This window comes from Nicotiana tabacum, chromosome 15 (assembly GCF_000715075.1).
Source record: "Nicotiana tabacum cultivar K326 chromosome 15, ASM71507v2, whole genome shotgun sequence".
Classification (NCBI taxonomy): Eukaryota; Viridiplantae; Streptophyta; class Magnoliopsida; order Solanales; family Solanaceae; genus Nicotiana; species Nicotiana tabacum.
This window is the reverse complement of record NC_134094.1, coordinates 129,797,565-129,869,653: the sequence shown is the minus strand read 5'-3', so window position 1 is coordinate 129,869,653 and position 72,089 is coordinate 129,797,565. Positions and strand designations below refer to the sequence as shown.

General features: G+C 38.5%; 3 protein-coding genes across 3 annotated transcripts; all 3 read left to right on the top strand.

The window, feature by feature from the left end:
* The first annotated feature begins 20,567 nt into the window (after positions 1 to 20,567).
* On the top strand, positions 20,568 to 21,002 carry LOC142169860 (uncharacterized). The gene has a single exon (XM_075231794.1). The coding sequence runs from the start codon at positions 20,568 to 20,570 to the stop codon at positions 21,000 to 21,002; it is 435 nt and encodes a 144-aa protein (XP_075087895.1).
* A 41,466-nt stretch (positions 21,003 to 62,468) lies between these two features.
* Positions 62,469 to 65,738, top strand: LOC107794539 (uncharacterized). Its single transcript, XM_016617038.2, has 5 exons — positions 62,469 to 62,689; positions 62,856 to 62,979; positions 63,773 to 64,013; positions 65,235 to 65,360; positions 65,490 to 65,738. The coding sequence occupies exons 1-5, from the start codon at positions 62,613 to 62,615 to the stop codon at positions 65,609 to 65,611; spliced, it is 690 nt and encodes a 229-aa protein (XP_016472524.1). The 5' UTR covers positions 62,469 to 62,612; the 3' UTR covers positions 65,612 to 65,738.
* A 537-nt stretch (positions 65,739 to 66,275) lies between these two features.
* On the top strand, positions 66,276 to 67,867 carry LOC107794542 (F-box protein CPR1-like). The gene is made up of 2 exons (XM_016617041.1): positions 66,276 to 66,286; positions 67,099 to 67,867. Exons 1-2 carry the CDS (start codon positions 66,276 to 66,278, stop codon positions 67,865 to 67,867), a joined length of 780 nt encoding a protein of 259 aa, XP_016472527.1.
* Positions 67,868 to 72,089: the final 4,222 nt, after the last annotated feature.

Sequence of the window (72,089 nt, the reverse complement as noted above, 5' to 3'; positions counted from 1 at the left end):
CTCAACCCACATCAAACAACGCTAAAATCACAAATCATCCTCCGATTCAAACTTAAAGAACTTGAAACTTCCAAATTCGACAACCGATGCCGAAACCAACCAAACCACGTCCGATTAACATCAAATTTTGCACACAAGTCATATTCAATTTTACGGACCTAATCCAACTTCCAGAATCAGAATCCGACCCGATATAAAAAATTCCACTACCGGTCCAAAACTCCAAAAATTCGATTTTCCCCATTTCAAGCTTAAATGAGCTACAGACCTCCAAAACACAATCCGAGCACGCTCCTGAGACCAAAATCACCCAACGAAGCTAACAAAACCGACGAAACTCCATTCTGGAATCGTCTTCACACAATTCCGACTATGATCAAAGTCCTAAGATTTAAGCTCTCATTTTAGGGACTAAGTGTCCCAAAACACTCTGAAACCAAAAACAAAACCTTCCGACAAGTCACATAAGAAAAAAAATGTACGGGGAAAATAATAAATAGGGGATCGGAGCTATTATTCTCAAAACGACCAGCCGGGTCGTTACATCCTCCCTATCTTAAAATAATCGTTCGTCCTCGAACGAGTATAGAGACACGCCTGAAGTGGTGAAAAGATGAGGATAATGGCTGCGCACATCCTGCTCGGTCTCCCAAGTCGCCTCCTCGACCGGCTGACCTCTCCACTTAACCTTCACGGAAGCAATGTTCTTTGACCTCAGCTTTCTGACCTGCCTATCTAAAATAGCCATTGGCTCCTCAACATAAGATAGATCCTTGTCTAATTGGACTGAGCTGAAATTCAACACATGAGATGAACATGAAACATGAAATAACGGATGAACTCCTGCTAGGTTGGGAGGTAAGGCAATCTCATAAGCAACCTCTCCAGCACGCCGCATCACCTCGAAAGGACCAATGAACCTTGGTGTCACGACCCGAAATTCCCACTTTCGGACTGTGATATTGCCTAACATTTCACTTGCTAGGAAAACGAACGTTAGAATAATATTAACTATTTTAAAACAATTTTTAAATTTATTAAGAACAAAGAAATAAATGCGGAAGTAAGATCTAAAATATAGTGAATAATCAATAAAAATAACGGTGTCTAAATACCATCCCAGAATTGGTGTCACAAGTGCATGAGCTTCTAGAATAATACAGATAAAGGTCTGAATAAAATAAAGCTATCTCGAAACAAACACACAGCTAAAGTAAAGTAGACGGGAACTTCAGAACTGCGGACGCCGTGCAGTTATACCTCAAGTCTCCTCTGGTAGCTGAAATCCGAGCAAGTCTATGGTACGCCGCTGGGACCAACTCCGTAATCTGCACAAGATGTGCAGAGTATAGTATCAGTACAACCGACCCCATGTACTGGTAAGTGCTGAGCCTAACCTCGACGAAGTAGTGACGAGGCTAAGGCGGGTCACTTACATTAACCTGTACGCAATATTAGCAACAACAACAAATAATAAAAATAAATCAGGTAACTCATTTATAAAAGTTGAAGCCAACTCAACAATCATAACCAATTATTAATTCAACCAATTTCCGTTGCAGCGTGCAAATCGCTCCCACAATGTATTCATTTTCAATCCTCCAATATATTTAGTTTAATCAAAAATATATATACATATATAGACTTTTAAATAAGTCTGTTGCGGCGTGCAATCCGATCCTCCAATATAGACTTTTAATAAGTCTGTTGCGGCGTGCAACCCGATTCTCCAATATGGACTTTTAATAAGTCTGTTGCGGTATGCAACCCGATTCTCCAATATGGACTTTTAATAAGTCTGTTGCGGCGTGCAACCTGATCCTCCAATATGTTCATTTACCAATTCTTATAGAAACAATTGCCCCAATAGATGCAACAATTAATATAAAAGTATAAGACAACAAGCATACAATAATTATGATTTAATTATGAAACAAACAATGACAAATAGCAATTTATTATGGAAATCAGGGAGAAAATAGGCAGTTTAATGTTTAATATGCTAAATGTCTAGTAGAAATTAATGCACATAATTCAAATAAGTATATAGCAATTATTACAGGAATTCAAGAATTAATATTTGACGAAGAATATGAGAGAAATAATTATTACAATAATTAATTCGTGTATTAAAATAAATTTAGGATTTTCAAAAACTTATGCAAACAATTAATTTGACGACGTATAGACACTCGTCACCTCGCCTATACGTCGTTCACATACATTTCACATAACAAATAATTTAAGGGTTCTATTCCCTCAAGTCAAGGTTAACCACGACACTTACCTCGCTTTGCAAATTCCAATCAATTACTCGACCACAACTTTTCCTTTTAAATTTATCTCCAAAAGCTTCAAATTTATTCACAAACAATTCGATATACTCAATACGAATCATAGGAATTAATTTCATATGAATTTAATAATTTTCCGGATAAAAATCCGAAATTCATTTAAATATTTGACAGTGGGACCCACGTCTCAAATCTCGGAAAAACTTACAAAATCTGAACACCCATTCCGAGACGAGTCCAACCATATAAAATTTATCAAATTCCGATGACAAACACACTTTCAAATCTTAAAATTTTTGTTTTTGGAAGATTTTATAAAAATCTAATTTTTCTTCCATAATTCACGGATTCATGATATAAATGAATATGGAATCATGGAATATAATCAATATAGGATAAGGAATACTTAACCCAATTTTTTCCCGTAAAAATCGCCCAAAAATGCGCCTTACCGAGCTCAAAATGACCAAAATGAGTAAAAATGACGACTTCCGAATTTCAGGGCTATGCCCAATCTTTTTCGTATCTGCGGACCAAATTTCCGCATCTGCGGACTCGCTTCTGCGAAGATGAGTCCTCTTTTGTGCAAGGCTTCCCCTTTCCCCTTTCCCGTTTCTACGACGCGTGGGCTGCTTTTGCGGTCGCGCTTTTGCGACAGCCCATCCGCTTTTGCGGACTGTCCGCTTCTGCGAGGCATGGCTCGCTTCTACGAGCTCGCATCTGCGGCCAAGACTTTGCAGAAGCGAATGCACCAGAAGCAGCAAACTTTCAGATTTTGTTTAAGTCCAATTCTTGTTCCGATTTCAATTCGAATCATACTCGGGGTACTTGGGACTCCGTCCGAATATACCAACAAGTCTCATAACATAATACGGACTTACTCGGGGTCTCATATCATGTCAAACAACATTGAAATCAAAATTCACACCTCGATTCGAACTTTGAGTTTTAGACTTTTCAATTTGCGAATCTCGTGCCAAAACATATTAAATGAATCCGGAATGACGGACTGTGCACGCAAGTCGAGGAGTGATAAATAGTGCTTTTTGAGGTCTTAGAACACAGAATTATTAATTTTAAAGATGAAATTTTGGGTCATCACATTCTCCACATGTCCGACTCGGACTCCCAGGTAGATGCCTCTACCGGCTGACCTCTCCAGTGCACTCAAACTGAAGGATAACTCTTAGACATCAACTGTCGGACCTGCCGGGCTAGAATAACCACCGGCTCCTCCTCATAAGTCAAATCTTTGTCCAATTGGACTGAGCTGAAATTTTAACACATGGGACAGCTCACCATGATATTTCCGGAGCATAGACACATGGAACACCGGATGAACCGCTGATAAACTAGGTGGTAATGCTAGCATGTAGGCTACTTCACCTACCCTTTCAAGAATTTGAAAGGGTCCAATATACCTAGGGCTCAACTTGCCCTTCTTTTCGAACCTCATTACACCTTTCATAGGTGAAACCCGGAGCAATATTCTTTCTCCAACCATGAATGCAATATCACGAACCTTACGGTCGGTATAACGCTTTTGCCTAGACTGAGTTGTACGAAGTCGATCCTGAATAACTTTGACCTTATCCAAAGCATCTTGTACCAAATCGGTACCCAACAACCGAGCCTCTCCCGCTTCAAACTAACCAACTGGTGATCGGCATCGCCTTCCGTATAATGCCTCATATGGAGCCATCTTAATACTCGACTAGTAACTATTATTATAAGCAAACTCCGCAAGTGGCAAGAACTGATCCCAAGAACCTCCAAAGTCTATAACACAAGCGCGAAACATATCTTCCAATATCTTAATAGTGCGATCTGACTGTCCGTCTGTCTGTGGATGAAATGATGTACTCAACTCAACGCGCGTGCCTAATTCACGTTGTACAGCCCTCCAGAAGTGTGAGGTAAACTGCGTACCTCGATCTGAAATAATAGACACAAGCACACCGTGAAGGCGGATAATCTCACGAATGTAAATTTCAGCTAACCTCTCTGAAGAATACGAAACTGCCACTGGAATAAAATGTGCTGACTTGGTCAACCTATCCACAATGACCCAAACTGCGTCAAATTTTCTCTGAGTCCGTGGGAGCCCAACAACAAAATCCATAGTGATACGCTGCCACTTCCACTAAGGAATTTCTAACTTCTGAAACAAACCACCAGGTCTCTGATGCTCGTACTTAACTTGCTGACAATTCAGACACCGATCTACATATGCAACTATATCCTTTTTCATTCTCCTCAACCAATAATGTTGCCGCAAATCTTGATACATTTTAGCGGTACCTGGATGAATAGAATACCTGGAACTATGTGCCTCTTCAAGAATTAATTCACGAAGCCCGTCAACATTAGGCACACAAATACGACCATAAATTCGAAGAATTCTATCTTCCCCCACAGCAACCTATTTGGCATCACCGTGCTGCACCGTGTCTTTAAGGACAAGTAAATAAGGATCATCATATTGCCTCTCTCTGATGCGCTCATATAAAGACCGAGCGACTGTGCAAGCTAGAACCCGACTGGGTTCTGAAACATCTAACCTCATGAGCTGATTAGCCAAAGTCTGAACATCTGCAGCTAAAGGCCTCTCACCAACCAGAATATACGCAATACTTCCCATACTCACAGCCTTTCTACTCAAAGTATCGGCCACCACATTGGCTTTTCCGGGGTGATACAAAATGGTGATATCATAGTCTTTCAACAACTCCAACCATGTTCTCTGCCTCAAATTAAGATTTTTTTTTATTTTAACAGATACTGAAGGCTACGATGATCAGTAAATACCCCACACGAGACACCGTAGAGGTAATGCCTCCAAATCTTCAGCGCATGAACAATGGCTGCCGGTTCTAAGTCATGAACAGGATAATTCTTCTCGTGAACTTTCAACTGCCGTGACGCATATGCAATCACGCTGCCATCTTGCATTAATACTGCACCAAGCCCAATGTGATATGCGTCACAATATACCATATACGATCCTGAACCTGTGGGTAATACCAACACTGGCGCCATAGTCAAAGCAGTCTTGAGCTTTTGAAAGCTCAACTCACACTCGTCTAACCATCTAAATGGGACACCTTTCTGTGTCGGTCTGGTGAATAGGCTTGCTATAGATGAAAACCATTCCATGAACCGACGATAATAACCTGCTAAACCTAGGAAACTTTGAATCTCTGTAACTGAAGTAGGTCTAGGCCAATTCTGAACAGCCTCAATCTTCTTAGGATCCACCTTTATGCCTTCTGCCAATACAACATGCCCCAAAAAGGCAATTGAGTCTAACTAAAATTAACATTTTGAAAATTTAGCATATAACTGATTATTCTTCAAAGTCTGAAGCACCCTCCGAAGATGCTGCTCATGCTCCTCTCGACTGCTGGAGTAAATCAAGATTATCATCAATGAATACAACCATAAAAAAAATCCAAATAAGGCTTGAACACCCGATTCATCAAATCCATAAATGTTGTTGGGGCATTTGTTAGCCCAAATGACATCACTAAGAATTCGTAATGCCCATACCGAGTCCGAAAAGCCATTTTAGGGACATCAGATGTCCTAATCTTCAACTGATGGTAACCAGACCTCAAATCGATCTTCAAAACTACCTTGGCACCCTGAAGCTAATCAAATAGGTCATCAATTCTTGGCAACGAATATTTGTTTTTGATAGTGGCCTTATTCAATTGTCGATAATCTATACACATCCGCATAGAACCATCTTTCTTCTTTACAAATAATACTGGTGTATCCCAGGGCGAGATACTAGGTCTAATGAATCCTTGATCAAGCAAGTCTTGTAACTGCTCCTTCAATTCTTTCAACTCCGGCGGGGCCATACGGTAGGATGGAATAGAAATGGGCTGAGTGCCCAGAGCCAAATTAATACAGAAGTGAATATCTCTATCGGGTGGCATCCCCGACAGATCTGCAGGAAATACTTCTGGAAATTCACGAACAACTGGTACTGAGTCCATAGAAGGAACATCCGCACTGGGATCGCGAATAAGCCAAATAGGCTAGACACCCTTTCTCTACCATACACCGAGCTTTCATATAAGAAATAACCCTACTGAAAGAATGACTAGGAGTTCCTTTCCACTCTAACCGAGGTAATCCCAGCATGGCTAGGGTCACTATCTTGGCATGATAATCCAATATAGCATGATAAGGGGACAGCCAATCCATACCCAAGATGACATCAAAATCTACCATATCAAGAAGTAGAAGATCTACACTAGTCTCTAGATTACCAATAGTAACCACACACAAATGATAGACATGATCTACTACAACAGAGTCTCCCACCGGTGTAGATACACACACAGAAGCACTCAGAGAATCACAAGGCACAACCAAATATGAAGCAAAATAGGAGGACACGTAGGAATAAGTAGATCCTGGATCAAATAGAACTGAAGCATCTCTATGGCAAACAGGAATAATACCTGTGATCAAAGCATCAGATGACTCGGCCTCAGGCTTAGCTGGAAAAGCATAAAATCAGGGTTGGGCCCCACCACTCTGAACTGCGTCTCTGGGACGGCCTCTAACTGGCTGGCCTCCACCTCTAACGGTCTGACCTCCACCTCTAATGGCCTGACCTCCACCTCTAGCTGCCAGACCCCTACCTCTAACTGGATGAGCAGGCGGTGAAGCAACTGGTACCGGTATGATGGCACGTGAATCCTGCCGAGATCTGTTATTCGCCAATATAGGGCAACACCTCATGATGTGACAAATGTTCCCACACTCATAACACCCATCCTGATGCTATGGCTGCTGAAGCTGAAGCTGACCCAAATGGGTCGGATAACCGTTGTAGTAACTCTAGAGTGGCGGTGCACTGATAGGAGCTGAATGTTCACTAAATGTTGGCTGCCCAGAGTAATGCATAATAGGACTGTGACTCCCTGAAGCACCGGGAGATGCATGAAGTGCTGAATGAAATGGTATGGGAGGATGACCCCTACCAAATTTACCCCTACATCCACACGAGGCACCATCGAAACTAACGAACTGACGAGGCCTCTTATCAGACCTCTGCCCTCTCTCATGTGCAAGAACTATCTCGATCCTCCTCGCAACATTAGCAGCCGCCTGAAAAGAAATCTCACTTCCGGTCTCCTTGGCCATCTGCAGCCTGATAGGGTGAATGAGTCCCTCAATAAATCTCCTCACTCTCTCTCCCTCAGTAGGTAGTAAAAGGAGAGCATGACGGGCCAAATGCACAAAACGGGACTCATATTGAGTAACAGTCATAGTGCCCAGCTGTAGACGCTCAAATTGCTTTCGGTAATCCTCCCTCAGTGTGATAGGAAGGAACTTCTCCAGAAATAACTGAGAGAACTGCTCCCAGGTAAGTGAAGGCGATCCAACTGGTCTAGTCAATGTATAATCCCTCCACCACCTCCTGACGGAACCCGTCATCTAAAATACAACAAAATCAACCCCATTGGTCTCAACTATACCCATATTCCACAGCACCTCAAGGCAGCATTCTAGATACTCATGTGGGTCCTCAGAAGGTGTACCACTAAAGTAAACTGGGAAGCACTTAGTAAACTTATCCAGTCTCAATAAGGCCTCAAAAGACATGGGGGTAGGGCCTATCACCGGTCTGTGCCGCAACAACTGGCTGAACTACCCCAACTGGCAGGGCTACTAGAGCCTAATTCTGAGGATCTATCTACTATGGAGCTGGAGTAGTGGGAGTTTGTGCTTCTCCCCCAGCCTGTGAGACGGTTGGCACCACTGGAAATGCACCATTTTGGGCCACGTCCTACATAAGACTCACCAACCAGACTAGAGCGTCCTGAAGCACTGGAGTGGCTATGAATCATTCCGGGACCTGAACTGGTCCAACTGGTACATTCTGAACTGGAAATTCCTCCTGAAGGTCCACCTGAGGTCCTACAACAGCTGCAGCTGCTCGAGCTCTGGACTGAGCTCTACTTCGGCCTCTGCCTCAGCCTCTAGCACGACCTTAGCCTCAACCTCTACCCCTGGCCATAGTTGCCACCGGGGGCTCTGGTCCCTGTCCATCAGTAGATGTATTATGTGTTCTCACCATATGTGAGAGGATAAAAGTAGAATGGTTCAATCACCGATGATAGAATAAATTCGCACGACAGAATAAGAAAGAAGTGATATTGTTCCTAAACTTCATTGCCTCTGAGAGATAAGTACAGACATCTCCGTACCGATTCTTCACTCTACTAAGCTTGCTCATGACTCGTGAGACCTATGTAAACTAGTGCTCTGATACCAACTGTCATGACCTAAAATTCCCACCTTCGGACCGTGATGGCTCCTAAAAGCTGTCTGGAAACAAACACACAGCTAAAGTAAAGTAGACGGGAACTTCAGAACTGCGGATGCCATGCAGCTATACCTCAAGTCTCCTCTGGTAGCTGAAATTCGAGTAAGTCTATGGAACACCGCTGGGACCAACTCCGTAATCTGCACAAGACGTGCAGAGTGTAGTATCAGTAAAACCGACCCCATGTACTGGTAAGTGCTGAGCCTAACCTCGACGAAGTAGTGACGAGGCTAAGGTGGGTCAATTTTATTAACCTTTACGCAATATTAGTAACAACAACAAATAATAAAAATAAATCAGGTAACTCTTTTATAATAGTTGAAGCTAACTCAGCAGTCATAACCAATTATTAATTCAACCAATTTCCGTTGCAGCGTGCAAACCGCTCCTACAATATATTCATTTTCAATCCTCCAATATATTTATTTTAATCAAATATATATATATAGACTTTTAAATAAGTCTGTTGCGGCGTGCAATCCGATCCCCCAATATAGACTTTTTGTTAAGTCCGTTACGGCGTGCGACCCGATCCTCCAATATGGACTTTTAATAAGTCTGTTGCGACGTGCAACCCGATCCTCCAATATGGACTTTTAATAAGTCTATTACGGCGTGCAACCCGATCCTCCAATATATTCATTTTACCAATTCTTATAGAAGAAATTGCCCCAATAGATGCAACAATTAATATAAAATTATAAGACAATAAACTTACAATAATTATGATTTAATTATGAAACAAACAATGAGAAATAGCAATTTATTATGGAAATCAGGGAGAAAATAGGTAGTTTAATATTTAATATGCTAAATGTCAAGTAGCAATTAATACACATAATTCAAATAAGCATGTAGCAATTATTACAGGAATTCATGAATTAATATTTGACGAAGAATTGGAGAGAAATAATTATTACAATAATTAATTCGTGTATTAAAATAAATTTAGGATTTCCAAAAAATTATGCAAACAATTAATTTGATGACGTATAGACACTCGTCACCTCGCCTATACGTCGTTCACATACATTTCACATAATAAATAATTTAAGGGTTCCATTCCCTCAAGTCAAGGTTAACCACAACATTTACCTCGCTTTGCAAATTCCAATCAATTACTCGACCACAGCTTTTCCTTTTAAATTTGTCTCCAAAAGCTTCAAATCTATTCACAAACAATTTGATATACTCAATAAGAATCATAGAAATTAATTCTATATGAATTTAATAATTTTTCGGATAAAAATCCAAAATTCATTTAAATATTCGACAGTGGGACCCATATCTCAAATCTCAGAAAAACTTACGAAATCCAAATAACCATTCCGAGACGAGTCCAACCATAAAAAATTTATCAAATTCCGATGTCAAACAAACCTTCAAATCTTAAATTTTTTCGTTTTTGGAAGATTTTATAAAAATCTGATTTTTCTTCCATAAATTCACGGATTCATGATATAAATGAGTATGGAATCATGAAATATAATCAATATAGGATAAGGAACACTTACCCCAATTTTTTCTCGTGAAAATCGCCCAAATATTCGTCTTAGCGAGCTCAAAATGACCAAAATGAGTAAACCTGGCGACTTCCGAATTTAAGGGCTCTGCCTAGTCTTTTTCGGATCTGCGGACCAAATTTCCGCATCTGCGGACTCGCTTCTGCGAAGAGGAGTCCGCTTCTGCGCAAGGCTGCCCCTTCCCCCTTTCCCGCTTCTGCGACGCGTGGACCGCTTCTGCGGTCGCTCTTCTGCGACAGCCCATCCGCTTTTGCGGACTGTCCGCTTCTGCAGCCAAGACTTCGCAGAAGCGAAGGCACCAGAAGGAGCAAACTTTCAAATTTTTCTTAAGTCCAATTCTTGTTCCGATTTCGATTCGAATCACACCCGGGGTACTTAGGACCCCGTCCGAATATACCAACAAGTCCCATAACATAATACGGACTTACTCGGGGTCTCATATCACGTCAAACAATGTTGAAATTATAATTCACACCTCGATTCGAACTTTGAGTTTTAGATTTTTCAATTTGCGAATCTCATGCCAAAATATATTAAATGAATCCGGAATGATTTCAAATTTGGCATCAAGTCCTAAATGACATAATAGAGATATTCAAATCTCCATAATCGGGTTCCGGCTCCGATTCAAAAAGTCAACCTCGTGGTCAAACTTGGAAATTTTTAGCCTTTAAATTACTAGTTTCCTTTAAATGGTCATAACTTGAGCTAGGGACCTCCAAATTAAATTTCGGGCATACGCCCAAGTCCCAAATCACAATACGGACCTACCGGAACTGTCAAAACACTAATCCGGGCCTGTTTTCTCAAAATGTTGACCAAAGTCAACTCAATTAAGTTTTAAGGCTCTACTTCATATTTTAATCCATTTTTCACATAAAAACTTTTCGAAAAATTATACGGATTGTGCACGTAAGTCGAGGAATTGTAAATAGTGCTTCTCTAGGTCTTAGAACACAAAATTAATTATTAAATTTAAAGATGATATTTTGGGTCATCACACTTGGGCTCAACTTGCCCTTCTTTTCGAACCTCATAACGCCCTTCATAGGCGAAACCCAAAGCAAGAACCGCTCTCTAACCATGAATGCAACATCACGAACCTTCCGGTCCGCATAACTCTTCTGTCTGTACTGGGTTGTATGAAGTCTATCTTGAATTACCTTAACCTTTTCCAAGGCATCCTGAACCAAGTCCGTACCCAATAACCTGGCCTCGCCCGACTCGAACCAACCCATTGGGGACCGACACCGCCTACCATACAGAGCCTCATACGGTGCCATCTGAATGTTGGACTGATAATTGTTGTTGTAAGCAAACTCCGCAAGTGGCAAGAACTGATCCCAAACACCCCCAAAATCTATCACACAAGCGCGGAGCATTTCCTCTAATATCTGGATTGTGCGCTCGGAATGTCCGTCCGTCTACGGGTGAAATGTTGTGCTCAACCCAACCCGAGTACCCATCTCTTGCTGTACAGCCCTCCAGAACCGTGGTGTAAACTACGTACCCCGGTCAGAGATGATAGATATCGGTACGCCATGAAGCCTGATAATCTCGCGGATATAAATTCGAGTCAACTGCTCGGAAGAATAGGTAGTCATCACATGAATGAAATGAGCTCACTTTGTCAGTCTATCCACAATCACCCAAATTGCATCAAACCTTCGCTGAGTCCGTGGGAGTCAAAAAACGAAATCTATAGTGATCCACTCCTAACTCCACCCCGGAATCTCTAACTTTTGAAGCAACCACCTGGCCGCTGATGCTCATACTTTACCTGCTGGCAATTCAGAAATCGTGCCACATACTCTACTATGTCCTTCTTCATCCTCTTCCACCATTAATGTTGTCTCAAGTCTTGATACATCTTTGCGGCACCCGTATGAATAGAGTACCGCGAGCTATGAGATTCCTGAAGAATCAACTCACGCAAACCATCTACATTAGGCACACATAGCATGCCCTGCATCCTCAATGCACCATTATCTCCAATAGTGACCTCCTTAGTATCACTGTGCTGGACCGTGTCCTTAAGGACAAGCAGATGGGGGTCATCATACTGGCGCTCCCTGATACGATCATAAAGAGAAGACCAAGAGACCACACAAGCCAATACTCATCTCGGCTAAAAAATATCCAATCTCATAAACTGGCTGGCTAAGGCCTGAACATCCAACGCCAGTGGCCTCTCTATTGCTGGTAGATATGATAAACTCCCCAAACTCTCTGCCCGGCGACTCAAAGAATTGGCCACCATATTGACCTTCCCAAGGTGGTACAAAATGGTGATATCATAAAACATAAGCAGCTCCAACCACCTCTTCTGACGCAAATTAAGATCCTTCTGCTTGAATAGATGCTGCAAACTCCGGTGATCGGTGTAAATCTCATAAGGAACGCCGTACAAATAATGCCGCCAAATCTTCAAGGCATGAACAATAGCTGCTAACTCAAGGTCATGGACAAGATAATTCTTTTCATGCACCTTCAGCTATCTGGACGCGTAGGCAATCACCCAACCATCCTGCATCAAAACCGCGCAAAGACCAGTCCGCGATGCATCACAATATACCGTATAAGACCCCGAACCTATAGGCAGTACCAATACTAGGGATGTAGTCAAAGCTTTCTTGAGCTTCTGAAAGCTCTCCTCACATTCCTCTGTCCACCTGAACAGAGCACCCTTCTGGGTCAGCCTGGTCATGGGAGTTGCAATAAATGAGAAACTCTCTACAAATCGACGGTAATACCCCGCCAAACCAAGAAAACTCCGGATCTCTGTAGCTGAGGACGGTTTGGTCCAACTCTGCATTGCTTCAATCTTCTTCGGATCCACCTGGATTCCCTCACTCGATACTATATGACCTAAGAATGCCACTGAGTCTAGCCAAAACTCACACTTTGTAAATTTTGCATATAACTTCTTTTCTCTCAAGGTCTGAAGCGCAGTCCTCAGGTGCTGCTCATGATCCTCTCGAGTACACCAGAATGTCGTCAAAACACACAATGACGAATGAGTCAAGATAAGACCGAAACACACTGTGCATTAAGTGCATAAACGTTGCTGGGGCATTGGTCAGCCCAAAAGACATAACAAGAAACACATAGTGACCATATCTGGTCCTAAAAGCAGTCTTCAGGATATCTGGCTCCCGAATCTTCAACTGATGATAACCTGAACACAAGTCAATCTTGGAAAACACTCTGGCACCCTGTAACTGATCAAATAAGTCATCAGTACGAGGCAATGGATACTTGTTCTTCACTGTGACTTTGTTCAACTGGCGGTAATCAATACACATCCGCATAGAACCATCCTTCTTCTTCACAAATAAGACAGGAGCACCCCAAGGTGACACACTAGGCCGAATGAAGCCCTTATCAAGTAATTCTTGTAACTGCTCCTTCAATTCAGGAGGAGCCATACGATATGGAGGAATAGAGATGAGATTAGTGCCTGGCAACAAATCAACGCCAAAATCAATATCTCTATCGGGTGGCATGCCCGAAAGATCAGCTGGAAACACATCTGGAAAATCCCTCACTACTGGAACTGACTCAACTGCAGAGGTATCAATACTGACACCTCTCACATAAGCTAGATATGCATCATACCCCTTCTCAACCATTCGTTGAGCTTTAAGAAATGAAATAACTCTGCTGGGAGTATACTCTAAGGTACCTCTCCACTCTAATCACAGAAATCCTAGCATAGCCAGCATAATGGTCTTAGCGTGACAATCAAGAATAACATAATGGGGTGACAACCAGTCTATGCCAAAAATAATATCAAAGTCCACCATGCTGAGCAATAATAAATCGGCTCTGGTCTCAAAACCACTAAGAACAATCAAACACGACCGATACACGCGGTCCACAATAAGAGAATCTCCCACATGAGTAGACACATAAATAGGGGAACTTAAATAATCTCGAGATATGCCCAAATACGGGGAAAAATAAGTGGACACGTAAGAGTATGTAGAGACTGGGTCAAATAATATTGACGCATCACTATGATAGAACGGAACAATACCTGTAACGACAAAATCAAAAGCAATTGCCTCTGTATAAGCAAGAAGGGCATAATATTTGGCATGGCCTCCCCTTCTAAGGCGACCTCTACCTCCCCGGCCTCCATCTCGAGCTGGATGAGCAGGTGGGGCGGTAGCTGGTGCTGGAATCATAGCCTGAGGACCCGGTAGAGCACGTTGTGGATGAGAAGTCTGTAGAGGTGCACCCCTCCTAAGTCTAGGGCAAATCCTCACCACATGGCGAGTGCCACCACACTTAAAACAACCTCCCTACTGACGTAGTTGTGGGAATTGTGCAGTACGGGCACCTTGAGACCCATGAATACCTGAAACATCGTGTGAAGCCTAAAATGCAAACTAAATTGGCTGACCCACAAAACCTCTACCATGTCGTACCCTGCCTCCAAAATAAGGACCAGTGGATCTTTCCAGTCCTGCTGAAATGCGACCACAGGTTGTGTCGCCATGACATCTGGAACCTGACTAACGTGAACTCACTGCTCTAGAGTGTGGGCGGTGGGAGTCTAGGTCCCTCCCCCTATCTGTGAAGTAGCTGGTACAACCTGAATCAACCCCGCCATAACCAATGCACCAAACATGCTCAGGAACTGTGCTAAGGTCTCCTGAAGTCCGGAGGTAACAGCAGGCGCCTCTGGTACCTGTCCCCAACTAGAGCTACTGGCGGCCCCTCTACTGCTGCTCTGGTAGGTGCTCTAGCTGTGGTGCGCACTACTCGTTGGCCTCTGTCTCAGCCTCTAGTGACACCTGCTCCGGGAGTAACGTCATCGATAACTACAGTTTGTTTCCTCACCATCTGTGAGAGAATAGAATACAGAAGTTTAGAATTTTTTAAGTCAACAATTTTTGCACGACAAGAAATCAAAGTAGTGAAATTTTCTTATCAGTTCCATAGCCTCTCGAAGATAAGTACAGATGTCTCCGTACCGATCCGTGAGACTCTACTGAACCGGTTTGTGACTCACGACACCTATGAACCTAGAGCTCTATTACCAACTTGTCACGACCCAATTTCCCCTCCGTGTGACGTCGTCACAGCACCTAGTCTTTACAACTACGTAAGCCTAATATTTTGCGGAATAATAAAATGAAAATATAAATTTAACCAACTATTAAAAAATACACAATAATCCCAAAACCCGGAACATCGTGAATCACAAACTACAGAAAGAAAATTTAGTGTCTCTATACATTCGAGTCTATCAAAAGAAAATACAGAAGATAATGGACATGGGGAAGAGTAGAAGGGTACTTCGAGGTCTGCGGACGCGGCAGATATACCTTGAAGTCTCCAAAGTTATCCCGGCTCACTGATAGTGCGACTGATAAGGAGTACCTGAATCTGCACACGAAAAACATGGGCAAAAGTAGCATGAGTACACCACAATCGGTACCCAGTAAGTGCCAAGCCCAACCTCGGTCGAGTAGTGACGAGATCAGGCCAGGGCCCTACTGGTATATATATATATATATATATATATATATATATATATAAACTAAGACAAAATGAAATATTGCAGTAAAAATAAGTACTAAAAAAACAATGTAACAAGAATGAAATCATAGCAAGTCAACAGCTCAGTACACAAAAATAACAATAGGGGATCTACCGGAATACTGTTTCGTAGTACAAAAGTAAATATGCAGAGCAGGGGGATCTACCGAAATACCGTTCTGTAGTCCCAAAGTAAATATGCAGAGTAGGGGGATCTACCGGAATACCGTTCCGTAGTCCCAAAGTAAATATGCACAGCAGAGGAAACTACCGAAATACCGTTCCGTAGTCCCAAAGTAAATATGCAGAGCAGGGGGATCTACCGGAATACCGTTTCGTAGTTCCAAAGTAAATATGCAGAGCAAGGGGATTTACCAGAATACTATTTCGTAGACCCTAAGTAAATATACAGTGCAAATAATAGAAAAATAACTATATCACAAAATCTTACGAATTAGACTAAGTCCTAGTCAAGGAAGAAGCAGGAAATTCACTAAGCATGTTGCACAGAGTTCACATAAGCAATTAAGACACGTAGACATGTTGTTTAGACTAAACAAGATAAATTCATATGCTAGTGTAGTTCAGTTAAAGGAAGACAGGTATTTTACTTAATGAAAACGGAGTTTTGCAACAATAGCTCGTGTACGCACTCGTCACCTCACGTACACGGCGCTCATATATCAAAAACAGTACCAAATCCTAAGGGGGAGTTCCCACATGCAAGGTTAGGTAAGCCACTTACCTCAAACCAAGCTCAATCAATCGGTAACATTGCCTTTTCCACGAATATCCGACTTCGAATGGCCCAAATCTAGCCAAAAATAATTGCATATCATAAATACAACTATAATAGGCTCATCTAATTAATGAAATCAATACTTTAACAAAAATTCCGAAATTCGCCCTAAAAGGTCGACCCGAGCCCACGTCTCGGAATCGGACAAATATCACAAAAATACGAAAGCCCATTCACTCACGAGTCCAACCATGCCAAATATATCAAAATCCGACCTCAAATGACTACTCAAAACCCCAAATCAAACTCTTCAAATCCCTAGCCTCCAACTCCCAATTTTCACCTTAAATACACACTAACTAGGTGGGAAAATAAATAGGGAAGCAAGATTATTGATCAAAAATAAGCACAAGGGACTTACCTCAAGAAACCCCTCAAAAATTATCTCAAGAAATCGCCAAACCCGAGCTCAAAATGTTCAAAATGAGCAAAAATCGTGAACCTTTGCATTTAAGTGTTCTGTCTAGAAGTCTCGCACCTGCGGACTCTCTCTCGCATCTGCAATGCCGCACCTGCAGAAATTCCATCGCAGGTGCGAATTCCACTTAGAATCTCAGGTTTCGCTCATGCGGCTATGCGACCACATCTGCGACTATCGCAGGTGCGGAAATGCATCGCACCTGCGGCTTCCCCTCGCACTTGCGCCCAATTGCCCGCATCTGCGACTCTCGCAGGTGCGGGAAAATCTTCGCACCTGCGGTTTCTGCCAAGCTCCTTCTTGGCCGCATCTGCGGCTCCTCCTTCGCACATGCAATCCCGCACCCGCAAGTGCGAAAACACCAGAAACCAAAAAATCTTCAGCAACTAGCCTAAGTCCAAATTCAATCCGTTAAGCATGCGAAACACACCCGGGACCTCAACCAAACATACCAACAAGTCCTAACACACCATACAAATTTAGTCTAGCCCTTAAATCACATCGAACAACGCTAAAATCACAAATCATCCTCCGATTCAAACTTAAAGAACTTGAAACTTCCAAATTCGACAACCGATGCCGAAACCAACCAAACCACGTCAGGTTGACACCAAATTTTGCACACAAGTCATATTCAACATTATGGACCTACTCTAACTTCCAGAATCGGAATCTGACCCCGATATCAAAAATTCCACTACCGGCCCAAAACTCCAAAAATTTGACTATTGCCATTTCAAGCCTAAATGAGCTACAGACCTCCAAAACATAATCTGGGCACGCCTATAAGCCCAAAATCACCCAACGGAGCTAACAAAACCGACGAAAATCCATTCTGTAGTCGTCTTCATATAGTTCTGACTACGGTCAAAGTCCTAAGACTTAAGCTCTCGTTTTAGGGACTAAGTGTCCCAAAACACTTTGAAACCAAAAACAAAACCTTCCGACAAGTCACATAAGCAGAAAAGGGTACGGGGGAAACAGTAAATAGGGGATTGGGAAAATTATTATCAAAACAACCGGCCGGGTCGTTATAAAATGATACGACACGTCTAAAACTGAAGCAAATCAAGAAGTTCTTTTTTAATTAATTTGATAAATCAGAATCCAACGACCTAAGCCAAAAGAAAAACGCCAACACAATCCACATTTCACACCGTGTCCAAATACAAACTTCACTTAATTCATATAAATTTCGAGGTTCGAACAAAAGTCCACTAACCGAGCTGAACTGGTTAGCGGTGAAAGTAATCGAGAACTTTACATAATTGTAATAATTTAAAAGAAATATAACAACTTCGTAGCATGAAATCCAATATTACAGTTGTGGCAGAAAAATATTTATAAATGTAGCACACAATTCTATTAAAATATAAATATTAATTATTAATCTCTAAACATAAGCAATTTGAATGAAAAGTTAATAATTCTTTGTACAAAAATTATGCTTCTTGTTTCTCTTTATCTATTAGCTTTCCTTCTTTTTCTTCATCTTCTTAATTTTTTTTCTGCCAAAGCCACTATATTTTCTAAATTTGTTCCATTCATTTTCTTTTTAATTATCTTTCTTAAGTTTTTCTCTTCCTTCTTTCTTCCTTTCTTAACATAAAGATCTTACTTTGATAATAATATACGTTAATATATATAAAACGTATATAAAAAATATATATATTAAATTAACACATATAAAATATACAAATATACATCTTCAATTAAGATGACACTTCGACATGTGAAATATACATAAAAAATATATCTTAAAATAAGATGGCACTTCATAAATAAATATACAACATTTATATACATAAAAATATATTTTAAATTAAAGTGATACTTGATATACAAAGTATAAAAGACGTATAAATCAATACATCTTGAATTTAGGTGGCATTCACATATGCATCAGATTTTAAAAAAATGGAGTGAAAAAGATGAATATTGGGCTTAATTTTTGTAATATACTAATAATAAAAAAAGAAAGTGCTCTTTATGGAATAAACAATAAATGATGCTATTTTTTTAAAAATAATAGTTAAAAAGGGATAAGTGTGTAAAAAACTCAAAGTAATTCCCACGAACTGAGAACAGTTAACCATAAGGTAAATTAGTATCTGCCACCTGAGCCACTATCACCACCTTCGACCAATCTTCCACCAAATCCACTACCACCACTTCCTATATGGTCATTACTTCCACCAATACCAGTTCCCAACCCCCCTCACCCCCCAAACCTCCACTGCCACTGCCACCTCCACCGCCTGCACCGCCGAGCAACCGCCTTCCTAAATGGTCATTGTATGGGGGTAAAATATGACATATTAAATGATTGCATGAGAAAGTGACACGTGGAGTCAAACATAGAGGATCGCTGAAACCGAAGGCAATAATTTCATCTGTTACCTGAGAGAATGATACTCATAAAGATAAAATAAATGTCTGCCACTCAGTTCATCTAATGAAGAATATTCAATAGCATTTATTACACTGCCCGTTATAAAAGAATATAGCATTCATGCCCGCCGTTACATACTCTTCAATGGCGACATTAAAGAGGGACTTGATCCTAGGTCCTTGTTCCCTAGGTACAACTATAAATAGTGAGCCCTACTATCATTGTAAGGGACACGAATTTTCTGGCAAACTTACGGTACACTCTATTCAAAGTTTAATATAATCTTATCTTCTTGCTTTTTGATTTTATTGTTCTTGTACCCGTAAGCCCTGCTCCCGGAACTATTATTTTTGCTATTTTGTCTCCATCTCAAGGCTAAGTATTTCATATTTATATAATTCATCTTTTATTCCAGGATCAAATTAATTCACTTATCTAAAAACTATGTATAAATTCAACTGTACCGTTTTACAGGTAAACACTTTGGTGCCCACCGTGGGGCCTAGACAGTCGTGTAATTAACTTGGTCCTTACCTCTTTTACTAACGTGTTTCGATTATTTGTTCTTAGCAAAAAATCATAGAAAATGGCAGATAATGTTGTTAACAATACACACAATCTTGAGGCCTAGGAAAACCAGCGTCATCACGAGAATTCAATCAGCGATACCCGCAGCGAGGGGAACGAGGCCACACCGGTCCATGGTAGGCGGTACCCACGACATGTTCGGGAGACGACTCCTGATGATGCTGAAGAGAAGCATGTCGTTGAAGCGGTAAGGGTCCTGCAGGAGAAATAAGAGGCCATTTTCGGCCATCTCACACGGCAGGATAAGGTTATGACAGAACTAAAGCAGGCGTCATCAGGTGCTTCCAATAACGCAAATGGACGAGGTCCAGTTCCTCCCGGTACTCCCACAAATCAAATAACACAGAGGGTCGACAACAACACCTCGAGGGGCAATGTCGGCTTCGATGGGGCAGGAGGAGCGGATTCGGTCACAACAACGAGAGTGATCCTTTCAAAAGCGAACTCATACGGTTTAAGAAGGAAGTGAACTCCCGCATGGACCAAATCCCGGGTGCACCACCGGTGTTGAAGAGACCGAACTCAAAGAAGCACACTCAATTGTCGTACAAACCGAGCGCGACACCAGAATTGATCCCGAAACGATTTAAAATGCCCGATGTGACGAAGTATGATGGGACTTCAAACCCTCAGTAGCATATTACCACCTATACGATGACGGTGAAGGGGAACGATTTAGCTCCCCATGAGATCGAATCAGTTTTACTAAAGAAATTCGGAGACACTCTCATGAGGGGAACCTTGACGTGGTATTTGCTGTTGCCTGAGCATTCCATAGATTCTTTTGAGATGCTCGTAGATTCTTTCATTAAGGCTCATGCCGGGGTCAGAAAAGTGCAGGCCCGAAAGGCCGATATTTTCATAATTGCACAAGGAGAGTCCGAGTTACTGCGGGAATTCGTGACCCGGTTCCAGAAGGAAAGGATGTTGCTCCCGGCTTTTCCAAATGAATGTGCGGTTGAAGTATTCACCAAGGGTTTGAATCCGAGAAGTTCTAATACTTCCCAGAAGTTGAAGGAAAGCTTGCTCGATCTAAGCAACAACTTGGGCAGATGCTCACAGTCGGTACGAGTCAAAGATAAGAATTGAGGATGATCAGATCGGCGTTCCGGCGTCGGCTAAAGGTCGGGAGAAGACTAAAGAGAAATCAAAAGACTATTTCGACACAAATAGACGGTCTTCGAGGAGACGGTTTTTGCCTTATGTACGGTCCGATGGACGCGGTAGAGGTTTTCGGTGCAGACAGGTTCATTATCGATAGAAGAACTTATCGCGGCCGGAATAATAGATCATTACAGGACAAGGAAATATCAGGTTCTTGAGACTATCAGAATACAACTTCAACGTCAGTGTAGTATAGTTGGTATCGACTATGAGGAACATTAAAGAAGCACGGTTCCCGGCATCTGCGTGAAGATGTGGCGAAACTACTAAAAATAGCCATTTCATGGAATTCTTAAGCGACATGGCCAAAAACAATTACGGTCGCAACCGTGATAACACGGAGCCCACAAAAGTAGGAGAAGATCTCTCGCGCTAGACGATCAACATACTCTGTTCCAAATTTCTTCTGGCGATAATACTAATAATGGCTCCTCATAATCAGTTTGGTTCTTCATAAATGCACTAGTATTTCTCCTAAACTCGTGATCCCTAGGCAAGAATCGATAGTGGCAGTCAAACCATGTGTTCTTTCCTCCATGTTTTAACGTGAATGCTTTTGTGTCTTTCATACAAGTTGGGCAAGCTAACTTGCCCGCAGTCTACCACCCGGATAACATTCCGTAAGCAGAAAAATTATTTATAGTCCACATCAAAGCAACACGCAATTTGAAGTTTTGTTTAGTTGATATATCATATGTTTCTACACCTTCATGCCACAATAACTTTAACTCATCAATTAAAGATTGCATGTATATATCAATCAAACTTTTCGGATTGTGTGGACCTCGAACAATGCAAGTTAGGAATAAATATGGACTTGTCATATACAACTCAGGAGGAAGATTATACGGTGTAACAAACACTAGCCAGCATGAATATGGTACAATAGAGACAGAAAATGGAGTGAATCTATCTGCACATAAACTCAACATAATATTTTTTGGTTCATTAGCAAAATCCGAAAACACCCTATTAAAATGCTTTCATGCTTATCCATCTGACGGATGACATAGAATACCAGGTGGCCTTCTATTTTTATAGTGTCATCTCATATGAGGATCAGAGCTCATTGATGCATACAACCTCTTTAACCTAGGTATGAGGGGTAAGTAATGCATCGCCTTAACTGGAACCTTCTTCTTTTTTGAATTTATGACTTCCTTGTAACGATGTTGGTTATAAAATTTTACAATTTTCTAAAGCTGCATCATCCTTATAGCATAACATGCAACCTTTCTCACAACAGTCAATCCTCTATGATGAAAGTCCTAACTTAGAAACCAATTTCTTTGTTGTATAGAAATCATTGGGTAGGTCAATTTTATTCGGATTAAATTCATTCATAAGGCCAATTATAGAGTCCATGCCCGCTTGAGAAATACTCGAATACAATTTAATACTTAATAATCTAACCACAGCAGACGACTTAAAATGCATTGAGCCTTCATATAATGGTTGACTTGCTTCTTGTAAATATTCATAGAAGCGCTTAGCATCATTATTTGGTTCAGACTGAGCCCCGGGGTGCATTACAAAAGCATCCCTAACTATTTTATTGAATCGAGAATTTTCAGCATTATTCTGTACTAATGGACTACCCTCACGACCAAAGAAATTTTGAAAATCGACATCACCAACACTAGCAACATCTTCTATATGAAAAGTCCACACGTAATAATTTTCCATAAACTCTTTTTTATAAAGATGAATTTTAACAACATCTGGTTGCAATAACTTTCCGCATTTGCATTTCACACAAGGGCACCTAATCACCCCTTCACTGAGAAATTCATGAAGTGTTTTCGCTTTAGCCATAAATTCAGCAATCCCTTTTATAAATTCCTCCCTCAACCCACTACGATTAGGATACATTCGATTATACATCCATCTACGATGTGCAAGCTCCATCTACACAAAATAAATCCAAGATATTTAAAACAATATTACTTAGTATTATGCCAAAAAATATTTACTATAATAAACCTATAAAGTAAAACCTTTATATGAGTTCAACTCCAAGAATATCACTTCTTGAAAGACGGAAAGCTTTTCATTACTACACTGGAATACTTCTTTTAGAATAACTTGACACCTTTTTGTAAGTAACTATATTTTTCATTCCAACTTTATTAAATATATTTAAAGTAATTTGGACAAAAATATTTAAACTATATCCATGAATACTATAACCAAAATAATTATCTGATAAAGTTTCTCAAAGATATTTTCCTAAATATGTGGATAGTGCATGTAGATACAACTAGCTTCTCCTCCAAAAAGTTTTAACTTAAAAAAGAAAATTATTATGGCTTTTTGTATACTAACGACTCATGAACAATGTATGGGTATCAATGCTAAGGCTGTTCTTCTTGATTGTTTGAAACAGATTTCAAGACTATGTCCAAAGGTGGGTTGGGTTGAATGGAAATTAGAATCCTTTAGTTAGTCCAATATAATCAAAAATATCCTAATAAATGAGCCCTAGCTCCTAAAAAACTATTAACAACAACAATGACAATAACAACAACAACAATTATGATTATAATATAGCGTTATGGAAGACAGTCCAATGCAGCTTCAGACAATTTTCGTTTAACTGTAACGCCCCAATAGTGGTAACACAACCTTTTCGAAAAAGCACGAGTTCATTTTTACTTAGACAAAGAGCCTAGTAAAACTTTAGTTAGCTAGCTTAAATAGTGAATTAAGATGCGCTCCAGGAAACTTCAATGAACATAACTCATGCCAAAAGAGTGGAAATCAAATTTTCAGCAGTAAAACAATTAAGTTCTAACACTATTGCTCAACCTTATTACACTAGTTGGCTATAACATGATTAAGTTTAGGGATTAGTTATGAGTATAGATAGATAAGTAAAAATATATGATTGATCTTCAACACGAACTCCTTTAAATTAGTCATGATGTTGGACTACATATTTCTTTGAGGAACAATATGCAATAATCTCTTTAATGAATATGTAAGATAGTAGTTGAAAAGTTCAAGTTGTTTTTAATGTCTCATCTTGACTATGTGAGAGCTTTAGTTAGATATTACACTTATGGGGGTTAGTTGCATTCTCTGTTAAGATGAACCTGACTTAATAGCAGTTAAATATGTTAGAATTGAATTGCTAAACTTCTGTCAAATATGTTAGGATTTATGGGGATATATTTTTTTTCAACGTTATCTGTCAACTATGAATGTGTATGCGTGCATATATAATCGAAGAGTTATTTTTTCATCTAATTAAGAGTTACACGCCCAACTGTTAAACGAAAAAAACTTATTAATTATAAGTGTGTCAATATTAGTTGTATGTGGCTAAGCATGTTACTATTCGAATTTTATTCATTTCTTATCATTGATAACTGTTTACCTTTACAAGAAAGTTAACTTAAGATATCATAAAAGTCTTGAATGGCTAAAGCTACTCATGCAAGATTCTATGTAGATGCAAAAGGGAGTGAAAATATCCCAGAAACCAGAAAATTAAACCTGAAAATTCTGCGACTTTCAAAGAAGAAAGAAACCAATAATTGACTTCAAAACTTTTTGTTATTTAGTTTAATTTCGAATAATGCAGCTTCAGTTGAATTTCCAATCCATCATAAATTATCTAAAATTTACAACAATAAAAGAGATGGTCATTTGATCTATCCAATTCTTCAAACCCAAGCAAATATTTCTCACCTTTCCCAATTCCAAAATCTTCTTTTTCACTTCCCCCACCAAAATCCCAATAAAATACTTCTAAATCTGTAAATCCTCTAAAGAAATTTGAAACATTACCGATGACTAAACCCACAAAGTTTCTAGGTAATAAGAATGAGAGAAACTAACAGAGAAGAGGAAATTTCACAAATTTGCGCATTGATACCTAGCGACGTCGACCACTCTTTGCCACCGTCAATCGATAGGTGGAGTGGAAGAAACATTGGAGACGAAAAATCTAGAGACAGAGAGAGAGAGAGAAAAAGAGAGAATCGATAGAATGAGTCTTTTTCTTGTTTTAAATTTGGGGAAATAAGTCTGTTTTCTTAATTTTAATTTGGGTTCCGACTAACACGATCGTAATCTACTTAAATATATATATTTTTGTTTAAATTTTATATTTTCGACTGACGCAGTCAGTGATTTGGTCAACATATATTTTTGACTTTTCACTTTCCGACTGAATCGGTCACAAATGTGAAGACGAAAAATTCCCGCATTATTTTTTCACTGCTTTAGTCGGAATAACAGTTGATATTATATTAGAAAAATAAGAAATAAAATTACAATCATTTTCTGACTACTTCAGTCGCAAATTTTGTCGCATTAGCGACTGCATAATATTCAGTCGCAAATTTCGGTCAGAAAATAGCCATTTTCCAGTAGTGGAAAAAGGCTCCGGGAAGTTGCTGAAGATGACATCACTGTCACGGAGGAAGATGCAGACGGATTATTGCTACCGCAAAACGACGCATGAGTAATTTCGTTAAATGTATTAGATTTTAAAATCAGATGTGTTCTAGAGTTCGGCCAATATTATACAATCGAAGGTATTGGAACAAGCCAAACTTACCGGAAGCATCATTCCAGCCACGAAACTCCTCGCCAGGTTCAACCTCGCAAGCGTGACAATCCAAGGAGAGATTTTGCTGCCCATAAATACCGAGGGGGTGATGAAGAAGACCCTTTTTGAGGTTGTGTATGGTGATATGGTCTACAACATTATCATGGGAAGGCCGTGGTTGCACGAGATGAAGGTTTTACCATCGACGTATCATCAGTTCGTGAAGTTCCCAACTCCCAAGGGGATTAAATAGATAAAAGGCAATCAGCCGACGGCAAAGGAAATAAATGCGATTTCGGTCTCCAGTAGCAAAGGGAAGGACCATGCGGCATAGTAATTACAAGACTCGGCGCCTGCTCCAGAATAAAGTGAAGACAACCAGGGGGAAAAGGCATAGGAATCTTATCAGGTGCCAAGATATTTCAAGGTACCAGAAGAAACGGACGAAACGAAGTTCACAGCGGAAGAGCTTGAGCAAGTCGCATTGTTCGAAAAGTTCTTGGAGAGGAAATTCCACTTGGGGACAGGACTGCACCCTGAGATCAGGTCTGGGTTTATTGAATTTCTTAAATTTAATGCCGATTGTTTTGTGTGGTCGCATGCGGATATGATAGGTATCCCGATGGAAGTGGTCGTACACATGCTAAGCTTGGATCCCAGCATCCCTCCGGTAAGACAAAAGAAAGGTCCTATTTCCAAGGCCAGAAATAAATTCGTCAAAGAAGAGGTAACTCGCCTACTCGACATCGGTTTGATCCGAGAGGTAAAATATTCGGACTGGCAAGCTAACATAGTAGTAGTTCCTAAGAAGAACAATAAACTTCGCATGTGCATAAATTATAAAGACTTGAATAAGGCGTGCTCAGAGGACTCGTTCCCACTTCCAAACATCGATAAAATGATTGATGCAACGGCCGGGCACAAGTTAATGAGTTTCCTCTATGCTTACTCTGGGTACAACCAAATTAAGATGAACCAAGAGGATCATAAAAAACTTCGTTCATAACGAATTTCGGCACATATTGCTATAATGGGATGGCATTCGGACTAAAGAACGCTGGAGCCACTTATCAGTGGCTCGTAAACAAGATGTTTGAAAAATAGATAGGAAAAACCATGGAAGTTTATATAGATGATATGCTTGTTAAGTCTTTGAATGCAGGTGATCATCTTAAATACTTGCAAGAAATTTTTGACATCCTGAGGATGCATAACATGAAGCTTAACCCCGAGAAGTGCGCGTTCGGGGTCTGCTCTGGAAAGTACCTAGGATTTATGGTGTCTCAAAGGGGGATTGAGATTAACCCCGATAAAATCAAAGCCATCGAAGATATCCCAAACCAGATATTAAGTGTAAAAGAGGTTCAAAGGCTTACAGTGAGATTGGCCGCTTTGAGCAGGTTCATTCCCCGGTCATCAGAGAAATTCCACCATTTCTTTGCGCTACTCAAAAAGAAGAACGACTTCGAATGGACCCCGGAATGCCAGCAGGCATTGAGGGATTTGAAAAGGTACTTATCAAGCCCTCCGTTACTAACAAAGCCGGAGGAAGGTAAAAAATTATTAATATACTATCAGTCTCGAAGGTAGCGGTAAGCACAGTTTTAGTCTGTGAGGACGAAGGTACGCAATCTCTCATTTATTACATTAGTAGAATTTTAACCGGAGCAGAAACTCGCTATCCACATTTGGAGAAGTTGGCCTTCGCCCTCGTAGTCGTCGCTTAAAAGGTAAGGCCTTATTTCCAATGTCACCCGATAACGGTAGTGACTACCTTTCCCCTGTGGAATATCCTTCATAAACCCGAACTTTCGGGTAGGCTGGTCAAGTGGGCCGTCAAAATGAGTGAATTTGACATATAACATAAACCTAGGACTGGGATGAAGTCATAAGTTTTAGCCGAATTTGTTGACGATTTTAGTCTAGGATTATTACCTCTGGCTACCAAAGAAGCAGTGATGGTGTCAGAATCGACATCAGGAGTTTGGACCCCTGTATACGGACTGAGCTTCGAACGTAAAAGGGTCCGGGCTTGGCATAGTACTGACCATTCTTTTGGGAGAAACCCTAAGGCAGGCCATAAGAACGGATACTCTGACTAACAATGAAGCGGAGTATGAAGCTTTGATTGCAGGACTCGAATTGGACCGGGGACTAGATTCCGAGGTCATAAAAATCAAATGCAATTCCCAGCTGGTGGTGAATCAGGTCTATGAGAACTTCGAAGCCAAAGAGAAACGCATGCAACAATACATAGCGAAGGTTCAGGAATTGCTTGCTCGGTTCCAGGAGTGGTCGATTACACATATTCCAAGGGAGGAAAATACGAAAGGGGGCGCATTAGATAACCTTGGCTCATCAACGAAAATGAAGGGATCGAACTCCAGTACGATCGTAAAGCTTATGCACTCGGTTCTGGACACAGATAACTATTACGAGGTAAATATGACTAATTTGGTCTGGGACTGGAGGAATGGGATCATTGATTACATCGAGCACGGAAAGTTGCCTGAAGATCCTAAGGCATCCCGGGCGTTGCGTGCCAAAGCAGCATGGTATAGCTTCAAAGAAGGTCAATTGTACAGGAAATCTTTCCAAGGCCCGATGGCTCGATACTTGAGAGCCTCCGAAGCGAACTATGTTATGCGAGAAGTCCACGAAGGAATCTTTGGAAATCATTCAGGCACAGATTCCTTGGTACTAAAGTTGGTAAGGGTGGTATATTTCTTGCCCCGAATGGAGCAATACGCCAAAGCTTTTAGTCCAAAATGCAACAAGTGCCAATGCTACGCACCATTGGTACATCAACCAGCAGAACTATTACACTCGGTTTTGTTACCATGTTCGTTCATGAAGTAGGGAATGGATATCGTCGGACCACTGCCATTGGCTCCTAGAAAGGTAAGGTTTCTTTTGATTTAAACTGACTATTTTTCTAAGTGGGTTGAAGTAGGTCTTTATCAGAAGATCGGTGAATGTGAAGTGGTAGATTTCTTGTGGGAGAACATAATTTGCAAATTTGGAATACCAAAAAAGATAGCTTGCGACAACAGGCCATAATTTATAGGCGCAAAAGTCACGAAGTTCCTTGAAGACTTGAAAATCAGAAGGATCACATCTTTGCCCTATCATCCAAGCGGAAATGGCCAAGCGGAGTCAACAAACAAAGTTATTATACAAAATATCAAAAAGAGATTGGAAGCAGCTAAAGGCAGATGGCCCGAAGAACTTCCTGGAGTACTATGGGAGTACCGAACAATGGCCAAATCGATCACAAGAGAGACTCCTTTTTCCTTTGTGTACGGAGCAGAAGCCCTGATCCCGGTGGAGGTAGGGGAACCTACCCTGAGATACTTTCAGGCAAATAAAGAAGCAAACAACGAAACAATGTTGATCAATTTGGAACTGCTCGATGAATGCAGGGACTTGGCACATATAAGGATGGCAGCTCAAAAGCAAAGAATAGAAAGATATTACAATGGAAGAGCCAACCTCCGTTATTTCAAAGTAGGAGACTTGGTTTTAAGGAAAGTAACTCAAAGCACCCGGGAACTCAAAGCAGGGAAGTTAGGTCCAACTTGGGAAGGCCCCTACCAGGTTTCAGCTATCACCGGAAAAGGATCGTACGAGTTGGAAAATCAAGATGGAGAAAAGATACCAAGCAACTAGAATGTGGCACACCTCAAGAGATATTATTGCTGATGAACATCACCTGTACAGAAAGTATGTGCTGCACTCTTTATCCACTCGCCCAGTTTTTGTGCCAATTGCATTTTTTTGGCAAGGTTTGTAACGAGGCAGCAACGGAAAGCATACTACGAAGAAAAGTTTCAACAGTAACAATAAGACCTAATAACAAGGCACACAAGCAAAGAACCACTCCGGAGCGGTAAGATAATCTTTTGCTCGGTAGCAAGGTTTCCACCGTGAAGTTAAGTTTGCTATCGGGCAAAGGTTACCCGACCGTTTACAAGTGCAAGCCACTAGGGGATTGTTAGATAGCCTTTGGATTGAAAGCTTAAATTCCTATGGGGAAGTGAAGTTTGTTACCAGACTAAAGATTATCTAGCAATTCATTAGTGGAATCCTCGAAGGTGCAGAACTTTCAGTGTTCAAATTCGCATTTTTCGCATTCGAACACTCGGGGGGGATAATATGAGAATACGACAACAGTGACTGCTACGTCGATAGGAATACAAAAATCGGAAACATAGTTGTATCATCAGGACCAGGGACTGCGCGGCCATCCCCGTAGAAACAAGTTGTACAAGTAGCCACAAGAAATGGCAATTTCTTTATTAACATAACGAATGCTTATGTACTTTTTGAAAATGGAATGAATAAAGTAAAGTCCTTTTATTACTATCTTGTTTCCTGTCTGAACGATGAATTGATTTTTTCATTTGAAAGTTAAACAAGTACTTCAAATGATAGTGTCGTAATGAACAAACGATGTCCTCTTCAAGAGCACTGTAAACATAAGATAGCCCTCTCTTATGAAAATTCTCACGATAAAGGGTTGATTTCGGAAGAACTGGTACCCGAAATCCAAATGCTTTCAGGGGAAAATACACCCAAAGCCTTGCATAATCAGATGCAAATAGTAAACTTGCGCAAAACACTTAAGCAAGAAAGAACGCAAAGATTAAAACTTGCATAAATGTTCAAACAATAGAAACGCAGAAAGACTCATGCAATACTTGAGCAAAAGATATTTTTATTTACAATAAATGTGCCAAAACGGGACAAGTACAAAATTTGGGAAAAGAAATGAAAAGTTAAGATGCTGCATCTCTGGATCCCAGAGTAAGAGAAGTATCTGTGCTCCTAGGGGAAATGGGTAGATCCGCCGCTGGCTCGATATCTTGACCTTCATCATTTTGGCCTTTAACATCTTCGCCTTCCGACTCCTCTTCAGTTCCCGGGGACTCAAAACAGGAACTAGAAGAATTGGGGGCATCAGGCATGACCGGAAGACTCCTTTTAGCAGCTAACTCCAGCTCACGGGCTTTAGCGATTTTGGCATCAAGTCGATGACACTTTCTTTAGACTCTTCCAAGGTTTTTCTCCTTATGATGTACATAACATATGTTGTTTCAACAACGAGGGAAGTCGCTCGATGCTTGAGTTCTTCTTTAAGTTGGTCAACCTTGGCAGAAAGATTTTCCCGTGCGAATCTAACAAACTAGAGGCTAACATCGAGATCACAGACAGTAGAGCTGAAAATTTTGTTATGCTCAATGGTCCTCTTATGTTTCTCATCCAATTGGGCATATTTCACCCCGACAGCAGCAAGCTCTTAAGTTTTGGAGTTCAAGGCTGCCTCCAAATTATTTAATCTTTTAGTGGAGGCAGCCTCGCAATCGGATGCAGTAGACAGGGCATTATGGACTTCAGCCCATTTAGCCCAAGCCTCTTCAAATTGAACCCCATTGGGGCGATATCCTAGCTAATGAACTCTTCTTCATTCTAGCGTTACTGCAAACGAACCTCCAATATAATGGCCTCAGAAGTTTTGGCTTCCAGTTCTGATAGGCGAGCAGAAGTTTGGTCCCGCTCGGCCAAAAGTTGATCCCACTCGGAGGTAAGTTCCTGCTTTTCTCGAATCAACCTTTGGAGGCCCTCGGAAGCAAGGAAATTGGCATGCGAAACAAGAAAGGCAAACTCAAATACTACTAAATCAAAGATAGAAGAAATGACAAAGGAAATAAAGAGTATAGCGTTGTGGCGTTGTGCATAGAATTGTTCAACAAGCACTCTCCTAAGAGAGCCTGTATCTTTTCCCAATCATTTTCTGAAGCCAAAGGCTTCAAATAGTTAGCAAGTTCCACTGGTCGGGACATCATATTGCACCCGGTAGAGACCGAGAGAGTAACTCTCCTCCTCCTTTGCGGATTTTCTGAGGGGGCAGCATAATATTTCCCCAAATTCCCATGAACCGGGGACTGGGGGAGAAGAACATCCTCTTCTCGGATGGATGCAGCCGGTGGAGATGATGTAGTAGTTGCTGGTGGGAGAGTAGGTGAAGAAGGAGATGAAGCTGATGGCGTTGAAGGATTAGAAGTGGTTGCGGCAAGTGTTGTGCTAGGTGTTGGTTACTCGTCAACCAAAAACGGCAGGGACCCGGGGGCAGCCCCACAATACCGGGTGCAGCGAGTGGGATCTGGAAACGGGAGTTGGCATTTTCCACCATCTCAAATTCTCCCTAGAACGTTGAGGCATCGTCCTCAGTTGGTGAAACTAACTCAAAAGATTGAGCAGTCTGTTGAGCTGAGGAAGGTCGTCGTCTTTTGTGTAGAGAAGCCCTCTCCTCGCTGGATTCTCCATCATCGTCAATCATCACGGTATCTATGGTCGGTCCCGGCGGAGGGCTTGTCACCACGACTTCCGGAGATGACTCGGGGGAGGCATTCTTCGCCCTCTTATTCGTTCCCCTAGCCACGGAGGAACGCCATCTTTTTGGTTGCTTGTTCTCCGGCTGGGGACTCTGAGAAGAAGCACTCGCACCAGAATCAGGCCTGGAGATGCCTGTTCGAGTAAACGCCTCCTGAAGCAGTCTCGCCGCATCAACATGATCAGCCAAAACGTCCTCCTCGGGGACGACAACTGAGCCCTAGGGTAGACCTGAATTCAGCAAAGAGAGAAAGGATTAAATAATTTCCTCACACAAAAAGCAAAGACGAGACGAGTCTAAGTTATCATGATTTTTGGCCTGCCACCCGTATTTAAGGGCCAGTTCTTTCCACGTGTGGGTTTCGAGCGTAGTGACGTCCAAGATTTTCTGGACCCACTGGTCCAAGCCTTCAACCCTAGGTGGTACCCATTGAGTTGCTGAAATAGGCGAAAGAAGGAGGATCAATAATGACATGAGATGATCTCTAATGAAAGAAAGATTAAACAAGGAACTTACGAGTGCGGTTCCATGATTCCGGAAAGGATGAAGTCATTGCCGGAATGATATAATTTTTGGCAATTGCAACGAACCATTACATCTACCCACAGTCGTTATCATCATTCGTGGTAGATAGTAGAGCATGGTGAACACGTTTGCTGAGATTCACCATTCCCCCGCGGAAGATCTTGGGGGGAATAGAGGTTCATCATATGAGCTAGGGATAACTCCTCTCCCATTTCTTGGCACAAGCGCCGAAGACAAGCAATCGTCTTCCATACGGAAGGACTTGTGCCAAACACACCTAGTAGCGGAGGCAGGACTCCATGATGACGGAGTCAAGCTCTCCACTTAGAGAAAGTGCCCCTAAAGTGAAGAGATAAGTATAGAAATACATAAAACGCTTCTTGGGTAAGGTTACCCACTCCGCCAGATCAAGAGCGATAATGTCTAAATCTTGGCAAAGAAAATCTTTCTTCACATCAGGAATACTGGAAGAACGGATGGAAGAAGGGTATCTGCCAACGGCCCATGTACGTGGGTTAGCGGAAGGAAACTTTTCTTCGCAGTCATTAATTGTGACGAGACTTCTGGGAATGCTGGTACTTACTGTAGGAGGAGTAGCCTCATCGGCTTTGCCTTTGTTCTCTGAGGAACTAAGGTTTTTAGAAAAAGAAATCATTCTATGTTAGAGAAGAAGGAAAATATTTTCTCTTATGAAGAAATGAAGAACATAGTACGAGTTGAATGAAGAGAGTTTGAAGAATTATGAGGTGTGATTGTGAATGAAGGAGTTTGATGCATATAAGTGAAGAAATATGCGACAAAAATTATGGCCATAATTACCTCGATAACAGGCAAAACTAATGCTAAATCATGGGATGACGCGTGTTCGGAGAATTAAATATAGAGAGACGTGCGTCTAATCAACCGTCAGAAACTTTTTAGAGGGGGTCAGTAAATTTTCCACCAAAAAAAATGTCTCTACCAACTTGTCGATGACACAAAGTTATACCATCAGAAAGCAGGGGGACTATCTGTATGGGGTAAAACATGTTATATTAAATGATCGCATGAGAAAGTGACACGTGGAGTCGAAGATAGAGGATAGCAGAAACCGAAGGCAACGATCTCGTCTGTTACCGGAAAGAATAATACTCACAAAGATGAAAAAAATATTTGTCACCCGGTAGCATTTAATTAATGAAGAATACTCTACAACATTTAGTCTACTGCCCGTTACAAAAGAATATGGCATTCATGCCTGCCGTTACACACTCTTCAATGACACTCATAATTGGTATTAAAAAGGGGCTTGATCCTAGGACCATGTTCCCTAGGTACAACTATAAATAGTGAGCTCTACTATCATTGTAAGGGATACGAATTTTCTGGCAAACTTACGCTACAGTACTCTATTCAAAGCTTAATATAATCTTATCTTCTTGCTTTTTTATTTTATTGTTGTTGTGCCCGGAAGCCCTGTTCCCGGAACTATTATTTCTGCTATTTCGTCTCCATCTCAAGGCTTTTCATGATTAAATTAATTCACTTGTCTAGAAACTACTTATAAATTTAACTGTACCGTTTTACGGATAAACAGTTATTGCTTCCACCACCAGAGCCACCACCACTACCACTACCACCATGCAATCCTCCACCAGTTCCAGTACCAGCACTTCCTAAATACCAATTCCCCGCCAAATAAACCACAGCCACCGTCGCCTGAGCCACCTACACTGAGCAACCGCCTACGCATAAACCATGCTGAGATACCCATTATAATACTTTAATGTGCACCAGAAATATTTAAGAAAAAAAGAGTACTGAAAATTAAAGAATAAAGAACATTGACCAAATAAGCAAAATGTAGGGGTTAGCGTCGGTCGGTTCGGTCGGTTATTATGAAAGTACGGTTCGGTTTATCGATTTTCGATTTTGTAATCTTAATAACCAAATCAAACCAAAGTATTTACAGTTCGGTGTAGTTTTTTCAAGGTTCGGTTCAGTTATTTCCGGTTTATCTGTTATTAACAGTTCAAGATTTTTATATCTTAGATTTACTTTCAGCGGTCATAAACTTCCAGTCCAGTAGTTATTCTTTCACTGTTTTGGTCATAAACTTTCGGTTCTTTCACTGTTGTTCCGTGTAAACTTTCAGTTCTGGTGCCAGAACAACTACAAGTTCTCTTTTCAATTACAAGTGATAATAACTAGATAAGTACAAAAAGGGTCCGACTCATAAGATTGAGTTTTGCTATATATACAGTGGAAAAGGCTCCAACACAAAAACTGAGCATTATTGTGACTCATGAACTTTACCATCAAAGCAAATCTAAGATGTATACATAGTTCAAATGAGAAGTCTGCAGAGACTGTTAACAAACAATGTCCACCCTGGCCTTAGCAATCTCCAATTGTCCATGTCAAAAAGCAGCTAGACCATCTACTGATCTAAAATGATAAAAATGAAGCAATCAAGTAATCTCCAGAAAATAAAAATAAAAATTGATACCTTTATTTTCAATTATGGAATTCATGGATGCCTAAAAAGTGAACATTGGATATGGAAATATGGAACTCAAAAGAAGGAGGTAACCAATAACCTGAGGAAGAAAAATGAGCGACGAGCTGAGGAAGAAGGCGTCACAGCAGTCAGCAGTCGGGCGTCGGCAACAGCAGTCGCACAGAGGTGAGAAGACTAGAGGAGGAACTCTAATTTTTGATTTCTAAGGAAGGGAATAACTTAAGTCACTAAGTGAGTAAGTCTTAGGTTAGGCTTCAGATGGGTTTTGGTAAATTGGGTGGGTTTCAGATGGGTATTGGACTATTGTGCTTCAGATGGTTAATAAGTTTTGGACTCTCAAAAGAAACCATATGTTCAAACCTATTTTTCTCAACTAATACCCAAAATTTCGATTTTTCGGTTTAACCGAAAACCGAAACACCAAAATCGTAAACCGTACCGAAAAACCAAAATTTAATAATTTAAAAACCGTGCACCGACCGAATAACCGATTAAACCGAAACCGAAAAACCGAAATTCACTGTTCGGCCAGTTTTTTCGATTCCGCCGGTATTATGCCCACCCTAGCAAAATGCCCTTGAGGTGTGAGAATTAATGCACTTCTCCGGGCAAATATATATAGTGTTAAGTAGGCCATTTCATTTTCAGTAGTCGACTAACATGAACATTTTAATATTGACCATGTGTTAGTAGGTGTCAAATAATTATACAATTATGTGTCTATTATTTTAATATAGATTTCTTCAACACTAATATATGAATCCGTGTGCAGTTAGTTTATGATTTATAAATAGCAATCAAGAATCATCCAGATTCCAGGTATCATAATAAGAAATATACATAAAAATATATGCTTGCATAGACATAGTGGCTTCCCACGAACTATGCAACTAACTATTTATATATTTGCCAGCAATTTGCATTTGTAAATAAGATGGTTTCGTGAAGATTATGATTAAATTCAACGATTCATCATTCTTAAGAGTTCAAAAAAAACAAATCGTAGTTAAGGGATAATTACACCTTGAATGTCCTTAAGGATGTAAATTTCTGGGGGAGGGGTACCTGAAAAATATCGAGTTAGTATAAAACTCAATAAGTTTCATAGCCACGCAAATATAATGATACATTTAAGACCATAAATTTCAAAAGTCTTCTTATCTTTCTTAAATTTTGTGTCAAGTCAAATTATGTCACCTTAATTAAAACGGAGAAAGTATTATGATGATGTGGTCCATCAATGTGTACACCAAGTTAAAACTAATCGTCTCACCCTTAATTATTCTTCAATAATAATGTATTTGGATACTTACGAAGATAACTATGATCAACATATGCCTTTTAACACACAACATGGAAGATAAAGAAGTCATCTAAAATACCATTTCAGCAGTATTTTGTACTCTAATTGCTGTACTTTATTCGTGTTTGAGCTTAAATAATAATGATTTGCACTTATTACATGTTTTATGCCTTGCAAGATATGATTCCAAGTTAAGAAGATAATCTGAAGCTAAATCGAATAATTTATAGCTTTAAAGTCTATGTAAAAGCTCTAGGAATTTAACCGAGATCGCGTTCGGGGGTCGAATGAAGTAATGAACAAGTCTGGATAACTTATATAGCATACAAGTTTGAGTTTATGCCCTCTTCTCTCAAATTATGTTTCTTGTAGAGGTCTTTAGTTTAGTCATCTTCGGCACTTTATTTGTTCTTTTTTCTCTGCTTTACCAATAAAATATTTTATTTCTATTCATGCATGCTTAATTCCATAAGATCTTTTGTAATGATCCCCTTAATTTCTTAATGATTCCTAAGCAATATAAAATTATCTGCCAACTATTAGGGAAGAAATCTCATATTGTTTTATCAGTTTATAAAACTCACAATGGTGCGAATATTTCAAACTTCCTAAAACATTCTTAATTAAAATGTCACTGTGAGTTGAAAGTGAATAAAAAAGAGGCCATTTTAACACTATATATACTTGATTAGAGAGATGCATTTCTCATTCCATTTCTTCTTATTCTTCTTAAATATTCTTGGTGCAAATTAAAGTTACAATATAATGAGGTTCTCAGCTCGTTTTCTTGGAGTTGTTCTCTTAATTGTTCTTGTCAGTGGCATTATGGTTTCTGCTGACATGTTTACTAGCAGGCGCATGCTTGGTGCTGGTGGCTCAGGTGGCGGCGGCGGCGGTTTATTTGGCGGAGGAATGGGTGCTGGTGCAAGTAATGAACATTTAGGAAGTGGTGGTACTGGAATTGGTGGAGGATTGCTTGGTGGTGGTGGTCATGGCTCTGGTGGTGGAGACTAATTAATTAATTTACCTTAATTATCTTAATTAATTGCAAAAGAAGTTATGTGGATTATTGTTTTTGCTGTTATAAGTGAAGTTTGTATTTGGACATGGTGTGCGGAACATTATTTGCCGTGTCTCTATACTCGGCTACTTGTTTGGATTTATGGTGTAATTATTTTTATGGTTTCTCGCAAAAGAACTTCATGTTATATTCGTTCCTTTACATACTGTATCATTTTTATGTATACGATTTTTAAACAAGATTGTTGCTTTTGCAGTTTCTAACTCTTTTGTTTTTTTGGGGTAAGTTTGTGTTTGGGGTGTTTTTTTGGATTGACTCTTTGTTTCTTGGATTTTGATTCATTAAATTAAAGAACAACTTCTTGATTTATTAAATCTTTCACATATTGTATCATTTATATGTATTTTTGTGATTCTTTCTTTTCAACCAGCTTTCAGTATCAGTTGTATTTACCTATTTTAAATGTTACTCAATTGATGATGTGCAAATCTGGAGAGGTTCAATGTCAAACAACTTAGATAACAGCCTTATCCAACTTTATAATTATGAAAGTGAAATAACAGGATAAAAACAACAGAAAGAGTAGAAAAGCAAAAGAAGAGAGAATCTAACACACTTGAAAAGCTACATTTTTATTATTATGGTTGGATAATACAATAGCCCACAAGCTTTACATGCAAGATGTAAAGAAACTTTAAGGAACAAAACCACTTTAATGTATCGGATACAAATACAAACTCTTGTTTAAGTAGTACTCCCATTTTTAACAAGTTTCACAAAAGAATAACTACAGAAGTACATAATATCTTGATCACTTTCTTAGCTTATATATGCAAGAAGATGGTACTGATCGATGATCAATGCTTACCACCACCAATGCCTCCTCCACCACCAAAGCCACCACCACCTCCACCTCCTAAACCGCCACCTCCGCCAACGCCTCCACCAGCTCCAAACCCTCCTCCAGCACCACCACCACCACCAATGCCACCACCTCCACCACCACCAAAGCCTCCGCCTCCACCTCCACCTAAACCACCTCCAGCACCTCCACCTGCGCCAAAACCACCACCTGCACCTCCACCTATGCCTCCTCCTCCACCAGCTCCACCACCACCACCAAATCCACCACCTCCACCAAGTCCTCCTCCAGCTCCACCGCCAACACCACCACCAGCTCCGCCACCTACTCCACCACCCCCACCAAGTCCGCCTCCTCCACCTAGTCCACCACCACCTCCAAGACCACCTCCTCCACCTAAACCCCCACCTGCACCGCCACCAAGACCTCCACCTGCACCACCACCTAGACCTCCACCATGTCCTAGCCCACCACCACCTCCTAATCCACCTCCACCTCCGAGACCACCACCAGCACCTCCACCTAAACCTCCCCCATGTCCAAAACCTTTACGTCCAAAACGTTTCCCATACTTTGGACGTTTATGCCCAAAGAGGAACTTCTCATCTTCAACTCCATTAACATCAGCAAACACCACACAATCAACAAACAGAACAACTAAAAGAAAACACCCAAGAAAACGAGCTGATAATCCCATTTTTATCTCAACTCTAAAACCCTAGATATGCAAGAAGGAAAGCTATTTGAGCCAATTATATAGCAAAAGTTACATACCTTACGCACAATATCAGTATATCACATGGTAGGTCCAGTTAAAACTCAACCCTCATCTTCTAATACGTAAATGCATGTTGCTTTCCGATTAGGCAAAAGTTTTAATTCTTCCAACTGCCACCCTCTAATACACGGACTCAGACTATAAAGTCACAAAGACAGCTCCATTGTCATTACTGCTTTGGTTCTGGGAGATTTGACTTTTAACGGATAATTTTGGTTTTTCTTTTTCCCACGACTTTTAAGGGATAACTTATTTTCTGAAAGTTATTTTTCTCAAATGCTTCTGTTTGATTGAAAACTGAAAATGTTTTGCGAACAGAATATTTGCTACATATTGATAATAAAATTAGCAGATCTAAGGTGTGTTTGGTACGATAGAAAATGGTTTTCGTGACTTGGAAAACAAGTAGTAATCTTATTTATTTTTCGGTGTTTGGTACGCGTAAATTCCAAACACATAAACCTTCGAACTCATAACTTTGGAACTTGTAAAATTTTGAACGTGTAAACCAAAAGATTAAAAAACTAAAACTGAAAATATATAAAAAAATATTATTTTTTTCGGGGGAGAGAGGGAGGGGCGGAGTGCAGAAAAACGAAAAAATAGAAATTTAAAATTACAAAAAAAAAGTAAAAAAAAAAACTTTTTTTTTGCGGGGAGGGGTTTTTGGGGTGGGTGGTGGGAGTGCAGAAAAACGAAAAAACAGAAATTTAAAATTAAAAAATAAAAAGTAAAAAAAAATACGGGGGAGTTAGTAGGGTGGGTGGTGACGAAAAAAAAAGCTGAAATTTGAAAAAACAAAAACCTTTTCTTTTCTGAGAGAGGGTGTGGGATGGGTAGGCATGGGTGGGGTTAGGTGGGTGGGTGTGGGGGTGTGGGGTGGGTTGGTGAGGGTGGAAAGGAGTTTTGGAAAATATTTTTCCTTTCTCTTGATAAGGAAAATGAGTTTATAAGGAAAATATTTTTTAAAATATTTAACACAACCGAACGTGTAAAAATTGGAAAATATTTGGGAGAGTACACCCCAGAATTGTGGACCAAATCCCTGTGACATACTGTCTAACCATGAAAATTACCTATGCATTAATGGTGATTTGATGCAATTTTTTAGTATCAAAGATTGACAATAATGTATGTGTTCGTGTGATAATACTATAAAGTTAAGAGTTCGAGGGAATTTGAAGAAAAATTGCTTCCGCGCAAAGGTGAGGAAATTCATTTTTCCCCTCTTGAAGAAAATGTTTCAACTAAAAATATTTGTTTGACAGCCAAATATATAAAAATGATTTATTCTCGATATTTCGAAAGATATTTGAGATCATATATCAAGCACACTAAGGTGTCCCATTTATCTCAATTTTATCCACAATGGGGTTTAGTTGATTCCCCGCCAGTTCGAAAGAGCAGTTTGATTAGCTATCCTTTAACAGTTAATACATGAGGCGGAGCTAGAGTCTAGTTACTAATTTGGTAGAATTCAATAGCTTCGATTAAAATATTATATTTATATTAAAAATATTATTAAATACGTATAAATAATTTATGATTAGAATTCACCAAACACTTTTTTAGAATTTAGAATCCATAAACCTAAAATTCCGAATATGTATGTGCTTCATACTCGAGGGATTATAACTTCCTTGTCCTATGGTCCATGAACTTGATTCCTTTTTTCCGTGTAGGTCATTCATTATTAATGGTGTGCCTTTGTATTCAAAGGGCTCTATTTATTGGGTCTTCTGAATGTAATTAATAGAACAACCAAACATTTCTGCCAACAGTTTATACTCTCTCTTTCTCTATCAGAATATAGAAAGCTACTGGTTACAAAAAAATTCCTTGGTGCAAAATAAGTATAGCCATTAATGTAATTATTGTTCTTTCTTTTTCTCAGTTTGTTTTTCAATTTTTGCTTCTTTTCTTACTTCTCTCCTACTGTATACTCCATCTGATTCAATTTAGATGACACACTTTCCTTATTAGTCTGTTCCAAAAGAATAACATATTTTTATAATTGAAAATAATTCAACTTTAAACTCTTTATTTTACTCATTCTATCTTTAATGAAAAACTTTTATAATCATACAAATATCATGACCCCACAAAGTTTTTACCCTTTAAACTTTTAAGACCACAAGCTTCAAAAAAAAAAAATTCTTAAACTCCGTACCGAGTCAAACTGTCTCAAATAAATTGAAACGGATGGAGTAGTACTTTTTAGAAGGAATTCAATGTAACTTAAATACTTATGATTTAAAGAATTTTTACATTATTATATACTTTAACTAGCTATAATAGCAAGTTATAATCTAAATTGGATTGACTACGTCAGTTATCTATAATTGCATGTCATCATAATACGATGATGGTATAAAAAAGTACGCTATCAGTAAATAAAAGTTGTATTATTTAAATTTTCTTATTATTACATAGATGAACAATAAAAGTTGAGGCGACATAAATTATGTGTTAGAATCTCTTAGTGTCTCTAGTCTATGCTATAAGTCATGGTTCTCTCCTGCTACTTTGTATGCTTTTTCTTTCTTTTCCTTTTTCTGTTTTTCTTGTGGAAGGTGGAGGACTAGCTACTAGGTTAGTTAGTTTAGTAGTACAGATTAAAATATGGAAAATAGAAGAATGGGTTTTGATGTGAGAGAATATTTATTTGTTACTTATCTTGCGAAGCCTGAATAGTTTTGGAGTAAATTGCACCCTCATTTAATTTGATTCGTTCCCTTTCATGACACATATTTTACCATGCAAGTTCATGCAATAGCGGATCCAGGATTTAAATATTATAGGTTCAGGATGTGTTTGATATAACGGAAAATATTTTTCGTGGAAAATACTTTTCAAGAAAATATTTTCTTGAAAAATAAATAATAATCTTATTCATTTTCCGATATTTGATATGCGTAAACTTCCAAACACATAAACTTTTGAACTCATAATTTTTAAAAAAACAAATTTGCCTGGGGGTGCAGAAAAACGAAAAACAGAAATTTATAATTACAAAATAAAAAGTAAAAAAAAAAATGTGCGGGGTTGGGGTGAGGGCAGTGGGGGTGGGGTTTGGCGGGGTGGGGTGCAGAAAAATGAAAAAACAGAAATTTAAAATTATAAAATAAAAAGTAAAAAAAAAAATTGTGCGGGGGGTTGGGCAGTGGGGGGGGGGAAGTTTGGCGGGGTGGGGTGGATGGTGCAGAAAACGAAAAAACAGAAATTTGAAATTACAAAAAAAAAAGTAAAAAAAAAAATTGCGTTGGGGGGAGGTTAGTAGGGTGGGTGTTGACGAAAAAAAACTGAAATTTAAAAAAACAAAAGTCTTTTCTGAGAGAGGGAGTGGGGTGGGTAGGCATGGGTGGGGTTAGGTGGGTGGGTGTGGGGGTATGGGATGGGTTAGTGAGGGTGGGGAAGGTTGAGAAGGAGTTTTGGAAAATATTTTCCCTTCTCTTGATAAGGAAAATATTTTCCTCCAATTGGAGGAAAATGAGTTCATAAGGAAAATATTTTTCAAAATATTTAAACCAACCAAACATGAAAAAATTGGAAAACATTTTCCGAAAAATATTTTCCTTCATACCAAACACACCCTCAGTCTTTAAGATTTTTAGCATTAAAATATATTAAAACTGTGGGTTCAAAGTTGCAGATATAGGTTCAGCCTTTAAGATTCTTAGCATTGAAATATATTTTTAAAATTGTGGGTTCAAAGTTACAACTATAAGTTCAACCTTTAAGGTTTTCAGCATTGAAATGTATTTTTAAAATTATAGGTTGAGAGTTACAACTATAGGTTCACCCTTTATGGTTCTTACTTCTTAGCATTGAAATATATTTTTAATATTCTAGGTTCAGAGGTATAGCCATAGATTTAGCATTTAAGGTTCCTAGTATTGAAGTATATTTTTAAAATTGTAGGTCCAGAGCTACTATTTATTATAATTTTAATTAATTTTTAGGCATAAATTTAAGCTCCACGAATGTCCACATGAATTCAGTACTGCAATGCTACATCCGCCTTTGAGTCTATGTGGTAGAAATATTAATTACTTCTTATGTGATGGGAACTAATATAAGAGTAAAAAAAACTCGAAGATCAGGCAAGAGGAAGGGTAAACCTTCAACAGAGAAGAAAAAAATGTTGGAGCCCAAACCCGAAGTTGAGAAGCTGCAAATGCGGCAAAATGTGAATCAGTCCAACTTAAACACAAGGATCCACGTGAAAATAGCACGAGCTAGCTAATTTTCGAACTGATAATTAAAAAATAATCAGCGTTTGCAAAGTCATTTTAAAATAGCCACTATTTTACTGCAATACAGAAAGTTCCAGCATAATATATTGGAGATTGGTGCACATGTTGATCACGCCCAACTCTAGTCCTATAAAGGATAAGCGGTCGCTGCAAATATAATCCGGTCTAAAAGTTCGGAGTCGAATCCCACAGAGAACTAAAGTATAGCTACATCTATTCTCTATTATCAAGAACACAAGTTGGAACAATTCCTAATTAGTTATAAATATAAAGATTCTTATGTCTAACCAATTAACTAATAAATTAAAGGAGTGAATTAACAACTAAAGATACTAAGGGTTGGAGACAAGATTAAGGAGGTCTAGAGTTCTGATTTTCCCAATTGTCGGAATCCTTCCCGCTACGTCTCCTATAATTTCGCTTAATTATTCTCTACTGATCATGAGCACTTCAGGTGTCGTAATTCTCTCCCGAGCAACTACAATAATTTACTAGACATATTCTCCTGAACTATACTAGTTGGCACAATCTTACCGCTCACTATGACCACGTCAAGGCTTTGTTATTCTTAAACCCACCTTTAAACATGCCGTATTGATTCCTCATATACGTTAGGAGTGACGTTATTCAATAACTACCTAAATATGTACCATTTCCCAAGCAATACATAATAAATAGGTACATTCAATCAATGGCCATTCAATCAACAGAAATAAGTACGTAGTTGAACAAGTAAAGAAATTCAAAGGCTAAATTATATTTAAACATAACAAGAATTCATCCTCCAAAAGGTTCTATCAAAACCCTAAATACTAAATTAGCTACTCATAGTAGTATGTGAAAATACAATACTAAAATTCATAGCCAACAATAGAAAACAGAAAGAAGAAAGGAAAAACTCATGGTTGAGTCTTCCTCCTTGCTCCTAGTGTATTCTTGCCTCCAAAGGTGTTGTATAACCCTAAAATAGTGTCTCCTCCTCCAAAGTTCTGTAAAAATCATATTTAGCGTGTATTTATATGAACAAGGTATGGTGGAGGGCCGTCCAATACAATACAATATCGGATAGGAGAGCTGGAATTTGCGTCTGCCTTCGCGCGTCGCGCGCCCATGGACGCAGACTCAGCTTTTGCAATTTTCCAGTTCGCGAAGATTCGTGCCTTCGCTTCACTTCGCTGTTTTGTGCCTTCAGTTTTCTCCTTTTTTGCGTCCGTTTTTGTGCCATTGGACGAGCTTCCAATTCTTTCCATCTCTTTCTTTTTGTGTTAATTGTCATCTTTTGATCATTTATCATCCAAACTCGTTCCTACACATAAGAAATACATAATGGGCATATTTCACTTGAAAAATCACATAATCTCCCGCGACTCACACAAGAATTAATATGCATTTTGTACCATTTATCACCTGTGTATGAACTTCCAGCATATTATACTGGAACTCCAACACTCGGAAAAATTCCAGCATAATATACGGGAGATTGGAGCACCTGTGCATGAACTTCTAGCATATTATGTTGGACTAGTATATTATGCTGGAAGTTCAGTATATTATGTTGGAACTCCAGTATATTATGTTGGAACTCCAGTATATTATGCTAGAATATTTTTTGGATTTTGAACAGTGTTTTCGTTCAGATTTGTCTTTACATGAAAAGTGGCTAAATTTCGATTACTTTTGAAACTGTGGCTATTTTTTAATTATCACTTATAAATCTGGCTATTTTTGAATTTCACCCACCTTAAACACATCCGGAGGAGTCCAATATAATTTAAATTTATTTGCATATGTAGCCCTTTTATTGCACCGTAGTCCTTGTCTATATGCAAGCCTATATTTGGTGGAAATAACACCAGGTAGCCACGTTTAAGCATGTTTTTTATAATATATTTAAATATTATTCAATTCTCTCAAACTTCACGACATCGTATCCTAAAGTTCGAATATTCTGTCGAAAAATTAGAATTTTATGTCCTGAATTTTAAATTAGTAGTTCAGAAATTCAAAATACTTAATCCTGAATTTCAAATTAGTAGTTCAGAAATTTAGGAGTAAGAATCCTGAATTTCAAATTAACATCTCAAAAATTTAGGACACTAATAAGTCTTGAATTCCAAATCAGTAGCTCAAAAATTCAGGATACTTAGTCTTGTTGTTTGAGCTTATAAATTGTGTATATATTTTAAATAATAGGCTTAAAAGTGTATTAGTGCACTTTGCCCATCCATCTTCTCCAGTTGTTAAGTTAAAAAAAAGGGACTGTAAGTCCGCAGCTCCCCCCCCCCCCCTCCCTCCCTTTTTTTTGAGAGGGGTGGGGGGGGGGAACATAACTAGGCAACATTTAAATAAAATTTACGAAAACATAGAAACATAACTTAATTATCATTTATGGCAACAAAATATTTATATATCATAGCAGCTTCCAACAACGAAACTCTCTCTTGGGCGAGATTCATGCTTATTTGATACCTAATTGTATGCACTTTCGGTCTTCATTACTTTGTTATATATATTCTTTTATAAATTAATATCTTGCCTTTTATTATAGTACTCATAGCATTACCAGGACATTAGTTAAGTAGTGGAAGATAGAGATTTTAAGGCCACGTATAAGATATGTATAACTAAATGAAAAAGATATTTGATAGGTATAATAATGGTTTATTTGTAGTATTTTTTCAACTTAAACTATCAGTATTTTTCAAGAATTTAAATATATACCATATATATATTTTATGTATGTACTTTGAATATGTAAACTTATTTACCCTCAAAATCGGATAACAATTGAATTTGTTAGTGGTATAAAGGATATGCGAATTAACTTGATACAAAGCGATAAATTAGATTGTAATTGAAATAAATAATGATAAATTAACTGCAAACCACATGAATTGGATGACTTCAGAGTAAGGAAACAAGTCATCACTGAGTTGAATGCACTTTTATAGACACAAAGATACCAAAAAGTAAGAACTTAAATAATGTATTGCTTATCAGTATACGTTACAATGCCCTTAATGAATTGTCAAATCTCCTATATATATTAGGGGAGATCTACCTTTTAAGGTATTATTTTATTGTTCTATAAAAGGCAAAAGTCCTTGATTTACTAACCGTTAGTTCCCTTTTTAGAGTCGTTTCGTGATTTCTGCCATAATGATTGGTTAATGGCAAGAATTACGGACCCCTCTCAGATGAGTTGGCAAAGCTTTCTTCGAGACCGTTAGAAACAGGATCGATTACGCCTTCGGTAAACTCGAGGGAAAATCGGATGGTTTCGATGGCTAATTTTGACAATGCTTTGGGTTCGATCTCAATCACCATGTTTCGATTTTGACTGAATGTATTGGATGTTAGATCGATCTTCGAGCTCGACTTTACCCGATCACAGATATTTCGACCCTGGCCTAATCAGGGAGTTTTGGAAGCTCGATCGAATATCGAGCTCGGTTTTACTCGTATACAGATAGTCCCCTCATTTTTCGGAGAATAGATGACGAGAAACGATATGAGCCTCTGATTCTCACTTCGATATATCATGACGTAAGTGACAAAATCATGACGTAACATCTTCTTATTTTTCGGAGAGTAAATGATGAGAAACAGTACGAGCTTCCGATTCTCACTTTGATAAATCATGACGACGAAATCATGACGTAAGTGATACGTATATTTGAAAATGCCCCGTCGGTCCAGTTTTCAGGGCATTAAATGCATGTCAGTTAACGATCGGCCACTTCGGGAAGTGAACCGCCGTTTGAGAAAACTATAAATACCATTTCATCCATTCATTAGAACTTTTACATTCAAACTCTTGCTCTTGTGCGTTAAGAAAACTTCATCACCCTCATCTTCTGGTTTTCTGGCTTAGGTTTAAAACTACTTTCCTTTTGGTTTTCTGAAAGCTTACATAAGTTACTTGCTAATTACACCTCCTCTTTTACCAGCACCTTCTTTTCTCCTCTATTTAGAAGCAATGGCAAAGACTTCAAAATCCGTTCCTCGTGATCGATTGTTAAGAATAATATTTCGTCTGCTGCTTCCGAGAAACCGACACCGGAACCTCCTCTGCAAATGCTTGTTCCTATGGGGTGCCCAACCGGAGTTGATTTCAAGGTTGAGAAAACTTCTTCGGTACAGGGTCGGTGTGAGCCGGTCTCGAGATATATATGCTCGATCACCGACAGTGTCATTGCCAAGGTCAAGGAAGACTGTAACTAGGCTGATAAGCACGTGGTGATCCCTACGCCCGAGGAAGATATCACTACCCACATGGAGGATTTTTTAAGTGTTTACACTTACCTCTTCACGCTGGACCCCTTAGATCCGGTCATCATCGCCTTCTGTAAGAGGTACGAGGTGACCCTCGGTCAGATTCATCCTTCGTTCTGGAGGATAGTAATTCTTTTCTGCTTCTTCATGAGCAAGATCGAGGGGTGTCCGTTCACCATCGATCATCTCATGCGTTTGTATAGCCCCCGAATTTATCGAGGTGGACTGATTAAGCTGGCCCGTCGGGCCAGTAAGGCATTTTCCAGCATCGATGAAGATCAAGACCGAGGTCATTTTGTCCGAGTGAAGACCTCGGATTTGATCCCAGTCGAGCATATGCCATTACCAGAGAAGTGAAATATGAAACGTAAGTATAATCTCGCTTTTAAGATTTCGTTCATTGCTCTTTTCTTTTTCTCCCCTCTTATTTATATTTTGTGGTGGTGCAGCTGTTTCTCGGATGCCGGATACGGTTCCTCGACTCAAGGAATGGGTCGAGGGCATCGTAAATCAAAGACTTTATTCCGAGCGTTCGTGGCGCGAGATCTCGAAGGGCCGATGGGAGGCCCGTTCCCATAGTAAGAGTTTTCTCAAGTGACTTTTATTTCCTTTTTGCGTTATCGATTTCTAACTTGTTTTTACTCATTTTTTGCAGGTTTATCAAAAGATGTTGAGATGAGGCCTTCGTCCCGTGATGACGATATCTTCACAGATCCCCCTGCCTCGGGGAAGGATAAAGAGAAGAAAAGGAAAAAGGCTCCGAGTTCTCCGGGCCCTAAGAAGAAAAGCCAAAGAAAAGATTGGCTCGTAAACCCAAGGGAAGCACCAGTGGTCGAGCACTGTCCCCGGGCTCACTCTATCGACTGAGGGACGAGTCCGAGGGGGAAGGAGAATCCTTTGATCTCGTGTCCAGTACGCCATCGCAGCTCGAAGGGCAAGGGGCCTCCGAACCAGGGGGAGGCGAGGCCGAATTTCATCATGTCGGGGAGGCCGAGGTAGAGGAAGGAATTATATTAGAAAGATATTTATTTGAAGGAATTATATTATAAAGATATTTACTTGAGAGAAATATATTTGAAAGATATTTATTCGAAAGAATTATATTAGAAAGATATTTATTTGAAAGAATTACATTATAAAGATATTTACTTGAGAGAAGTATATTTGAAATATATTTATTCGAAAGAATTATATTAGAAAGATATTTATTTGAAAGAATTATATTATAAAGATATATAGTTGAGATAAGTATATTTGAAAGATATTTATTCGAAAGAATTATATTAGAAAGATATTTATTTGAAATAATTATATTATATATTTACTTGAAAGAAGTATATTTGAAAGATATTTACTTGAAAGAATTATATTCGAAAGTTATTTACTTGAAAGAATTATATTTGAAAGATATTTACTTGAAAGAATTTACATTCGAAAGATATTTACTTGAAATAATTATATTCGAAAGATATTTACTTGAAAGATTTATTCGGAAATATATTTATTGAAAAGGATTATATTCCAGAGATTTTTATTGAATAACTTAGATAAAAGATGTATATTCTGAAGGACCTGATTAATTGGTTGTACCTGTGTTTATTACTCGTTTGAGCAATATTTATGGTGTTCCTATTACCTTGATGTTTAAATCACAAGTTGATTGATGTTGCTATTACTGCTATTTGTTTTCTATTATTTTTGCATGCTATGTTGCATAGGTTATTAGACTAGTGAGTGTCTTGACTATACCTCGTCTCTACTCCATTGAAGTTAGTCTTGATACTTACTGGGTACCGACCGTGGTGTACTCATACTACACTTCTGTACATTTTTGTGCAGAACCAGGTATTGGAGATATCGGACTTGAGCAGAGTTAAAGCGAGATCGTAAGGATTCAAGGTAGAGCTGCTTGGTCGTCGCAGTCCCTTGGAGTCTTTTCATTTCATTGTACTGTTAATTTTTAATCAAACAGTATTGTATATTCGGTCCTCGTGATCATTCCATATTTTCAGTTAGAGTTCGTGGCTCAGTACTGCCAGTCTTGGGAGGTTGTACATTCATATTTGTTCCGCTGTTAGTTTTGGTTATTTATTTCATTAAAAAAAATGGCTTCAAAATGTGATAGAAATCGGCTTACCTAGTCTTATAGACTAGGTTCCATCACGACGCCTGTGGTGGGATTTTGGGTCGTGACAGAGGTATAGTCCACCTACTTTCAGTGGAACAGCTATAGAGGATGCCCAAGGATTTCTAGAAAATTGTCACTGTATTCTCCGCACCAAGGGTATTGTGGAAGTGAGCGGAGTTGCCTTTACTATATTTCAACTGTCAGGCGCAACGTATCGGTGGTGGCAAATCTATGAAGAAGGTAGACCAGCCGATGCAGCACCACCAACTTGGGCTCAATTTTCGGAAATGTTCTTGAAGAGTTTGTTCCCCAGACTCTCTGAAATGCGTGGCGCGCAGATTTTGAATGGTTACATCAGTGAATTATGGCAGTGTCAGAATATGCTATCAGGTTCAGTGAGTTATCCCGTCATGCATCGATCTTGGTTCCTACAATCAGAGAGCGGGTCCGCAGATTCATTGAGGGGCTCGATTATGATATTAAAATATGCATGGCTCGAGAATTGCAAATTGATGCTCCATTTCAACAAGTAGTGGAGATTGCAAGGAAGATAAAGGGTGTTTTAAGCGAGGAAATGGAGTTTAAGGAGGCCAAAAGTTCTCGAAGATCTGGAGGGTTCAGTGGATTTTACTCTTCAGCTAGAACCCATTATAGCGGAGGCTCGAGCAGTCGGTCAGCTCAGTCCGCATATCAGATTACTCGGGGTGCTCCAGTTTATAGTGCACCACCGACACGAGATTCTTATAGTGGTTATTCCAGTTATCCGGCACAGACTCAGTATGAGCAGCCGCGACCTCAGAGGGATTGTTATGAGTGTGGTGATACTAGGCATATCATGAGAGATTGTCCCAGACTTGGGAGGGGTGGATTTCATCAGAACACTCCAACTACAAGCTTTATTCCAGTTGATACTTCACGTGCACAGTTAGCTAGAGGTGGAAGACAAGCGGTTAGTGGGCGCCTAAGAGGTGGAGGCCCGACCCGTTGATATAATCTCTATGATTTGGCTGAGGCCAATACACCAGATGGTGTCGTTACAGGTACGATCCTGATTTTGTTATAAAAGGATATTTTCCCTTAATTTGATTCGGTTCTGAATGTTGAGGTGAGTCCGCCTATTATGCTCCGCTTATGGGTGAGTTTCGTAATTTCGTGACCCACTTATATGTTTATCCCTGTTGGGAGATTTGAAGATGTGAGCCCGTATCTGTCATTTTTATTTTTGGGCACCATTGAGGACTATAAGTCCAAAAGTAACTTTTATTATTCATTACAGTGGGTTCGATGTATTTTGGAATAATTGATTCCAATTTTATGAATTATATGCCCTACCGGTATGAGGGTTCATTATGTGTTGTGAAAACTATTTTAATGGTAGCCCCCGAAATATTAAATGTCCGGCTACTTATTTCAGTTCTGCTCTTTTATCAGTTAAAACAACAACGAAACAGAATAATAGAGATGAAGGAGGAAAGGAAATGAGCAATGGCCGGTGGTTGCTAGAATCGCCGAATTCTTTTTTGTTTCTTCCCTTTTTTTCTCAACTTGGATTTTTTCTTCTCCAGTTACCTAAAAGAAGGAATTTTCAACCCAAAAAAGAAAGAAAAAAAATTGACATAAATTTCTCCCTTCCCCAGATCTGAAAATCCAAAAACGGTACCTGTATTTTTTCCTTTTGGCAGATGAAAACGGTAGTCTTCTGGTGGTTAAAGAGCCAAGGAGATTGGGGAAGGCGGAGTTGGGTTTCTATGGAAGGGGCTGGTGGGATTCCATAGAATGAAAAAAAGAAAGGGGGTGGTTGGGAAGAAGGTGACGGTGGGAGGGGGTGTTTAAAATAAATCTTTTTTGTTTTCAAAACTTCTTTTTGACTATTTGGACCCAAATGCCACGTGTCTCCCTCTTATTTGTCATTTTGCTAAGTCATTCATGTGTGAATTACACGCACCTTATTATTTTTACTGGTTATAAGTAAAGTGTTCAATAGATCACTTTATATAATATTAAAGTGTTCAATAGGTAATGGGCTTAGTTAATGTGTCAAAATGGAAACTGGAGCCAAGTTTAAGGGGCCGTACACCTATTTGCCCTTTAAACTTCAATCCGGGGGGCTTAAATCCAATGTCTATGTTAGTTGCAGATGTATCCTTGAATGTCCCAGCTGATATGACTCTCTCAGATGATATACCAGGCTGTAAAATACAATGAATTAGTAAAAAATAGAATAATTCCAGCCCACAAAACTGCATTATAATAAACTATACACTCTTACATTCAGGATAGTAGTTCCAGTCATAGTGTCAGTGAAAATCCCAAAACCAGTATGCCTTGGCCTTTTATGTCTAATGGTTACTGCATTAGCCGAGCCTCCTCCTAGTTTAGTTCCTCTTCCTTTTCCCCTACCAAGTCCATGGCCTCTTCCTCTTCCTCTACCAAGCCCAGTTGATTGGTTGTTTCTTTGTCTTTTGACAACACTTGTATCCTCACATATAGAGGATGGATTGCTTTGTTTAGATGGTATTTCTTGAGATGATCTTGGTGGAGGTGGTGGCATGTTTTGACTTTGTTGAGTAGTACTTCTTGGAACATGCTCACAAAAGTAAAAAAAAAGAATATCAGAATTGCAAAAAAAGAATGTAAAAGACAGAATTACAAATATCAGAACTTACCCCTTCCATGCATCCAGATTTGTTGTGTCCTGTTTGTTGGCAGTTTGAACAAGACATCTTTACCCCTTTCTTTGATAGTTTACCATATTTGTTTCTTGGTTCATCCTTCGCTTTTCTCCTACATCTCTTTGGTCCACCTGGCATAGGTTTAGGTTCCAGAGGCTCTATAGATGGATTTGTTGAATCCGACCGCATCTTCATGTTGGGAATTGGTTGAATGAAATGTTGGTAAGCTTTAAGGAAAGTTTCCTTCCTATACCAGTGGGCAACATAATCATCTGGGTCCATTTCTCTATCATAGAATTCACATACTGCATGTTGACATAGAATGCCCCTCAACATCCATGATCTACAAGTACATGTCATGGTCCTAAAATCAACAATGAATCTATATACGCCTTCATCAACGTCAAACCCATGTTCTGCATTCCACATAACCTTACACCTCCTAGAAAGGGCTTTGTTCTCTTCCAGTATCATCCTAGCCATTGGTGCAATGTCAGTAACCCAAGTCTCAGCAAACTTCCTCATTTCAATGGTCATATTCATGATTTTATGTCTAATTTCTTCCAACATAGTTATAACAAACTTGTGCCTAGGACCTACTATCCAGGAATTGAATGTTTCACACATGTTATTCTCAATGACATCACACTTTGAATCTTCTCTAAAGTATACCCTACATCAATACTCTTTATCATACTTCAACAAGTCTTCACATATCTTATAACCAAGATTATTCATTGCTTCCAGTTCTTCCTTGAATTTTACTTCATAAGATGCTTTGGCATATCTCCAGAATTGTTTCCTCCTTTCTTCACCTCTCCAGTTCTTGGACCAGTTAGACCAAATGTGTCTAGCACACATTCCGTGTTCTACCATTGGTAGTAATTCCCTTATAGTTGGTACTAGTCCCTACAAAAAATAGTAATAATTGTTAGTGAACAGTATATATAAAGCAGGAAAAAGAAAAATTAAAAGTTGATTGTAACTTTACCTTTTGCATATCTGACATAACAATTAAGCCAACATCATATCCCAATTGTAAATCTGCAATCAAACACGTGATGAACCAGCTCTAGGAGTGTTTTGTCTCTTGATCAACTACAGCCCATGCAATAGGAAATATTTGATTGTTCCCATTTCTACCAACTGCAACAAGTAACTCACCCTTGCAGATTCCCTTTAGAAAACAACCATCAAATCCTATAATCCTTCTGCACCCTTCTAACCATCCTTTTTTCAAAGCATCTAAACATAGATAGAAATAGACAAACAGATCCTTGCTAGGAATGGTCTCACTATCTCTTCTGATCCAGCATGAACTCCCAGGATTTGTTTGCTTAATAATATCAGCATAATCAGCAAGTCTGTTAAGTTCCATCCTCCAGTCACCCATGAATTGACTTATCACCCTACACTTAGCCCTGTAACAAATAGTCCTTCCAACATACAAACCTAACTTATCCCTCACCAAATCCTGAGTCTCCCACAACTTAATATTTGGGTGGAAAATAATCCTATCTTTATACTTATTGGCAATGTACTTAGAAGTACATAATTCGTTCTTATTTTTGGTGTTGCACTTATGAGCTGGATGGTACTTGTTCACAGTAAAGTCACATGAATCTCCATAATTGCTTGCATACAATTCCCAGATACACTGGGCTCCTTTACACTTAACTCTAACCTTATCCTTTTCATTAGGCCTAATTGTTAGTTGCACTTTGTTCTCCACAGCATATGAGGCTACTGCTTTTCTAAAATCTATAGCATTTTCAAATACCATACCAAGCTCAAAAATAGCAAGGTAACAGTCAGGGTCAAACCTTACCTTTTTACTTCTCCTTCTAAGAGGTAAGCCAATACCCCTTTCAGCTAAAACATCTAACTCATCTGTGTTATCATCACTTCCAATATCAGAACTGGTGTAGTAGTCTTCATCCCCTCCTAATTTTCCAGCAAACCTGTCCTTCTTAGATGGTCTGCCAATATCCTCAAAGCCTTTATCTATTCCAGTTTCTCCCAAAATAATCTCTTTAGTTGGAGTAGGTTTCTTTCTTTGTTTCTTCTATTTTTTTCTTCTTCTTTCTTCTTTCTTCTTTCATGCCTTAATGAAGTGAGCTCTTCATTCACATCACTATCATCTTCATCAGGAATGTTATCTAATTCAGACTCACTACTTGACAGATCTGATGCCAAATTAGCATCTATGTTTGTTGTTTCTTCAACCCCTTGTAAATTCTCACCTGTAACCCCAACATCAGCTAGATTTTTTTCAGGCATAGATGTGTTATATGTAGTACTTTCTTGGACTTCTATATCCTCTGGAACAGTAGATGTTGCCCTAGCCTCTTTATTTAATGTATTTTCACTTGGTTCAACAACTTCTGGCCCACATAAAAGGCCATATGGGACAGTCTCATCAAGCAACACAGGCTCATTAACTACATGCTTAATATACAAATATAAATGATCAAGATGATTAAGGTGACAAACTATATTATATAGTTGTTCATCATTTTCAATCAAAACAAAGTCATTAGATTTAGGATTAATTAAATAAAAACCCTCTACCTCAGCATAACCCATATCCTTTGTGTAGGACAGAAGCTCAAAAAGAGAAAAGTGGTCCTTGTCTATCATGTGACCATCCTCACCCCTTTCTCCTACATATCTCGGGACAGGATCCTTGATAATATGTCCACCATGGTAAAAATCGACAAGAATATATTCGTCTGCAGACATGTCTAGACCCTCGAAACTTCAGTCACGACCAACTCCACTCACCACCATGGTCAAAATAAGCAAACAATTACCTGTATTAGTAAAGAAAGGGGATTTTGGGTGGAAGATCGATTAAGTGAGGCGAGGTATCTAGTAAGGTAAAAACGAGGTTTTTTATCCGACCTGGATAAATAAACACGTGTCAAACTATTATTGGTATGTTATTCCACGTGGGAAGCATTTAAAAATACACGCTTAAGTTTTTACAGTCCGGTCATGCATTGTGTGTAAATGGTATAGTCCAAAGTACAGCTAAAGTGTTCAATAGGAAAAGAGCTAAGTTAAGGTGTCAAAATAAAAACTGGAGCCAAGTTTAAGGGGCCGTACACCTATTTGGCCAAGTAAAAATCATCAATTTGGTAACCTCAGAATAATTCTTAGCACGTTCGAGGATGAACGTTTGTTTAAGAGGTGAAGAATGTAACGACTTGACTTGTCGTTTCGAGAATTTAAGTCTCGTTCGGTGGCATAAGGACTTGAGCAGCTTCGTATTACGTGTATTGACTTGCGTGCATGGTTGAATTCAGTTACCGGATGATTCAGAGTGATTTGGGACACTCGGTCCCTAAAACGGAAGCTTAAGTCTTAGGATTTTAACTGTAGTCCAAACTGTGTAAAGACGACTTCGGAATGGAGTTCCGTCGGTTCTGTTAGCTCCATTGGGTGATTTTAGACTTAGGAACGTGTCCGGACTGTGAATCTGAGGTCTGTAGCTGATTTAGGCTTGAAATGGTGAAAGTCAAATTTTTGGAGATTTGGACCGGAAGTGAACTTTTTGATATCAGGGCCGGAATCCGATTCTGGAAGTTGGAGTAGGTCCATAATGTCAATTATGACTTGTGTGCAAAATTTGAGGACAATCGGACGTGATTTGTACGTTTCGGCATCGATTGTAGAAGTTAAAGTTTCGAAGTTCATTAAGTTTGAATTAGGGTGCGATTCATAATTTCGATGTTATTTGATATGACTTGAGGTCTCGAACAAGTTTGTGTTATGTTATGAGACTGGTTTGTATGATTGGACGGGTCCCGGGGGCCTCGAGTGTGTTTCGGATGGGCTACGGGCCATTTTCTTCTATTTTTGAACTGCTGAATATGTCATCTGGTTTCTTTCATTGCGATCACGTCATCTCCTTCGTGTTTGCGAAGTGTTATTGTGTAGGAGGAATTATTTGTTCTATGCATTCGCGAGCCTCCATCCGCGATCGCGAAGGTCTGCCTTTCCCTTCTTCGCGTTCGCAGCTCCACATTCGCATTCGCGTAGTAGAAACTGTGAGCTGGGGACTGGTGATCATTTCCTCTACGCGTTCGCATTCTTCTGTTCGTGAACGCGTACGTATGCCTTTCCCTCTTTCGCGTTCGCCTGCTTCTTTACGCGTTCGCGTAGCTCAATTCGTGGGCACCAGATTTTCCTTCTTCGCGATCGCACAACTCTGTCCGAGATCGCGTAACACCTTTTGGGTAGTAGCCACTTTCCTTCTACGCGATCGTATTCGTTCTTCCTCGATCGCGATGCTTTGACGCCTGGGCAGAATTAAAAGTCCCAAAAATGGGGGTTTGAGCTCATAACACAAAATCAAATTGGGAGCTCGGTGGAAGGCGATTTTTGGAGAGATTCTTGTGTGGGTGTTTGGGGTAAGTGTTTCTTATCCATTTTTGATTAATTTCCATGATTATGCCTTTGAATCCATCATTTAATTCGGATTTGATGGAGGAAAATCAAGATTTTTGTAAAATCTTCCAAAAACAAAAAATTAAGATTTGAAGGTCGAGTTATTATTGGAATTCGATAAAATTGCTATCGTTGAACTCGTATCGGAATGGGTGTTCGGATTTCATGAAAATTATGTCGGGTTCCGAGGGGCGGGTCCCGCGTTGACTTTTATTGACTTTTTGGAATAAATTTTTAAGTCGACGTATTATTATCCGGAATTGTTTCCGATGAATTTTAATGAGGTTGTGCAATTAATTTGGATAGATTTGAGCTGTCCGGAGGTCAATTCAAGAAAGAAGACTATTTTGGAATATCGGCCTAACTTCAAAAAGGTAAGTGTCTTGCTTAACCTCGAGTGGGGGAATTACCCCTTAGGCATCGAGTCTTATGTGCCATTTGTGAAATGTGAAAAGCCGTGTACGCGAGGTGAAGAGTACGTACTCGGGCTTATATGTACAAATTTTTATTGAATTAAAGTCTTAGGCATTATTGTGTAGTAAATTGGGTAATCGTGGATAAGTATTAAATCATCTGTTTGCCACGCCTAAATCCTTGTTGTTGTTGAATCTGTTGTTATATGACAATTTGATGTGATTGTTACTTGATTATTTATGTAATTCGTGAATTTGTTGGTTTGATAATTATTGTAATTTAATTACATTATGGATTTTTTCTCTGTAAATAATTAATTAAACGAGCTTAAGATGAGGTATTTATATAATTATTAAAAATTTAAATTTAATGAAGACTTTGCTTTATGTTGAGTAATTTCTATCTCTATTGGTTATTTTTGGATGTTGTACACATTGTGTGGAGCTTTTGGCTATTTGTTGTGAAATTAATTGATTTTGTTATATCCTTGAAATTTGTTGTGGCCATTGGGCAAACTATAATGTGAATTGATTTTATTATGTTACCGTGTAAATTATTGTGTTGTGTGAATTATTATTTTAAGGAGATAAGGGTGGCATTTCACCGTTGATATTATGTGGGTATAAGGGTGGCATTTCACTATTATTGTGTTGTTGGAATATTGTCTGGGCGGAGCGATAAGGGTGGCTATAGGAGCGATAAGGATGGCAATAGGAGCGATAAGGGTGGCTATTGATATTGTCTGGACGATATGTGATGATGTGGGGGTTGTGGCGTTGATGATTTTCATGTGATGTTATGATTTTCTTGTGTTTATTTTTATACCTTGTGCAATTTGTCTTGTTATTGGTAAATTGATAACAATATGATTTATGTTGAAATTGAGAGCCTGTGGCTATTGCCAGGCGGATTATAAAATAAAATGTGGGCACGAGGTGCCGTGAGTAAATAATGAGGATATTTGGCACGTGAATTGTCCGTGCAGTTGTAATATAAAATGTTGGCACGAGGTGATGTGATGAAATGATAATGATATTTGGCACGTGAATTGTCCATGCAGTTGTGATATGAAATGAGGGCACGAGGTGCCGGAAAAATATGATGATTTAATTATGGGCACGAGGTGCCGTGAAAATATGAAAAATGGGTTGAGACCCGTGTTTATGAAAAATATGAAAATGGACTGAGACCCGTATTTTTATGATTTTGAAATGAGGTGTCACATGGTGACTCTTTAATCGAAAAAATTATATTCAAAATATTTATTTGAAAGGATTTTTATTCAAGAAGAATTATATGAAAGAATTATATTTGAAAAATATTAATTCGACGAAAATATATTTGAAAAAGAGTTTTATTCGTTAGAATTATATGTGAAAGATATTTAATTGAAGAACTTGATTTAACCGTGTGTAATTATATTTATTAATTATTAAGCGATATTAAATGGTGATTTTATTGTCTTATTGTGCATATCATGGGTTGTTTTATTGTCTTACTCATACTACACTTCTGCACATTTTTGTGCAGAGCCAGGTATTGGAGATATCGGACTTGAGCAGAGTTAAAGCGGGATCATAAGGATTCAAGGTAGAGTTGCTTGGTCGTCGTAGTCCCTTGGAGTCTTTTTATTTCATTGTACTGTTAATTTTGAATCAAACAGTATTGTATATTCGGTCTTCGTGATCATCCCATGTATTCAGTTAGAGTTCGTGGCTCAGTACTACCAGTTTTGAGAGGTTGTATTTTTTATATTTGTTCCGCTGTTAGTTTTGATTACTTATTTAATTAAAAAAAAAATGGCTTTAAAAAAATGTAACTGAAATCGGCTTACCTAGCCTTAGAGATTAAGTGCCATCACGACGCATGTGGTAAAATTTTTGGGTTCTGATAATATGTTACTATAATTTTAGAGTGTTGCCCTCGAGGCAAGCGAAGAACAACACTTGTTAAACATGTTGTTCTGCCTAGAAGACGAACGAGGTCAAAAAATCAAGAGCGGCACCAAAATGTCTTATTTGTGCAAACCACCCATTTTAAAATGCAGTCACTAGAATTTAAGACATGTTTCTGTTGTATTCTCCATTTTTCTTTTGTGCATATATAAGATTTTCTTAAGGTGTTTCAACTCATAACCTCATGATTACTAGTAATAACTATTGGCATGTACTATAATTTTGTAAGTAATAAAGTTGTTATACAAGATATATGTCAAATATGTATTCTGAATAAGAAAAACATAATTGCATAAAATTATTAGCATAATTTTGCAGCTTGGACTCATGATGATTTGGTTTAACACTACTTATGGAATTGTATCAATTCAAACTTTTTGTCCTTCTGATAACCTGTTTCTTTGTATCTGGCCCACCTCTTTGACAAGACAAATGCAAAAATCCATATTGAAGTAGTATTATTTTGAAGAGAAAAGGACTAAAAGTTAAACACATGAGTCTTGCAAAGAGATCTGATATCACTCTATTTAGGTGTGGCTCAACCTTTTCCTCTCTGAATCACTGCCTTCGGTTGATTCATCAAATTTTCAGATCAGAAGACATGAAATTCATTTAACATCCCTTGTGTTCCATAATAATAAGATTATATATTAAAAACACATACACATGCACGTTAAATTCATTACATATCTGACAATTAAAAAGAAAAAGAAATTAAAGGGTGTGTGGGGGCGAGGCGGACCTAGAATTTTAACGTGGGCACCACTATTTTGTTCAATTAGTGCCCCAAAAGTTTTTTTGTGTTTAAGGTGCAAAATTATTTATATAATCATTTTCAAGGTATACACACCTACAAGGGCGAAGCTACATTCTTGTAAGGGTGGCCAATTGACCACCCTTCGTCGGAAAATTACACTGTATATATAAATAAAATATTAGTCTTTAGAGGTATATAACATATATTGAACACCCTTTGATGGAGAATTTCTTATTACTTCTTTCAAATTTGAACCCGCTTGAAAAAATTCATTAGTTGATTGTTTGGGATGAACTTGAAGGATTCTTACATTTCGAGCAGCTGAGATGATCATAGGAGAATTCATGAGTAGCAACAAGAAGATGAGGTTGTAATTTTATGCAGTTTCTGGTTGTTTTTGCCATGATATATAAAAACTGAAGAATACAACACAACAACAACAACACGTGAGATTTGAGAAGTACAACGTGTATTGTGTAAGTAGCTTTACCCCTACCTTGTACATGCAGAGAAATTAATATTGATAGACTCTCGGCTCAAAGCAAGCAAATTGAAGAATAACCAAGAAAAATTAAACCAACCAACACGAGGGAGAACAATATCCATGAACCAAGTGGAACTCCAAGTTGGAAAATATAATGGAGGAATATTTAAGAAATCAAGAAGCAGTTCAAATTTATATAATTACAGTATATGATTACTATGGATATTAAAGAGTTGTAAAGCTTTCTCACTTAGGAGCTATATATATATAGTATTCTTTTTCAGGTTCCTCTGTTGCCCCTCTAGTATTTTATATTTGCAAAGTTAACCCTTTTTTTTGAATCGACTAATAGACATTCTTATAAGGCCATGTTAATACATGCGATTTTTTTGGAAAGTCATTTTCAATCTCATCTATGTGGGGTAATTGAGGGATTGATTGACAACTGACAAGATAAGTTCCAAATTCAGATATCAAGAAAATTATGTCAAACTCCATAATGTAAATAACTAGGTAAATTAATGGTTATATGTTACTACCTCTTTTATATATATAAACAGCTATATCGTATACTAAGGGATGTTTGGTTCGTGGACAAAGTTATCCTAATTAATATTATATATAATCCTAGGACTAATAATCTCAGGATTCACTTGTCTAATATGGTAATCCTAACACTTTTAAAGTAAAGATAAAGTAGGTAACGATGAGACGAAAAAAAAACGATGACTGGATTTTTTAGATTGTCCTCTTGCATAAGAAATCTCTCAAATTTGATTTCCAAAAATGCTACTTAGAAAATTACAGCTAATGTAGAGACTGTCTATCCTTTACCATTTAAATATTTTTATATATAATCAAGGGTAGCTAAGAAACAAAAGCAAAATCCCAGTTGCTTTCTGCTAGTGAAAATTTTCCAGCATCCGTCACCTTGATTTGATGTACACTAACTTGCCATTAATAAACAACCAAACAGAAACACATGCAATAACTTGTACGTGAAGAGAAATTTTGTACTTCTATATTCAGATGTGACTTTGTGACTATTATATATAATTTGATGGCTCAAGAAGATAAAATAAAAAAAACAAACTAAGTATGGTAATTGCATATGAGCATGTGTAGGTGCGTGAATATTACTTGTCAATTTTTGAATGTAGTTTGTCAAAAAAAGAAGAAGAAAGAAGACACACATGTCGATGAACAGTACTGATAAGCTTAACTTCAGACCTATATGTATGAAGTTCGAACTGCACGAGTAATATACCTAACTTCAGATCTCATATACCTAAAGCCGTGAGTCTGAAGTTAATTTTGAAGCGATTAAACTTTAAACAATTATAAACTTTAACTATTCATTAAATAAGGGCCCTCAAAGCAGTTATCTATACACTTGCCCCCATAACGTTTTTTTGGATCGAGTATCTTGGCCCTCTATCTTCAGTAAAAATTGGGTGGGATAGTTATTTTTTGGACGACTTATTAATACTAGCCATTATTTAAAATGTAATGAGAAATAGCCACTTGTTAATGGGAAAATAAAATTTGAACAAAAATGCCTCATACTTATTGCTCCATCAATTTCCGTATGTGTGAACCTATTTCATTTCTAGTCTATTTAAAATAGAATAACCACTTTCTAAATTTAAAAATAATTTGACTTAAATTTTTTAATTTTATCCTTAATGAAAAGCTCTTATAGTCGTACAAATACTATGACATATATGTTTAAAATCATAACTTTCAAAAGTTTTTATTGATGTCTTAAATTTTGTGTTCAATCAAATAAGTTCACACATATTAAAACAGCAGGAGTAATAGTTTTTCGTGTTTTTTTAAAAAGTTCCCCATAATTATGTTAATTATATAAGTTTGATTTCAACCATTGATAATTTGTATTATAGAATCATTTAATAATAACCGGGGTGGTGGCGCAGTTGGCTAGCGCGTAGGTCGCATAGCTTCTGAGATATCCTGAGGTCTAGAGTTCAAGCCTCTCTCACCCCATCAACCTTTTTGTTACAACACTTTCTTAAATTCTTTTTTGGTTCCTCCTATTTTGCAAGAATTAAATTGGGTGTCCTACTGTTCATTCTCGTTTTGGCGAAATTTTCAAATATTTTGCGCCAATTTTTTGGCGAAAAACTCCCAAACAAACTGGCCCCAAAATCGCAAAACCAAAAAGCAAATCGGCGAAGAATATGAAAAACCAACCTTCAATACGACCATTAGGGCAGCGTTCAATTGCTTCAACTTTCCTCTTTCGTTCTTCAAATCAGTAAGAAAAGAATTTAACTTTTGGGTTTTCATTTTGCTGATTAATTTTAAGTTCTAAGAAGAAATTTCATTTTCTTGTTAAATCTCTCTTTTTAGCTTTCTGAGTGTACTTCTGAATCTGGGGTTTATCTTTTTTTTTTTTTTTTTTTTTTTGTGATTTACTTAAGGTCTACTGGTTGCGAGAAGAAAGTGGAAAGCAAAGCTACCAATCAAAAGGGTTCAAGCATTTCTTTATCTGACTTCCTCAGCAAAAAATTGCACAAAAGTCCTGTTTTGCCCGGAGTAGTTCCAGTAAGAAAGCTAAATTATTTTAGTTTCGGTGTTCATGAAATGCTAGAAAAAAAGAAGAAGGAATTTAGGCTTTTGAAATGCATTTTTGTTAACTACTTGTAGTCTTTTTATTAGTAGCCAATCTTTGGGACTCAAGAAAAATGTCAAAACATTTGAAGACAGAAACTTGTGTTTCCTGTTTTTTGCCTTTACTTCAAGATTTCACATTGTAACTGATTTGTAGAACTTGTAGGCCAGTACAACATATAAGCGGTGGGTGCACATGCATCCATCGTTTCAGGCTCGGACTATATGTGTGCGCTCGCGCGTGTAGAAAGTTAAAAGCAAAGATTTTAAAAATGTATGTAGCAGCCCCAGTTATACACTTCCTTTGTTTATGAACCCTTCTTGATTCTGAACTTCGTTTGCGGAGGTGCACTTGATGCCTTTAAATGATGGACTAAATTTGGTTGGTTGATCTGAGCTAAATTTCTCTTTTGGAACACCTGAAGACTTGAGAATATAATAGGAAGGGGTGATGAATGCTACTGGCTTCTACTAATGGAAAATATTGAAAATGATCTATTTAACTTTTGTTTGGTTTTAACTTCTGTCATTTATATCATCTTTGTTCTATATAACTACAATAAGAAGAGTTCTATCGTTTGCATTAGTAATTGGAACATGCAACTGTATTCCTGAGCAGCCTGTAGAAGTCATTATAGGTTCTCTATATCAGGGTGTGTAATTTCTCTACTTGTAGAATAACTTATCTTATTAGATATAAGTGTAAACGGGAACTAAACTTTTGCAGGGAAATAAGAAAATCTCAGTGCCAGCAAGTAGCAAAGTCACAAGTAAGTCCATTAATGGACAAATCAACCGCGGGAAAGATGGAGAAACAGGAATTCCGTGTGCTCTTGATGCTATTTTTGAACAATACAAGAACACCATGAAAGGGAACCAAGATGTTTCTGCTCCTAATGATTGTGGTGAGGTTTCAGTTTGTAGCACAGATGATGTCAGAACATCAAGAAAAAGAGGTCTTATTGAAGGTTAGTCATTCTTTCAGAAATGAATCAGTTCAGCTGTTCACAAGTTTGTTGTGCTAATCATATATTCTTGATGAATTAGGATTTCATGAGATTGCCTTGATATATATATTTTTATTTGGTTAGCTTAATTACTGAGTATCTAATCTTTATTTCTGTAACTAACATACATGCGCGGTAAAACAAGAACTAATCAGCTGGCTTCTTGTGTCACTTGACCTTGCTTCTCATGCTATAAAGCTTCAGGTTCTGAATCACAATGCAATCGTCTGTTAGTTGATATTGCTTCTCTATGTATAAAGATGCTACTCCCTCCATTTCAATTTATGTGAATCTATTTCCTTTTTAGTCCGTGCCAAAAAGAATGACCTCTTTCCCTATTTGGAAACAATTTAGCTTTACGCAATGATTTATAGCCACACAAAATATGTGACTCATTTTACGCCACAAGTTTAAAAGTTTTCTCTTTTTTCTTAAACTCCGTGCCCAGTCAAATGGGTTCACATAAATTGAAACGGAGGGAGTATTACTTATTCGATATTTAGTATGGAATAAGATTTCCAATACACAGTTGTACTTGGAGAAGTGTTGAGCTCTAGAAGGGCCTAACGGATTATTCCTCTTGAGTTCTGTTGACAGCGTTGCTTGAAATTGAGAGTTTGAGCTTAATCTCGGCTACATGGAGAAAAATGCCTATTGTTTTTCTTCTGGCATTTTCCTGAAAGATGATACATTGATGCCTTGAATAAGATCATTGTCCATTTCTTGAGCCCCTTAAAAACAGTGGTAGTCCAGCACTTCCCAAAAGCAGATGAAAGTCCAGTAGATTCTAAAAATTTGAGGACCCTTTTAGTGTTGTTACTCACTGAGTGGATAAGGATTGGGAATGAAGGTATTCAGAATCAACTACCTGGTTTTTACTCCTTCAAGCCAGGTTGCTTACTGGAATTGACACAAAACTTTTATCTGGTTACTAGCGCGTGGTGTATTGGCTTTCTTGAGAAATAAATACCATCTAATTTAGTTCCTATGCTCAGTAGAACTATTATCTGGTTAATCCAGTTTCATTTGCATTTGAGTTCTGCCATAGTAATATTTTACATGTTCTTGGATTTCATGGAACATATAGAATGTGGGATATAATGCAGACAATTATCTCGCATTCTCTGGAAATCATCAACGAGTTCTTGTGGTTTAGCCCTGACAGTTTTTATGGTTTACTAGGTAGCAGCGGAAACCAATCTGCTCGAAAAGTTTTGGCAGTTCTTGGAGAAGGTTCAGCAGAAAAGCGTAGACGAAAAGTGAGAATGATCGATAACATTGAGAAACCTAGTACCCTCTTCAATCATTGTAAGTCCACTCAAATCTAAATAATATTTCATCAAAGTGTTTCTTCAGCTAGAACATATTATTGCACTTTTCAAGTGCAAGTTCTCATCATAAAAAGGAAAATTATGTTTTATTTTTTCGTGTTTTCAGATGCCAATGGAGGTGGCTGGTGGGATTGCAACATGGAAGGTGTTGATAATGAAGAAGTGGGGTGTAATGAAGTATGGGAAGGAATGGGTTCTACAACTTTAGGGGGATTGGAATGGCACTGATTTAGATTACTATTATTGCTTAGAGAAGAAGGATTATTGCAAATATCTGTGTAATACATTGGCAGTTGACACCAAAAATGGCATGTTGTTTGATGTAATGATGCAATACAAAAATAATCTCTTGTCACATTCTTTTGCCTATATAGTTAAGGATGTGAACTTCAAATTGCATGCTTGAAGTAGAGCAGTGTATGCTTTTGTGAATATACTTTATTACGTAAAAAGATGTCTTTAATAATTTTAACAAATTTCTTTATAGATATGTGAAAAAACTAGCAGTATTAGTTCCACTTCAGAAAAGAATAGGGATGATAGGTTGCCCGTAAAGTAAAGGGATGTAAATGGCTTTTTCCAGCAAGTTTAGGGGGCAATTTATGTTTTTCCCTTAATAAAGCATAGATCCACCAATTTAAATCAACTGATTCCTTCAGTTTGTCCTTGTTTTATGGCTTTTCTTGTTTACATTTGAAGAAATAAAAAGTGAGTATATTTTCATAAGTTAGTGCAAAAGTAAAATAGTACTAGTTTATTCCAAATGAAAATTTATTACTTCACATTACCTTTTTTATTTTACTTTTGCTTTATGTATATAGCTTTGAGATTTCTAGTTTTTCATATATTTTCCAGTTGCCTTGAGTGATACAATGATGAATGCTAATAGCTAATGTCATCAAGGTTCGTACATTATCTTCTACGTTCTTTTGTTCATTCATTTATTTACTTTTGACTTCTCCTAATATACTGTCAATCAAACAATACCAACAAGAAGCAATGTATTTTAAGAGTATGTACATTACAGTAGAGTTAATTAGGATAAGCACCACAAAGAATCATAAATATCTTTTTTAATTAAAGTAGGTAATTATGAAAGTTAATGTTGCTATTTTGATCTATTATTTCCTAACATGAGAATTGCAAAAAGTTGATGTTATATCAAAATTTGCTAATTTTAGCTAGCAAATGAAAATCCTAGAAATATTAATATTCTTGTATGACAATTGACTTAAAACTAAAGCAATCTAAAATTTTATGAATTAAGCCGAAATCAAAAGTAGTTTGGTGCACAAAACATTCTGAGTTTACGCAGCGTCAAGATCATAAAAACCATGGCTTTCTCTAATTTCGAGCTCTGAATTCATAAAAACCCATCTCCGTTCATGTTGACAAAGAATACAACCACCATAGGGTTATTTTAAACTTCATATGCAATCTCAAGGACTTTCCACTATATTCCTTAATTTACGACCCAATTACTGAGGCATCTGAAATGGATTATCCCATGAAAAATTCCCTTACTAGGTGGTGTGATACTGCCGATGGATTGATTTGCCTAGCCAATAAGGAAAACTCGAACAAACCAATGAAGATTACAAATAAATTGCCTAGTTCAGGAGTTAATTTATATATATGGAACCCATCAATTAGGAAGTCGAAGAATTGCCCGACTCAGGAGTTAGATCGAAGTGGTTTTGCTCTACATATTTTAGATATGGTTTTGGATATGATGAGTTACACGACGATTATAAACTAGTGGTGATTTTCAATATCTTTGATGATTATCGAGATGATTATGCTTCATTTAAGACCAAGATCAAGGTTTACAGTTTGAAGACTGATTCTTGGAGATCGGTCAAGGATTTTCAGGGAAGCTCTTTGATAGATTGTTCAGCTAAGTTTGTCAAGGGGAAGCTTTATTGGACTAAATCTGCTACTGCTCGTGCCTACAATAGCGAATATGGCTGCACCATAATTCATTTTTATGAGTACGATGACGGAAATCGTTGCAACATCATTTCTTTTGATTTAGCATATGAGACATGGGGTGAGGTGGAGCAACCCAATTATGGAAAAGGTAAATTTGATTTAATGCTGGGAATTTTGGGAGGTGATCTTGTTGTGCTTTGTAACTATGAGGGAAGTCATTCTGATGTGTGGCTTATGAAAGATTACGGAGTTAAACCATCTTGGACAAAGATGTTCGCCATTAACTGTCCTGATGATCCTGGGAAGTATGACTATTATCCACGCTGTTCCTTGTCATTTTCCCCGCTGTTTTGCCAGCTAGATAAGGGTGAAATTTTACTTTTATATCGGTCAGTTTTCATGATATACAATCCAAAGGATGATTCAATCAGAGTTATCAGACAACCAGAGATTACTAAACCTAAGAGCTGTTTTCAGGCAGAAATCTTTATCGAAAGCCTCGTTAATCCCTTGTCGACAGCTGATCAGGGACTTGTTAACCAAGAAGACTGACAATCATGTAATCGTTAACTTGTAAGAGTTCTTGCCTTACCCATTTCCCCCAAGTATATTTTATTAGTTGGTGTTCTCTTTTTGCATTTCTTTTTTGTCATATATAGAACAAAAACACTGAATATATATGAATCTATACATCATATTTTTCTTATATCGCGTGGAGTTCTTGTTCCTTTTTATTATATTAAGTATATACTTGAGCAAAAGTGATTAGCTTGTAGTATATTGGTTTTCAAAGTTCAAGCTTGAGGACATAGATGCTTGTTGTCTTAAACGAAGTTATAAAAGGCAGGGCAGGACAACAGCTAGGTTAGTTTCTGGCATGGTTAAGTCTTATTGTTTTTTTTTAAAAAAGAAGTAAGATGTTTCATTGATAGGCATCAAGAGGATTAAAAAGGTACAAAAGAGAGATTGCTAGCTCCAATACATCAAAAGAAACTATACTAGATTCAGGGAGCTAAGAAAGTCCAAAAGAGTATCAATGCTGTTTATAGAGGTTAGGTTGCTGCAGCTAAATAAATTAAGTCTCCGTCTAGCTTTTAAAGAGTGGTTCAGAGTTGAGATTTCATCAAAACATCTGTGGTTCCATCACTCTTCATAAGCAACCTTCATAGGCTTTTCTAACTCTACGTGGCATCAGTGTTATCAAAGGCAAAAAGCGTAAAAAAGTTCTAAGGTCTATTGGGGCTCACAAAGCGCAAATAAAGCGTAAGCTTTAATGAAGAAAGACGCAAATGGATAAAAACTATAAATATGTATGTGTCGTCCAAAACTAATATCTATAAGCATGAATACCAAATATATGGACAATGAAATTGAAGAAAATTTACGATAAAGTGAAATATCAATTGTTTAGTGTCACCTCTTCAGGATTACGCTCATTGGCAATGAAAAGTATGCCTTAGAGCCTTAATGACAACAATGAAGCGTCCGCTAAGCGAGGCGAAGTGCTCAACATGTTTTGAGTCTCGTTTCAGGGCTTAAACGCGCCTTTGATAACACTGCGTGGCATGACCCAATTTGAGTCCAAAATAGAGTAGAACATATTCTATAGGGTTATTTAATAACATTTCCAATACCCTATTATAGCTGGAGAAGTGTTGAGATCTATAAGGGGTTTATAACTCTCGAGGTCTTGTTGACAGGTTTACTTGAAATTGCGAGCTTGGGTTTAATGTACTACAGAAAAAAGGCCTGTTCCTTTCTTATCGCCTTTTCCTGAAAGATGATATCTGGAATAAAATCATTGTCCAGAATCTTAAGCTCCTTAGCATCAGCATAAATTCAGTACTTCCACTGTTTTGACTCCTTCGGGCCAGATTGCTGGCAGGAATTGTGTTGTGAACTCAGTGAGTGACTCGATGGAGGACATATCTGGAAATTTGAAAAACTATGTGTGGGACCCATTTTGAGAGTAGGCAGGTTCACAGTGTGTGAAAGTTCAGCGCCAGAAAATTATAAATACAGTAGAAGACGTAGTACATTTTATGCTGAAGTTGTAAGTGTTAGCTCTTTTGTGTCATCTATGCTCTCTTCTATACTTCTCTCATCCCTAATTCTATATCAGTCTATTTCTTACCTCCTTTATTCTTAGATTTTCAGTAACACTGTCCTTACTATCATTAGCTTTTGCTTTGTAATTCCAATTATTATTGAGTTAATATAATAAGTTGTTTGGTGTATCTTCTGGGTTGTTATATTAGTGCTTTTATCCATCGGACTCCAACGGTGGCGATGTGTCTACCTAGATTCAGAGGCGACGGCAACCCGGAGCACTGGATTTTTCGGGCCGAGTTGTACTTCACATACCTTGGCTTCTCCAAGAAGGACTGGCTGCCTCTTCCTTCCTTCTACCTAGACGGCGATGCCCTCGCTTGGTTTGATTGGCTGTTTCGCAACAAATAATTCTGTGATTAGAGCCATTTTAAGGAGAAGTTTCTTCTGCATTTTCCAAAACGACAATTGCTGATCTGCAATATATTTTGACTTTCTATGGGCTTGAATCTGCTTTCGGACCAGCCAACAAGACGAAACAAGCATTCGATGCACTGTCTACTGGAGTTTTCCCTATTGTAATCGTTGAAGGTTCTTCGGTTCCAACAACAAACTCCAACATTCATCCTCCTTGCTCCTTAGGTTCATTCACAAACCTTCAAGTACCTGATATACATGATCCCAACTCTAGTTTAACTGGCGGAGAGAAGTGCGCACCAGTCGAAGACAAGGTGTTCGACGAAATTTCCCAGAGTGACGAACCTGATCTGCATTGCCATTTTACATGCGATGAAGCACTCCTCGTTCCTCTTGTTGAACGAGATCAGTTTGTGCCCTGTGAGATTGCTCCATTTCCTTTTACTGTGATTTTATGTGTTGAATCTAAGAAGCTTTTGGCTGCACCAGCCCTTCCGTTTGAGTTGCAACCTAATTTAGAGGATAGAGAATCTGAGGAGGTCCAGGTGATCGATGAAATGTTAAATAGCTGCTGCCCAACATTATTTCCGAAGGCTCAATCAGCTGCCTCAATTGAAATGATCGCGGAAGAAGCTACATGTCCTGAAAGCAGCGAAGCCCAACTGTTTGCTAAAAGTCCCAAAAGAGATATGCCAGTGAGGTACGTTACTGCACCTTCTCTTGATCACGGCCAACAGAAAATTGAATTTGAGACTTTTGAAGACATGTATCTTGCTGAATTTCTCGTGGAGCCTGCGACTATTGAGGACCTATGTCTTGATAAATTGTTTATGGAGAATGAGGACGGCATCCCAAGAAGTGACATGTTTTCAAATGAAATGCTGTCTGATGATGAGCATGGGGAATCTACGGGGGGATTCAATGATCACCATATTTTGAATCGATTTCCATTTGATCCTGGTGTTAATTTCTTATGTGTCACCATAACCTTAAATGCAGCGATTCTTTGTGTATGGGATCCAGAACTTAGTTTCGAGTTCATGGCTCTAACGGGTTCTACTGAGAAATAGGAGGCACATACATTGTTTGAAGATCTTAGAAAAAGAAGGAGCTGTTTATTTGCAAAGTTGTATGATTGGGAGCCTGTGGGTGGAGTTGAAACGGGTTTTAAATGCAGTTGTAATTTTCGAAATTCTTGTACATCATATAAGCTACTGGGTGAGTCTATAGCACATTCATTTCTGTATTGCTTTGATGGTGCTCTGACTCACCTTGAGGAGCAGTACATGATTACTCAGTTGAGGTATTTTAGGAGTGGTATGATGTGGTGTCACTGTGAGAATGCGTATCTAGTTGTTGTGATGCATTGGCTACTATTGGAGCTCATTCATTATGAAGAAGACATCACTCGCTTCAACCTCGTATACAAGATTTTAATGATGCTTTCCTGCTGGGTTGGAGTTCCTAATTCTACAGTTCTAAAGTTGCATCAACCTAGTAAGGTCATGGCTGTGTTGGCTGATAAAGAAGGATGGAAGAGCAAAGTGCAAGCAAATTTCTTAAAGCTTGATAAAGGACTGCATTATTTCAACTTAATGGAAGAGTCTAAGCTCGAACATGACAATGCACTATATGTCATCATTGTAGATATGCTTGGTCGATCAAGTCAATTAGTTCATGGTGAAAACTATATATATGAAGCTGTAGAATTCATGGATAGGGACTTACTGGATGTTGAGCTTGCCAAGCTGGGGTTCCAAACCGTCGTATATTTTTTGCAACGTTATTCATCTTTCATAGCAGATTTGGTTGTTTATCTCAAGTTTGCTAGTCTTCCCTTTGATCCTGGTATACATGATAGCGCTATAACCTATGCTATCAACCTGAATATGTTTGCAAATAGTGTTGTTTTTTCTACTTATGATCCAATAGCTACACTATGGGGTTTATAGTGAGGGGAAGTCAGCATCATGTGTTGTTTTTATTCTTGCAATGTGTAAGGACGCAGGACTATTTGGGCAGGTTATTACGAGCCAACACTTCGACCTTTTTGATCCAGGAATTCAGGTTCTGCTACCTAGGAATTCAGGTTCTGCTACCTAACACCCACGGTCTTGTATGTAGGAAGGGCGTTGTTGCCAATGTTCTGCATGGTGATAGTTGTACATACTATTCTGTTAAGTTGCTACCTCAACCCAAATTACTAAGTGCAGCTGCTGCAGATATTGTTGAGGCCCCTGAAGATGCGGGTTGGATGACATCAGATCATCGTTACATGGACAAAAGGGTGCAGCATTCCTTCAATCAG

What these genes read in the sequence shown, in the direction of transcription:
- LOC142169860 (XM_075231794.1), top strand. Translation starts at nt 20,568, where the DNA reads ATGACGGTGAAGGGGAACGATTTAGCTCCCCATGAGATCGAATCAGTT.
- LOC107794539 (XM_016617038.2), top strand. Translation starts at nt 62,613, where the DNA reads ATGAAAAACCAACCTTCAATACGACCATTAGGGCAGCGTTCAATTGCT. An exon ending in TTTTGCCCGGAGTAGTTCCA is followed by an intron (nt 62,980 to 63,772) that starts GTAAGAAAGCTA and finishes AAACTTTTGCAG; the next exon opens with GGAAATAAGAAAATCTCAGT. An exon ending in TAGTACCCTCTTCAATCATT is followed by an intron (nt 65,361 to 65,489) that starts GTAAGTCCACTC and finishes TCGTGTTTTCAG; the next exon opens with ATGCCAATGGAGGTGGCTGG.